General features: G+C 36.3%; 4 protein-coding genes and 1 pseudogene across 4 annotated transcripts in view; 3 read left to right on the top strand and 2 right to left on the bottom strand.

Moving 5' to 3' along the window:
* The first annotated feature begins 20788 nt into the window (after positions 1 to 20788).
* LOC113779316 lies at positions 20789 to 22119 on the top strand (annotated as a pseudogene).
* Positions 22120 to 33125: 11006 nt separating this feature from the next.
* Positions 33126 to 33842, bottom strand: LOC113780241. The gene has a single exon (XM_027326051.1). It carries the CDS (start codon positions 33840 to 33842, stop codon positions 33126 to 33128), a length of 717 nt encoding a protein of 238 aa, XP_027181852.1.
* A 5157-nt stretch (positions 33843 to 38999) lies between these two features.
* Positions 39000 to 43756, bottom strand: LOC113781014 (protein HEADING DATE 3A-like). The gene is made up of 4 exons (XM_027326838.1): positions 43559 to 43756; positions 42920 to 42981; positions 40473 to 40513; positions 39000 to 39223 (listed from the first exon to the last, which is right to left on the bottom strand). The coding sequence occupies exons 1-4, from the start codon at positions 43754 to 43756 to the stop codon at positions 39000 to 39002; spliced, it is 525 nt and encodes a 174-aa protein (XP_027182639.1).
* Positions 43757 to 69655: 25899 nt separating this feature from the next.
* On the top strand, positions 69656 to 71375 carry LOC113780239 (protein FAR1-RELATED SEQUENCE 5-like). Its single transcript, XM_027326050.1, has 2 exons — positions 69656 to 69672; positions 70262 to 71375. The coding sequence occupies exons 1-2, from the start codon at positions 69656 to 69658 to the stop codon at positions 71373 to 71375; spliced, it is 1131 nt and encodes a 376-aa protein (XP_027181851.1).
* The window catches only part of LOC113780238 (protein FAR1-RELATED SEQUENCE 5-like), a 1684-nt gene continuing 1177 nt past the window's right edge, over positions 71372 to 71878 (top strand). The window contains exon 1 of the mRNA XM_027326049.1: positions 71372 to 71878. This exon is cut by the window's right edge and continues 617 nt beyond it. Within this exon, the coding sequence (XP_027181850.1) occupies positions 71372 to 71878 (507 nt within the window).

Below are 71878 nucleotides of genomic sequence, written 5' to 3'. Positions count from 1 at the left end.
ATTACACGCCGGGCAGGGCGGGTGCGAGCTAGCAGAATTCGGAATGAGATGGATGAAAGGGATCCAGACGAACCAAGAAGATGTCGAAATTGTCATCAGACGGGTCACAATAGGAGAAATTGTCCGAATTATAGGCCTTGATTTTATCGACTCCCTAGATATTTTTGTTTCATGTTAGTTCAACTTTTTGAACGTGGGATTTATAGTCTAGTTCATTTGTGTTCGATGCTGGATTTATTCTAAATAACTACATTGCTGACTTGAATTTATCATTTGTCAAATGCGCTACTAGTTCAATGCTTTGATAAGTATAGAATTTCCTGTTTACACCTGCAGCCCCAAAGTTCTCACTCGATGTATCTTAGTTCTTTGGTCAAATTTTGCTACAAAATAAAACATTCAGTTCGCGATTTACGATGTCAAAACTGGATACTGCCCACTTTTAGGGTTTTACTTATGCATGACTCACCGTCTTTAATTGATGTAGATATTTGCATCCGGAATATGGCCGACACTCCTATCCCTGCAGGTCTACATCCAGGACCATACGTGCACGACATTATATCGGGGGGAACTGCACACCGGGCGCATTCAATTTTCCACGGACATATTGAGGGCAATCAGTTAGATGTCAGACGGTGTGACAGAGGATTTTGGTCGCATACGCCTATTCCTGATCGGGTTTTGCGTTATATTGCCTTGGCTGGATTTGAGGGCGTGCTTGAGAGTGGATATCAGATGGTTGATCATTCTTTGATCACATCTTTAGTCGAGAGATGGCGGCCCGAGACGCATACATTCCATTTACCGGTTGGAGAGGCTACCGTGACATTACAGGATGTAGAGGTGTTGTGGGGGTTGAACATCGATGGTCCACCGGTTATAGGGGTAGACACATACCGCAGCATTCAGGAGTGGGGAGCCATTTGTGAGGAGCTCCTTGGATTTTCGCCAGCAGTTGGATACTTTGATGGACAGAGGCTAAAGTTGGGATGTTTAGCAAGAGTGTTGGATACAGAGTTGCCACCCGATGCTTCAGATGCGGAATGTAGGCAGCGTGCGCGCATTTACCTCTTACTGATATTAGGTGGACACTTATTGTCCGATAAGTCCGGCAACAAAGTTCCTTTGTTGTATCTTCCATTACTGCGGGACTTGGAAACTGTTGGGCAATATAGTTGGGGTAGTGCGTGTTTGGCGACTCTCTATCGGTCACTTTGTGATGCCACGCATCCTGCCAAATCGGCTATTGCCGGTCCATTAGTTTTACTACAGGTACATTGCACTCAATAGGGACATTTATCACCGGACTTTTTCATTTTTCCATTTTGCACTTTTAACATTGATTCTAATTTTGTAACAGCTATGGATTTGGGAACATATACCAACCATGCGTCCGGACCGAATCGCGCCGTTGGAGCATTACCCTGGTCCATATGGAGCTAGGTGCGTCGTTTCGCCCTTATTTCGGGGGTTTTCGTGACCTTTGATATCGACACCAACATATAATTTGTTCTAAACATGTACCGTACTTTTTAATTTTTTAGGTGGAACAATGATTTGGACGTACACAGAGTTGTTAGGCATGTTGTGCCCGCATTCCGAGATCAGTTAGCAGGCCTGCGGCCTGAAGAGGTATTGACTAGCATATGATGTGTTTGATGTGTTTTGCTAGAGTGGGTATTGTACTTTTGCTATATTACATGTGCGTGGGATCATCCAAGAATTCATAAATCGGTTTTCATCCGAACTCTGCCGGATCCGAACTCATTCAGTTTCGATCCGTGCTCGGCTCGGTTCCTTTTATTAGTTCTTAATACAAAAAAAAGATTTGGATTTTTCATGTTATATTTTTTTCCAGTTCGTATGGCAGCCATATTCGGCGGACGTTCTCGCTTCTCTTCCTGCGTATTGTACTGCAGGTCAGGACATTTGGAGGTCCGAAACGTATCTTATTTGCTGGGATGTAGTTGAGCCGCACCTCCCTCATCGAGTTATGCGGCAGTTTGGGTTTCATCAGTCCCTGCCTGATATGAGGTTGACGGATAATCAGGCAGCTCTACATTGTCTAGATCGTCGTGGTAGGGCGAATCAAGACTGGAGCACCACACATAGACAATATATTGATATTTGGAATGATCGACGTGTGCATATACAAGATGGCACAGTAATTGAAGATACTACATATCCATCGGATGAGTATGTTCAGTGGTATCGGGAGCGCACGGTGATTTATATTTCAAACCCGAGTCGATTTCCCGCTTTCCCTGAGGGCTTCCGGGGTGATAGCGCTAGGGCACAATATCTTGTATAGTTTATTTCCAACCCACTTTTTAACAAGCACAAATACTTTTATAGACCTTTTAAACTATTTTGAGATTCTGTATGTCCTTCTAATTCGGTCCATTGGTTTTGCAGAGCGATGCCATGTCTCGCATGTATTTCATGGCACAGGACTCTCTTGGCGTTAGTGATGAACAACACAGCGGATATTTTCAAGAGTTGAGGGACTTTGCATCCACATCTTTGCATCATGTAGGAGAGTCCCGCCGACTTGCATTTCGTCCTCCACACGTACCACATGAGATTCCACTATACCCTGATCCATGTCGTGTTCAGCGAGCTCCTAGAAATACCCACGGAAGTCAGCATGGCGGTGGGCGACGTCGTAGATTCCGATCACCAGAGCCCACCATGCAAACTGCATTCCATGGAGGTTCGATGGCAACTGAAGACCAAGCTGGCGCATCTGCTTTTGTCACACCTCAGACCGATGTCATGCATGACGGAGGTGGATCGATTGGCCATTATCACAGGTCCCCTGTGACTTACACAGAGTTTACGCCCGATAGGGATTCACATCGCGATGTTTCTGAGCAATTTGAAGGAGGTGAAGGCACAAGCACTGAAATTCAAGATAATACACTGTTGACACAACGGACTCTTGGCCATACAGTAGTGCCAAACCAGCCACGTCGAAGCCAAAGAATACCCAAACCAACAACATGTGGTACTCATGGGAAACTTGGGCAGCATTGATTCCATTACTCGTATTGTTATTGTATAACTAACCTAACTTATGGATTACACAATTTTGTTTGTGACATTTTGTATATATTCTAAAATGACGGATAATATGAGTATGAATGTTGCGATCGCGCGTATCTTAGTTCTCACTTTATATGAGTACAAAAAAAGTAGGTTATATGAGTATTCTTATGCATTATACGAGTGTACACCTATATTTTATACACGGTAAATTAGTTACATGTCGGAACTTCCATCTTGAAGGTGCAATTGAAGAACACGTGGTTTAAGGGAGTTTTTCTTCCTAAATTGTCTTTTAAGTGCTTGAAATTCTCATGCATATACATGCATTGTGCATTTCAAGTGAGTGTTGGTGATATCATGGTTATAAAAGCTCAAGTTTAGTCATTTCATATGTATTTAAGGCCAAAATATGCCCTTTTAGTGTAAAAGTGCAAAAAAGACCAAAGAACCTCACCCCTCGAATTATAATGTAAATGTGTTTGTTGTGTTTTGAGATCTCGGATATAGTGGTTATGGTAAATTACATGTGCGTACGAGATTAGAATTGATAAAATCTTTGTCAAATGTGTGAATTGGAATTGGCCGAAAAAGGGGAAAAAGGTTTGGAAAATTGCAGTTTCTGCAATTGTTGCAGAGAAACACTGATCCGAGCTCGGATCCTAGGAAGCCCAGAAAGATCAGACCGCGGATCTATGGATCCGACCTCGGATCGATAGATAACCAGATACATCCGAGGCCTCGCCTGTGTTTCTGTTGAGACTGATCCGAGGCCTTTAGGATCCGAGGCCTTCATGAACCCATCCGTCCTCGGATCGGTTCGCGGATATAGCAGAAACGAGGCTTCGTTTCTGCACTTTTACCCCATCCGAGCTCGGATCCAGTTCAAGCGAAATACATCCGAGGGTTCGTCTGTCTTTCTGTTGAAACTGATCCGAGCCCTGTAGGATCCGAGACCTTACTGAACCGATCCGAGCGCGGATCGGTTCAGGGATATAGCAGAAACGAGGCTTCGTTTCTGCTATTTTTTAAAAAATTGTTCCCTCTTCTCACCGAAACCCTACCCCTTTCTTCCAATCTTCCATTTTAACCATCAATTATCCAATCTTCCATCATAAAAACCTCCAAAAACCTCTTCTGATCAGTAACCCCCATCTATTTTACCAACAAACAACATCAAACAAGGGTTTTCATCTTCAAAACCTAATTTCGGGCCGCAGCTGATATCCTCAAATTGGGGGGTATTTTGGCTTGTTTGTCTGTCAAATTTTACACCATTTTCATCCTCCATTATCAATCTACACATTTGAGGTAACAATTTGCTCTTACCAACAACATTTTATAATTTATTACATTGCAAATTTTATAGTTTTTGGGAATATTATGATAAATGCATGTTTGCTGGGATTTCTTGATATAATTGTGCCACATTGTGCTTAAAGAGATTGTTACAGCTATTTTCATGCTTATTTTTTTCAAAACTATGGTTTTGATGATATTTTTAAGAGTTTTTCTAAATTTTTGGGCATGAGCATTTTATTTATTTAGACTTGTGAATGTTGGTTTTAATTGAATGAATGAATTTGATGCTGAATGAATGAAGCACGACATTATATTATGTGCGAAGTAGGAATTGTGAATCAATGAATTATGATTATATTATGAAACAATTATGAATTGTGAATGAATGAATTATGATTATATTGGCATATACATTCTGCAAATGATGGTTAAGATTGAAAAGATTGATTTGTTTGATGACGCTTTTACTTGAAAATATGCAATGATGACGCTTTTACTTGAAAATATGCAATTGAGCTTGCTAAGATTTTATTTCAGATAGGTACTTCATCTTTTCTAGCTAGAATTTTGGTCGCCTTGGCTTTGATGGCAAAACTTTTGCTTGTTGTCTATCTAGCATTTGTCCAGAAGTTGACCTTGGTAACAAAGATTGATTCTTGTACCAAATATTGAAGATTTCAGAAGAAGTAAAACGTGGGGAGGGAAAGGGCAGTGGAAACACTCATTTCGTTGCAATCCTGGTTTATTGACCGGTTCAAGGATCTCTTAACTCTTTGTATTCAATTCAGACATTATTCAGATAGGAGTACCATAGAATGGTAGAATGGTATTGTTATATATGCCAAATGCAGTTTCTGAATATATATCCCTTTAGAAATGTGTTATCATTCGAGAATTTTTCTGCTCTCAATTTACGCATTTAAAAACCAGGTAAAAATTTCTGCCTGCAAAATTTTATCAAGTTGAACATGAAACTATCTCAGCATATAAAAATGCATCCATTATATGGTGTAACTTAGAACTGCGAGGTATAGTATTATTATATGAGAACCCTAATTCAATTTGTTTGTGTTTTTACTTGATGTATTCTGTTAACCAAGAGCTTCAGTAGTCTATGTACGATATTTGGTTGTGTTTTTTTGGCACATGTTGGCAGGGAGTTTAGCCCTTTTACAAGGGGAAACTCTGCAGAAATTTTGTAAAATTCTTATATAACAAGTGTGAGCAAGTTTATCCGTTTTCTAATGAACGTTCAAAGCTTTTTGGTATAGGTATTATGGCTCGCACAAGGAGGGCTCGCATTCGTACTCCTACTCCTTCCTCAAGTGAGGAACACACACCCTCTATGCACGAGGAGTCACCTGAGCAAGAATCTTCCTCACCTGAGTCGCCACCTCGTTCTCGCCGGAAGACCGCATCTACTAGCCGTGACGAGCCACCGCCAGACTACGATACCACACGATTCACATCGCTCGAAAACCAAGAGTGGTATGAAGCCGGACTGGACAAGGAGATCATCATTGAGAAACACTTGGCACCGGAGGTGGACGCGCACTATCACATTTCTACAACATTCAAGAGACTTGGATGGGAGAAGATCCTTCAGTTGCCCAAGCACTACTACCCTAACCTAGTCCGGGAGTTCTATGCTAATGTAGAAAACAAGGAGAGCCACAGTGGCAACCTCATTGTGTCACGGGTTAGAGGCAAGAGAGTGGCTCTCAATCGAGATGCACTGAGACGCTTCGTCGAACTCAAAGACGAAGGCGACGACGTCAAATTGACCAAGGAGTTCAAAGCTAGAGATCCTTGGGAAGTGGGAGAGGTTGTGGGACGTCTAAAGGGGCAGTACCGTGAGCGAGGAAGTTCGAAAAAACTCACGGTATATGCCGACTCCTTCGATCATCGGTTCCACCTGATCTTCTATCTTTTTGCCTTTAATGTGGTGCCGAAAAAGAGTGGCAAACGGGAGATCCGAAATAGCGATCTCTATTTTCTGGATAAGATGATACATGGAGTGGGTATGCAATTGACCGGAATTCCTCTACCCAGCATTATCATCAGTTATATGCGGACCACAGCTCGCATGAGGCCCGGCGACACTTGTTTCGGATTTCCTCGACTGCTATCACTTGTTTTTGAGAAGCTCAAGGTTCCTCTTGGAACCGAGAGAGCGGTTGTAACTAGGTCGGCCGAGGAGGTGAATGCTACGATACTCAAATCCTTGGGTATTTCTACGAATTTTGGAGCTGCTTTGGTCCGGGACACAGGAGAAGCATCGACTTCCACTCAGCCTCCGCCTCGTACTGAACCACAAGCGGAAACTCAAGGGACGGAGGCACAACAGACTCTTCCTCCTCCGATTCCGCGACCACCTCCTCAACCGCGCTCCAAGTGGCAAGAGCTCCTAAATGCCATTTGTTGTATGGAGACGCGAGTTGTCGAGCGCATTGACCAAACGGAGCGGATGATGACCGAGCGGCTCGACCGACACGATCGCCGTCTTCGTGCGATCGAGGATCATTTCCATATCCGCCGGTCCCCTACTCCTACAACTCATCAGGAGGAGGGCCATATTGGTACCTCACAAGGTCCTCATGGAGCCGAGGAGGGAGTAGACCCTCGTTCCCAGCAGCCATGATGCTCTTTAGCGGATTGGATCTTTTATTTCTTTATTTTTCTTTTCTTTTGTTAAGACAAACTTTGTACATTTTATTTTTCTTTTAGTTGAATCATCTTGTGCTACTTAAGCATGTTTGGTACCCTTGTTGTCTCATTTTGGACACAAATTGGATGATTGTGATGATTAAGGGCTTCAAATTGCATCACCATCTTTTTAATTGGAAGTTTAGGTTGTTTTACCTTCGTCTACAATGACGACAATGTGTCTTGAAATGCATGATTTTAGTTGTTTATGGCTTCAAAATGTTGGAATTATATTTGGAGATACTGTACAGAGGAGTTATTTTTCTGAATTTGAGGATGTTGGCAGGGAGTTTCATCCATTTTTATGGGGAAACTCTGTCCAAATTTTTCGAAAACGTTTTCCAATATTTCATTCCAAATCTTCCAATTAAATGCCCAAAATGTTCCAATTTTAAGTGTGTAATTCTTCCTTTGGATAAAATGCTATGTGTATTTTAGAAAAGTTTAATTCTTATTTGGCTTGGAATGAATTATTATGCTATTAGGATTTTTACATTTTCCAAAGTATATTTGGTTAAATAAGAAAAATTATGCTTGAAAATGGTTACAAAGTGTTGTCTATGGCTTGAAACTGTTTTACATTTTAGTTGTCTATAGCTTGAAAATGTTAGTTTTGTTTTTGGAAATATTGTCATAAGGTTAATTTTCTTGAAATTGAAGTTGTTGACAGGGAGTTTTGTCAATTTGTTTGGGGAAATTCTTTCAAAATTTGTAAACAATGTTGTCCACAATTTCAAGTTACTGGCCAAAATGTTCAATTTTGCCCATTTTTTTTAGTTGATTAAATGGGTGGATAGATGCATTATTGGATACTTGAGATTGTGGGGGACATTCCATACGAAGTTCATGCACGAGCTGAAATCAATGGGAAGATAGTCCCGCCGATAAAGTGCACAAGAAATTAGGAGAAAAAATGAACGAAAAACGAAAGAAGACAAAAATTAGGAAATTTAATGGAATAGATCCGAGCTCGGATCGATAAGAGCTAAGACAGATCCGATCCCTCGTCTGTACTTCTGTAGGAGTGTATCCGAGGTCAGAAGATCCGGCCTCGGATCCATCATGCGAAGTTCTCGGATCCTACCTATCCGCCCTCGGATCGTTGGATCCGACCTCGGATTTATATTCAAGCTTCCCATCCAACGATCGGATCAGTGGACTCTCTACAGCAAGTGTCACGCCCGTCTTCCTTAACCTTTCTTTGCTTTCATTTTTTTCCTTTTCCTTTCCAACTAACAAACAAATAACATGCACTTCATGAAAATAACTTATATAATTTTTTAAAATAACATTGCGTTGTACAATTTCTAAAATTACGGTTGACATTGTAACATATATTAATGACTATTAACTATTATATTCTTATAACTAATTTTTATCGATGTCAAAACATTTATTTGACACAAAAGGAAAAACACTTAATATTTTATTCACAACAAATACTTAACACCTTACATGTTAACAATTTCATTCTATTTTTACATTGATCTATAAAATAGAAAGAACATTGATCTATGACATACAAAGAACTATCATGTGTACTTTTTCCACCATTTAAATGTATTATAATTAAATAACGTATTTTCAACGTACAATTACCAATTTTTGTTATTATAAAAGAATTATGCATGTATAGTAAATTATATTAAAAAGATTATTGTTAATCTGATTTTGTTTTAGCTCATATTTAATGACTTTAGCCACGTGCAAGTTCTAAAATAAAAAATTTATTATTCCTCTAAACATTACACATTTTTAAACAAAATTTCTCTAACCTTTCTCCGAAAAATAAGATTTTCGTACAGATTTTAAAATAACATTTTACTACCGACACCATTTTAATAAAGGCAACTTCTACAAAACAAACAATATTTACATTTACTTTTATATTTTTTATGGAGCTCGTAGATATCATTACATATTTTTTTCCTAACATTTTTTAAATTAATTTTGTAAAAGTCATACTTATAAATGCGAAATCTAACAAAAAAGTTAAATACAATTTTTCCAGGTCAAATTTAACAAATGCGAGCTATTTGCAAAATTTTAAATATTTGCAACATTTTTTAAAACAAAAATTAGAAGCTTTCTGCGAATAATTCCCTACCTCTCAAAAAATACAAAATAAAAAAGATAAGAGCTCGCATTTGCTTTCTGGAAATAATTCCCTAGCTCTTAAAAAATGAAAAAAAAAATAGAGAAGAGCTCTTATATGCGGAATGCGAGCTCAATAAGCAGAGCTCGCATTCCGCGAATGCGAGCTCTTGTAAGCTCGCATTTGTGAAATGCGAGCTCAGTGAGCTCGCATTTCACAAATGCGAAGACCCCCGGACGGAAATTAATCCCAAAATCACCCCTTTTGTAGAATTTTTTTTAAATTCATCACAAAGTTGGAAATTTCTCTTAAACTAGCTCTACTGAAAGCTGCCAACCAAGGCTGGCGAAACATAGAAGTAGAGCTGGACAACAGCAAACTCAAGGGATACATTATGGACTCAAGACACAGCAACTGGCGGTTGGCAACACTAATAGAGGATATTCAGTCTATTTGTAGCCTGTTTCATTTGTGCTCCTTTTCTTTAACTAATACAGGGAAATTAGATAGTATTAAACTGAGCTTGCATGCTCTTAACATTTGATTAGATGAAGAATGGGTAAACCCCAATCTTAGATGCTAACGTATCATGGATCATCATGGGACAGTTGTCTCTTTTGTTTGGATCCTTGTCCAGATACTATAAAGCTTTTGTGATGATATATAAATCTAACGTTTCGACCAAAAAAATGATTTAGCACCGGTGTGGTTTTATTGAAGCTGGATCCAGTCTAGAGAGTTGTGAAGTTTTTGTCCAAATTGGCCCGACTGTAAATCTGGACCGAATCACTTGGATCCGGTTTTGGATGCTCAATGACGGTCATATCAGTTCAAAATTATGGTTTGGCACCTTTTTATGATTTAAGTGGTTGTTTACCAACCAAATGGTGCCTTAACTTCTGAGAACTTTTTGATCACCTATGTTACTGGTTTAAACACCGATTGGATAAAACAAATCATTGAAAGGTGATCATTTAACTATAAGTTACCATTATTGATTATCAGCTACCCTATCTATATAAGGTCAAGTTGATGATTGATTTGCTACAGAATATCATTCCTCTACATCTAAATTTTATAAAACATGCCCTATTATCCTTGTTGGTTTGTCACATAAGTGCATATTGGAAACGGACAAACTTTGTCTTATCCTAAAGGACATTTGTCCTTGCATTGCACAAATAGCGAACAAATATAGCCCAAAGAAAAGTGAATTCTTTTCATTCACGATTTGAAACTATTTCTTTCTGGGTGAATTCTCAGTTTATGATGGAAAAAAAAAAAGAATTCTACAACGAGGGCGGTTCTTGGGTTTGTTTCCGCAAAAGAGGGTCTTCGCATTCTGGAAATGCGAGCTCATTGAGCTCGCATTCTGAAAATGTGAGCTTACTGAGCTCGCATTCCGGGAATGCGAGCTCACATTGAGCTCGCATTCTGAAAATGCGAGCTCACTGAGCTCGCATTCTCGCACTACATACCGCCAAGACCCATTTCGAAAAAAAAAAAGACAAAAGTGAGTGGGAGAAGCAGAACGCAATATCGAAACATAGCTGCCGAACATCAAAACAAAGATTTCGGAATTGTCGAACAGCAAAACAAAGAAAACAAATAACATGCACTTCATAAAAATAACTTATATAATTTTTTTAAATAACATTGCGTTATGAAATTTCTAAAATTACAGTTGAAATTGTAACAGATATTAATGACTATTAACTATTAGATTCTTATAACTAAAATTCGTCGGTGTCAACAAATAAATACGATTCATTAATAACAAAGGAAAATTAGAATTTGATAAAAAAAATTTATTTGATAAAAAAGGAAAAAAAGTTAGTATTTTATTCATAAAATATAGTCAATACCTTACATGTTAACAATTTCATTCTATTTTTTCATTGATATATGAAATAGAAAGAACTATGCATGTGTACTTTTTCCACCATTTAAATGTATTATAATAAAATAACGTATTTTCAACCGTACAATTACCAATTTTTTTTAATATAAAAGAAATACGATTTTTTTTAGAACACATATTTGATGACTTTAGGCACGTGCAAGTTTTAAAATAAAAAAATTTATTCCTCTGCTAATTACAGATTTTAAATAACATTTCTTTAACATTTCTCCGAAATATAAGATTTTAGTAGAGCTTTTAAAATAAGATTTTACTACCGACAGCATTTTAGTAAAGGCAAATTCTACAAAACAAACAACATTTTCTGAAAAAGATACATTTTGGTGGGAGCTCGTAAATTTCATTTTAAATTTTTTTTCTAGCAAGTTTGAATTTAATTTTCTGAAAGTCATACTTATAAATGCGAAATCTAACAAAAAAATTAAATACAATTTTTGGAGGTCAAATTTATCAAATGCGAGCTATTTGAAAAATTTTATTTAGCTCTTACTATTTTCTGGAAAAAATTTAATGAGAGCCCAAAAAAAAAAAATATCAGGGTGAGCTCTATTGAGCTCGCATTCGTGGAATGCGAGCTCAATAAGCAGAGCTCGCATTTTGCGAATGCGAGCTCAGCAGAGCTCGCATTCGCAAAATGCGAAGACCCCCCTACGGAATACCCAATCAAAATCACCCCTTTTGTAGAATTTTTTTAAAATTCATCACAAAATTAGAAATTTCTCTTTCTTTCTTGTTCATCTTTGCTATTTTTCTCAAGTTTTCTACCAATAATCTTTAGGCTATATTTTGCCTACATAGTGAAGGCAAGTTCATTGAAAGAATTGGCTGCTCACATTCCCTGTTTGGAACCTCAGTTTTTTTGCAAGTTTGTATGCTACTAGTTTTTTAACAACTTTTGCTACAGGAACCCCAAAAAACTTATCAAAGTTTTTAACCTACACACTTCAAAATATCTAATACACAAAAACTTTGTCTTTTCTTCTTCTTTCTCCCCCACCCCGATCCACCACACCTTCATCGCCGGCCACCACCTCCGCCGCTACTTCTGGCGCCTGCCTGAACAATTTTTTTTTCCTTTCTCCCTCTCCATATCCCCCTCCCCCTTCCGAAAATGCCAACCTGTTCCAAACTTCCCCTCAATTTTAGATGGGCCGCTGGGAGAGGTTTTAAATAGCACTTCTAGCAATGCAGGAGCTTTCAAGAGCTCATCTACTCTAAACCTCATGACAGACGTCTGGGATGATAGCCCTCAGATGGGATGCTCTTCTACTGGGGTGCTACAGAAGTCAACTTTCGTCTCTCTTTCAAATAGCAGCTCGGGGAGTAGCCCAAAAACAGACAACAAGAAAGCTCCTGACGCCGGCGACCCTCTGTGATGTTTTTTCTTTTTTCTTTGTTTTTTCTCTCCCTCCCCCTCTCCCCCTCTCCTCCCCCTCCCCTCCCCGGCCACCCTCCCTCTTTCCACGACCAGATCACAGATCTGGTCACTGGTCACGCGACCAGATTGGGCAAAGGGGGAGGGGGAAGGGGAGGAGAGTAGGAAAGAAGAGGGGGAGAGGGAGATGGAGAAGAGGGGGAGAGAAAAAGCAAAAAAAAAAAAGGAAAAAACCATGGCTGCAAGTTCTCTGGCATCGGGAGGGAGAGGGGGAGGGTGAAGGGGAGTAGAGGGGGAGAGGGGAGCAGAGAGGGAGAGGGAGAAGAGGGGAAGAGAAAAAGAAAATAAAATTTTGGACCATGGCTGCTAGTTCTTCAACGTGGAGGCAGAGGTGGCGGGGAAGGGGGAAGGAAGAAGAAGAAGAGAGGAAAGAAAAGAAAAAAGGAAAGAAAGAAAAAGAAAGAGAAAGAGAAAAAGAAGAAAAGGGAAAAAAAGTTTTTCATATACCAATAATTTTTTCCAAAAACTTCTACAGTGCACTGTAGTAAAATTTTAGACAAACTTCCAAAAAACTCAGGTTCCAAACGGGGCCATTGTCAGGTTGGAGCAATTTGATGGAGGCAACTTCATACAATTAATGAAAAAAGAGTTCGCTTCCTCTTAATTTCCTTGCAAGTGGTTTGTGTGCCGACGACTCCCAAACTGACTGTAGGCAGTGAAGAAGAGAAACAATATGACTTGAGGAAGAGATAAAAATGAGAGAATAATTATGAGATCTGCCGTAGACACATTCTCAATGCCATAAACGATGGCTTGTTCAATATATACCACACCACCAATACTGCCAACGAAGTATGGGACAAATTAGAGGCTATATATATGCATGAAGAAACCAGTAAGAAGTTCTTAGTTTCTGCTTTAAATAAATATAGAATGGTAGATGATTGGCATATTATAGAACAATTTGCTTAAATAGAAATATTTCTAAATCATTGTAATTAACATAATTTGCATATGGATGAAACTGTAATTGTATGTTCCATAATTGATAAATTGCCACCTTCTTGGACAGATTTCAAGAGATATCTAAAACATAAGAAAGAATTAATCTCTCTTGAAGGTCTTGCTAAATCTCTTCATGTAAAAGAAGAAATTTGCATCCCGGAGAAAAAGGACTCTCAAGTCCATGAAGAGAAGTCCAAGAGGAGAACATAGACTCCTCCAACAAAGTACATGTAGTTCAAAAGCGACAATTAAACAGTCCCAAGGAGGCACGAAGGTAGTAAACCAGTCTAACAATCAAGCAACAATAAGAAGAGAAAACAGAAGGGATAATACTTCTATTGCCAAAAGAAAGGATATTACAAGTCCGAACAAAAAATTCTAAAAAAGAAGAAGGAGAAGCAAGATTCTTCCAACACTACAAGCAAAGATCTTGTCGCAAGGATCTCTGAAATCAATCTTGTTGAAGATGACTTGTAGATTGATTCTGGTGCTACTTGACATCTATGCAAGAATAAAGAATTTTTCAAGTTCATGAAAGTAGTTAAAGATGGCACCGTTGTCTACATGACAAATTTTAATACCATTCTAGTTGTAGGAATTAGTGAATGAAATCAAAGTTTATTAAGAAATGTGGTTTTCGAATGTTGAAAGTTAGGAAATATCAAATAATTTGGATTTAGACTTATTTTTGAGACTGATAAATTTATACTCTCTGAGGATGGCATGTTTGCATGGAAAAGGTATTTGTGTAATTGTATATTCAACTCAATATATTATCTATCAATAAGAAGGATAACATTTCTATTTATTTATTTTTTTTGTCGAAACGATAAGATGATTTCATTGCTTTCATGGTAAAAAAAAAAATTACATTACAAGTGCGAGCAACGGCTCGATCGGAACTCTACAAACTAGTGTTCAAAGACACTGAGGAAGCTGTCGCTCCTCATCCACAATAATGCTTAACGCATCAACACTCAGTGTTTTACTGACTATCATATTTTCTTCCCTATCCAAAACAAAAGAGCACATGCAAAACAATCTCTGTAACTGAGAGATGTCTTCAAGTACTGTTGCCATTTTGCTGTTTGCTGGGCTCTGATATTTTAATTGTCTCCACAGTTCTTTGTTACAAAATCTCAGCTTAAGATTGCTCCACTTGCGTTGTACAGCTTTACACAACACCAGCTTCAGTGCCAACGCTTCATCTAGGATTTTGTTTCCAGAACTAATGTCTTTCAGTGCCCACCCTATCATCGTGTTACTTACAAAAAGCTGAACTGTGACTCCAATTCCCACAAACAACTGCCCTTGCTTCGTGGTTGTATTCACCTCCATTAGCACCTCTCCTTCATTTACATAATTCTGATTCTGAGCATCTTGCCTAGGGACTGTTTCAAACGTGCTCTCTCCTTTTTCTTTGTACTCTATCTGCTGCTGCTCTAACCATTCCAAATGAGCTTTCCTTATAGATTTGAAGGGGGGATCAAAGGTAGCATTCTCGAATTCTCTTTTGTTTCTTTCCTTCCACACCTGCCACAGGATGTTTGTAGTTAATCCAATGTGTTCCATCCCTTCTGACCTGTGCCTTGCTTCAGAGATTCTTAGCCACCACCTTTTGAAATCTCCCTGCTGCTCCTTTGCTCCATCCCACTGAATGGGAGATGCCTTCCATATGTTTTCCGAGTGGGGGCAATTCAGCAAAAGATGTTCGACTGTCTCCTGTGCTAATCCACACATCTTACATATCGGATCACCCTCCCCCGTTCGTCTATTTACTGCTGCTTTCACAGGCAGAGCACCTTGAATGCATTTCCAGATGAAAAATTTGATTTTATGTTTGATGTTTAAACTCCACAGTGTATTCCACATCTGAGCTAACTCCGAATCACTTGTTGTATAGCTAGAGCTAGCTCCTTCCTGCCTGCGCCTGCCTCTCATCCTGTGTTGCTTCATCAGAAATTTATAACCAGAATTGACAGTGTACATCCCTCCCACCTTTGGTTGCCAATAAAAGCTATCTTCCCTATCAGCTAAACTCAGAGGAATAGCTAAAATTTTTTGTGCATCATTGCTATTGAAGGATCTGAATATGATGTTCCTGTTCCACCTATGCTGACAAATAAGCTCCTCCACTTTTTCCAGCTCACAATGATTCCCTCGACTAGTAGTTGGCTTCCCTGTACCAGTGTCTGGAATCCACTTGTGGCTCCATATATTTGTACTCCTTCCATTTCCTATCCTTCTTATTATTCCAGCATTGATTAAATTTCTTGCCCCCATGAGTCCTTGCCAGATCCAGGATGCATTTCTGGGGAGACTACACTGTAGTATCGATTCCTGAGGAGAATATCTGGCTTTCAACACCTTACTAACCAATAGATTTGGTTTAGTAAGTATCCTCCAAACTTGCTTCCCTAACAGTGCTTGATTGAAAGCTTCGATATCCTTAAATCCTAAACCTCCTGCACTTTTTGCCATTGCCATTTTTTCCCAAGACAGCCAGTGCATTTTGTTCTTACCATTAGCTTCACCCCACCAGAAGTTGGCCATCAAAGCACAGATATCTTTACACAATCTTCTGGACAGCTTAAAACAAGACATCACGTATGTGGGCATTGCCATAACAACTGCTTTCAGCAACACTTCCTTACCTGCTGGACTCAAAAGTTTGTTCTTCCAATTCTGACATCTTCTCCTTATATTATCTCTCACAAAACCAAAGATCTGCTCTTTAGATCTTGAAACTACCATTGGGAGTCCTAGGTATTTGCCTTGCTTAGCCTCTACCATTCCTCCTAATGCCAGGCATATCTCCTTCTTCTGCTCATCATCCACATTTTTACTAAAAAACACTGCTGATTTGTCCAGATTGACTAACTGTCCCGAGGCATTTTCATATGTATTTAGCACCTTCATAATTTCACAGCCTCATTCTTATTAGCCTTACAAAATATTATAGAATCATCCGCAAAGAACAGATGTGTTAGCACTGGACCAAGTCTGCTGATTTTGAGTCCCTGAATTCTTTTGCTTTCCTCAGCCCTTCTTAGCAAATTGGAGAAGCCCTCTGAACATATTAGAAACAGATATGGAGACAAAGGATCCCCCTGCCTTATCCCTCTTTCTGGTGTCACAAAGCCTTTAACCTCACCATTACAGTTGAAAGAGTAACTCACAGTCTTCAAACAGCTATGAATCCAGTTAATCCATTTAGAGCAGAAACCCATCTTTTCCATCATTTTCAACAAGCATTGCCACTCCACCCTATCATAAGCCTTTGCCATGTCCAATTTGATAGCCATGTATCCCTCTTTCCCTTGTCTTTTATTTTTAAGAAAATGCATGTACTCGTGAGCAATGATCACATTATCTAGAATCTGTCTTTCTGGAATGAAAGCAGATTGAGTTTTACTAATACACAGATCCGGGACAGATTTCAGTCTATTTGCCAGAATTTTTGATATGATTTTATATAGCACACTACACAGACTGATAGGCCTGAAATTTTTCAGATTGGTTGGGTGCAAAATTTTGGGAATAAGGGATATAACAGTGTGGTTGACTGATTTGAGCATGTGGCCTGAGTGGAAAAAAGCTTTAATCGCTAAAATGATGTCACTTTTAATAGTATTCCAGAATTTCTGAAAAAACAAAGGAGTCATTCCATCTTGTCCAGGGGCTTTTTCTGGATTCATAGAGAACAAAGCATCATGAATTTCTTCCTCCATAACTTTCTTGGTTAACTTATCATTCATCTCCTGAGTAATATAGTGTGGAATTCCCTCTAAGATTTCTGTCATATCATCCTTCCCACCACTCGTAAACAGGTCCTTAAAATACTCAGAAAGTTCAGTCACTACCTCCTCTTCATTCACAGTCCAAGAACCATCCTCTCTTTGTAACCTGTTCAATCTATTACTCACACGCCTCCCCTTGACAAAAGAGTGAAAATATTTAGTATTTTTATCCCCTTCTCTCAGCCAGTTGATTCTGGATTTCTGGCTCCAGAAAGCTTCTTCCTCCTTGTAAGCATTAGCCAGCTGTCTTTTGAGATCCTGACATTTCTCTTTTTTGTTAGCTAAACCAGCATTCCTAGTCTTCTCAAGATCCTGCTTAAGACCGTCAATCTTACTCCTAGAGTTAGTCTGGGCATTATTTCTCCACTTCAAGAGTTCAATTCTGCAATTCCTAATTTTTCTAGTCACTTTGAACAATTTTGAACCCTGTTCCTCCCTACTCCAGGCTTGCTCCACTACTTGCTGGATCCCCTCTTTTTGGAGCCACCTCTTGTCAAAGTAAAACCTCTTTTTTTTCCTTTCTATCCCTGGATTGGTGTCTAGCAAAAGCAACGAGTGATCAGACGCTAGAGTCTCAATGTGGTGACACTTAGCACTCTCAAAATCTTGGAACCAATCCATACTACCCAAGGCTCTATCTAGCCTTTGACGAATCTCCCCTTCATTGTCCCAGTGATTGCTCCATGTCCAAGGGTGGCCTTCAAAACCAATATCAACTAGACTGTTCAGCTCAATGAAATGTCTAAAGTCCATAAAACTACTCTCCTCCCTAAACACACCCCCCCACTTTTCTTCATTGGACAAAATGTCATTAAAATCCCCCGAGATCAGGAATTTAGACCCCCACAACCTACTTCTATCCGTAAGCACTCTCCATTGTTCCTTCCTGATCCATCTATCACAACTAGCATACACTCCAATGAACCACCAAGCCGCCTGAGATTCATTACCTTCAATCTTAGCTTCGATAGTAAAAGCAGTAGTGACCACCTCTACAATTTGTGTATCCTTAGTCCAAAGTAAGGCCATCCCCCCTGTTCTATTCATAGCTTCCACTGTCACACTGTTGTCTAGCCTTAACCTTCTAGCTATTCTATCCGTGACTGCCTTCCTGTTCTTAGTTTCACTTAGGAAAAAAATATTTGGAGAGGAGAGGTGATTAACCTCCCTCAGCTGGGGAACTGTCAAGGGACTCCCCACCCCTTGGCAGTTCCACACCACTAATCTCATTTACACCTGGAGGTCCCATTAAGGAAGAACCTCTCCTCCTTTTCCTTATCCCCCTCAAAATACAGCTCCTCCAACTGTTTGGTTTTTTTCCACTGACACATATCCTGATATGTTTCCTCCATCACTTCATCTCTAAGCAGGATCTTCCTCTTCCCCACTTTCACCTGAGGATTTGCATTACCCTGTATCACCTGTAGAGGACTTCTGGTTCTAGCTGGAGTCTTTAACTTTCTAAAAGTTCTCCTGGTCTGTCTGTCCAGTAACCCCACCATCTTATTATCACCTTGGGTTTCCTGATGAAACACTACGAGCTCTGATTCTTTCTCTAAGACTCTTGACTCCTGGATTTGGTTGTGCACTACTTCAACTATATCCTCCTCCATCTCTTCCTCTATATGAGAAAGCTGGAGATCTTCCCCTCCTTGATTAAGACGAGGTAACTCTAAGTCCTCCTTGTCGCCCATCACCTGACCCTCTATTCTATTATGAGAGACTACCTTAAGAGCCTCCTGTTGAGTAGAAAGCCCCACAACCCCCTCCATACTATGATCCTCCCCTTCTCTTTCACCATCCTGGTTACTACCCCCACCACTGCCAGTGGCCTTAAGGACCTCCAGCAGACTCTGATTGCTATGCCTTTTACTTTTCTCCTGCTCGACCAACTCCCCATTCCTAAAGGCCCAGTAACGTCTATCACTATGTTCAGAGACTCTAGCATTTTTTTTCTGAGGGGAGACCCTGACATTTCCGGCTCTCATCCAGGGACCATACTGATTCTCATCAGTATTCCCTCCTAGCAATCTCCTATCTTTGCAAGACCTTTCACTATGTCCCACAATTCCGCAATTATAACAGAAATCAGGACACCTTTCGTATTTGAAGGCTATCCATTTGCCAGTTCCTGCTATCCTGACCACAGTACCTCTAAGAAGAGGTTTAGATAGATCAGCCATAACTAAGACCTTCAAATGCCTACCCTCTTTGCCTCCCACCTGAGGGATCACAACATCTCTAACTTCCTTAAACACTCCCCCTATCTTTCTACCAATCTCCTTAGACAACCAATGAACTGGCAAATTCCAGAGCTGCACCCAAAAAGGTGCGGTCACGAAAGCTTTATAGTCATCTTCAATGCCTTCCACCCATCTTTTAAGTACAAGCATCTGGTTATCTATAACCCAAGGCCCTCCCTCCACTATTCTATCTTTATCTTCTGAGTTTTGTAAGTTAAACTGAAACACATTTGGTCCCAGTTCCACCACTGACAAATTCCTGGGATACCCCCAGGCCACAGCCACAAAGTTTTTAATACCAGTGAAATTAATGACTTTTTCTCCTAAAACTCTCCCAATGATACTGTTTTCACAAGCTCTCACGCCAGTTTGAAAGTCTTCCCCCTCTAGCATGAGTCCTACCAGCTCATTCCCTTCAAGGGAAAACTTCTGTAATATATCAGACAGCTCTCCCTCCATGGAATGCTCAGAAAAATCTAAGATGGAAAAAAACACTCTACCCACAGGAGATAAAGACCAGGACCAAACCGTAGAGAAGGAAAAGAGCACAGAAAAAAAAACAAACGGAAAAACTAAGAAAGAGGATCGAGACAGAAAAAAGAGCCTGCTGAAATAACGGACCACAACAGGTAAAATATCATTGCTCACTTATATGCTTAAGAAAACAGGGAAAAACAGAGCACTGACCCACCTTGTCCAGACAATAGCTTATCATAGCTGAAGATTGCGACGCTTGAACTCCCTTTCTTCATGCACTGACTAGCTTCCAAGAGATGAAGTCCCCCTTAGCTTTGAATCAAACAATATCCCGTTCAATTACTGGCGGAAGATCAAGCTCCGGGAGTGCGGGAGAAAGCAAATTTTGAAAGAGTTTGAAAAGAACTACCTTCCCACCAAAAAGGTGGGTGAGCTCCTATCCCAAGAGAGAGCACAGCTACTTTAGAGTGAGAAAGCCTCTACGTTAGAGAGAGGATTTTTTCTGAGATACATTTCTATTTATATGCTTGTGTCTTTTTTTGACTTTATGGCATCAAAGGTTTGGACATGTTAACTATAAAGAATACATGATATGATAATATTAAATTTGTTACAATATTGCAATGAATAAGAAGACAAATTCAGAGGATGCATGCTGACTAAAAAAACAAGAAATCCTTTTCCAAAATTTGAAAGAATATAAAAAATTTTAGATCTTATTCATAGTGATATATGTGATTTACATAGTATACCTACATTAGGTGGTAGGAAATATTAAATTCTGAAGACCCCGCCGCTTCTCAGCTCAAGATCCTCATGTTTCCATGGTTGGATTATGGCCACATATCTCTCAACCTAGAACTAGCCAAGAAACTGACGGGTAGAGGTTTTTCCGTACATTTGCTCAACCCCGATCAATCTTGGATTCATCCAGAAAAAGATCACCCCAAATTACTCTGCCTCAATTCAACTTGTGGAACTTCATCTTCCAGACACTCCTGAACTTCCTTCTTACTATCACACCACCAGTGGTCTTCCACCCCATCTCCTTTCCACCCTGCAAAAAGCCCTGAACAGTGCCAAACCTGATCAATCCAATGTATTAGAGACTATCAAGCCTGATTTAGTATTCTACGATGTTCTCCAGTCGTGGACTGCTGCATTGACTGCAACCCATAACATTCCAGCGGTAATATTTGCAATTTCAAGTGTAACAAATATTGCATACTTCTGCCATTCGTTTGTGAAGCCAGGTCTTGAATTCCCTTTTCCAGCCATCTATCTTTCAGATTTTGAGCGACACAAGGCTCAAATTGCTGCTGAAGATGCTAGAGCTAATGTTGACGAAAATGATCCCGCAACTGAAAGGCCAAACAGGTTCTGTGACAGCATCATGCTCGCAAAAGGCTCGAGAAATTGATGGAAAATATATGGATTATCTCTCTGATATTTTGAAGCTGAAGATTATGCCTGTAGGTACGTTGTTTCCAGAACCTGTTGATGATGATCAGCAGGACAAGAACACCGAGCTAATCCAATGGCCTGGGACAAAAACCAAGCATTCAACTGTTTTCATCGCATTCGGGAGTGAGTATTTCTTGACTAAAGAAGAGTTGGAAGAGATGGCATTTGCATTGGAGCTTAACAGTGTCAATTTCATATGGGCTGTAATATTTCCTCACGGCCAGAGAATTAGGCCTGAGGAGGGTCTTCCTGAGGGGTTCTTGGAGAGAACGCGAGATGGGGGAAGAATTGTGGAAGAATGGGCACCACAGGCAAAAATATTGGGGCATTTAAGCATTGGAGGTTTTATTACTCATTCTGGTTGGAATTCAATTTTGGAAAGCATAGAGCTTGGTGTTCCAATTATAAATATGCCAATGCATTTTGACCAGCCATTCGATGCTAGGTTGATGGTGGATATTGGTGCAGGAGTGGAGGTTGTGAGAAATCATAATGGGAAATTTGATAGAAAAGTGATAGCGGAAGTAATAAAAAATGTAGTGGTGGAGAAAATGGGAGAAAATCTGAGGGGGAAGATGAAGGAAGTGAGTGAGAAAATAAAATTGAAAGAAAATCAAGTGTTTGATGAGCTTGTGGATTTGCTCACTCAGCTTGTGAAGGAAAATAGTCATCCTTCGAATTAATTCAACAACCTTTCTGGAATCATGCAAACTGCTTTATAGAAATATTAGAGTTTGTTCTTCTCTCTGAATTTCTTTTCACTTTTCTTGGGGATGTGGAAAAGTTTTCAACGTCAGAATTCCATCATAAAAATTCCTAGATTTGTGAATTGTTACTACTTTTTTGTGAATTATTACTACATCTGTATTTTGTGCAATTTTATCTTTTTTTTTTTTAATGATGCACGTAATTCATGTTAAAACTCCTGTACTAACATGCAGCTACCCGGTAACTTATTTTAGTGAAGTCAAGTTTATTATGATGTTACAGATATTCAGAGTGGAACACATCAACTCTCTCGGCAGCTCCAAGCAAAAGGAAAAGGACAAAAAGTTTTAGTAATTTTAGGACAAATTACATATAACCCTCTATAATTTTCTATAGTGACGGATGATCTTCCTAAGGTAAACTCCTTGCGATTTTGTGTAAAGTGAAAAATGGATGAAATGCACAATTAATTACAGTAATTATATCAGATGCTCTCCAGGTGTGCGTATGATGAAATCATAATATCCATTCAATCCTATTAAAAAAAAGATAAAATGCCTTCTACAAAATACTGTCATATCTTTAGTTGTTTAATAAAGTAAGAAGATTTCATAAATGTTTAGTATGTCATTTAATTTTCAAGTTATTAGAAGAGGCCAGAGCTAGTAAACTTTTATTTCTTCCCTTTTATATGACAAGACTTAGTTATACACTAGAATTTTGCCCATGCCTTAGCACGTTTTTTTAATTTATTGTGAATTTATACAAATCTGAATAATTGATAGGGTGTTAATTGTTAGTAATTTTATTATTAATTTTCCCCTTTATCCTCGCCAAATATTGTTTTAATTATTAATATTTACTTATATTTGGTATTGAACTCGATTTCAGGAAGTGAGACAGAAAACTACAAAAATGAGGGACTTTTTGGAGATAATTGGGATTTCAAACAACCGGGCCCACATGGTGCTACAAAGAGATTGCATTTCCTTTGCTGATTAGGAGATTGGAGTCCTACGGGCAATAGGAAACTAAAAGCAAGGAATTCGGTAGAGCCCCACTTTTGGTTTGATTCTCAATTCCAGCGGGGACCACAGGGATAAGAAGCTTTAGTCATTGTTGGCTTTAAAAAGGAGACAAACGTACAGAGAACTCTTATCAATCAATAGTTTTAGTTTAGGCTTTTAGCATAGTTTTAGTTTTCTTTTCTTAGCTCTTTCGCATGGTTGTTCTCCATTAATGGAGGACTAACCTCTTAATTCTAGTCAAGGGGACAACTGAAGACTTGGTTCAACAATTACTGTGAGATCGAAATTATTTTAATCGCTTCCTCATTTATTGGTATTTATGTGTTTCCTGTTTTTAATTGTTATAGTCCTTATGTATGATTGATTAGTGCGCAATAATTAATTATTCATATAGGCTATTTTGCTAAATAGAGGTAATTGAATCCGTAATTGTTCGTTATCTCTATCTTAGTAGCAACTGGCGTAATTGGGTTTATGTCAGGGGAGCATATGATCTAGCTTAAACAAACCCTCGTAGCGTGTTTGTTGGTTAGGATTGGGCCTTTCTAATTATTAATGCAATCTAGAAATTAAATCCTACGGTCGTACCTAGGGTTATTTTTGGGTTAGAGAAATAGCTAACGGTCGTACCTTAGCTATCGAGAAATTAAGGAAGGGTTGGTTGTTTATCGCGTGCATGACAACTATAACTAATCTATTACTAAATGTTGGAATTATTTCTGCATCAATGATCAGTGCATGAACCATTTCTGAAGTGTACCCTTGGCTAGAGTTTTCTCTTAATTATTTCTCTTAATCAATTATTTCCTGCAGTTAATTTATTTAGTTAGTATTTAATCCAAAAACCCCCCATACTTTGGACTCTAGAAGAAACGAATTATCCCCAGTCCCTGTGGATTCGACCCTACTCACCGCTATATACAAAATCTGTATTTTTCTCGAGTAGGTATTTATTATTGCACAGGTTCGGCACCTGTCAATTTTCGGAAAAAAAATTGAAAAAAAAAAAACCCAAAAACTATTTTTTTTCTCTTTTCTTTTCTTTCTTTCTTTTTTCTTCCTTTCTTTTCTTTCTTTCCGTTCCTTTTCTTCTTCTTCTCTGCAGTTCCCCTGTTTTCCACTTTTCCTTCATTGTTAATTTGTCCGCCGCTGCCTTGGCTCTCCCCACGAGGCACCCAGCTCATGACCACTGCAACCTCTCTTCCTCAGCCGCACCTCTCCCCATTTCGATCTCTCTCTCCTCGCGGCCGTCCACCACCGAACGTCGCAGGTGTGCTCAGCCACACGCGGCCCTTGCTCCTCGCCGTCGCTGCTGTCCGCCGCGCCTCCGCAGAGCCAAGCTCCACGACCACCGCCTCCTCCTCAGCTCAGTCCGCCGCCAACAGTTCTCCTCCAGCTTGGTCCGCCGCACGCCGCGGCTCCCTCTCCCATCGCGCGTAGCTCCTCCTGAGCTCGCGCGCCTCCACCGCCACCAGGAGCTCGCTGCGCCTCTCTTCGCTAACCAGCTGCGCCGCGCCGCCCTCCAGCCAGCTCCACCTCTGCACCTCCAAGCTCCACCGCCAGTCCACACTGCGCAAGCCACCTGTCAAATTTCTTTGACAGGTGGAGGTATTGAATTCTCCGCCAAATTAGTTTCACTCTCTGAAAGTTGTGGTTGAATTTCTTGATGGATAAACGAAGGTGATAATTTGGGCATTTTCTAGGGTAAATTTTGAACAGAGTTGGGATTAATTGCTGACATAGTGGGGATATTTTCTGCTATTATTTAAATTTTTGGCCGGTTGATTAATTTTTCCCTGTGACTCACCAGTGGTACTGGTTGATTAATTTTATAGTTTAAGTTCTTGCGGTTGAGTTGCTGCCATTGAATTTAATTCTTTCCTGTCTGTGCACCAGTGGTACTGGTTGCAGTGCTGCTTTCCATTTCTTAATCCTCTGTGCTGGCCTGCCTATTTGATTCTTGAGTTTTGGTGCCTGAACTGTTCTCGAATTCTAACCATTGGTTGTTGCCATTGCCTGTTCCTTGGCCCAAGTGCTATTTTGGTAGGTTTAATTGGGTATTTGCCTGTCCAATTGGAGGCAGTTGTTGAGATTTTGGGTGGATTTGTGTCCAATTGCTGAAATTTGTTGCTTTGTTTAGTCACTCACACTGCTCCTAGTTTGTTCGAGTGAAATTGGTTGGACGTTCCTTGCCCGTGGAGTTTAACTGTTACATTGTTTGGGGTGATTTTCTGGTATTGATCGAATTGTTGGGCATTATTTGGGGTTTTGGCTGCTGGAGACCCCTATTGCACCCTTAGTTGAGTAATTTTCTGGGTTGGTTTGTTGAATTAGTATTGCCATTGGTTGACTCTAAGTACCTTGTTTGGGGAGTATTCGGTTTTGTGATTTCAATTGCTAAGTTCATTGGAGCACTTGCAGAGATTTTGAGTTGCATTATTTCTGCATTGACTAATATTCGGACCACCATTGCTTATTGTTTGTAATAGCTGCTTTGTTGAGACTTTCGTCTAGTCTTTAGGTGCCTGAAGTTTCCATTTTCTTGATTGGGGTGATCCTTTTTGTTGCTTCATTGTCTGTCTGAGGCACCAGTGGTACGGGTTGGGGTATTTTGACTGCATTTGTTCATTCTCCTTGGTTGGCTGCTTGATTGAAAGCTCAGAGCTTGTGACTAAGTTGTTATTGCTTAAATTCTAACCTGCTATTACTGGACTTGCTGAATTTTAGGGGACATTTGTTGCGATTTTGGGTAGAATTGGGTTCATTTGTTGAGATTTGTTGATTTATTTAGACTCTATTACCGCTTCTAGTCTGTTTGATCGCCATGTTCGTTGGAATTGACTGCGTTCAAGCACATTGTTGGACGTCCTCGGCCATTGATTGAAACTGCTGCATTGTCTGGAAATTTGCTGGTTTGATGTTCTCTGTTGCACTCTAGTTCGCCTGGATCAAGACGCACGTCGGAGCTCTCCTTCCTTCTACAATCTTTCACTGCCGCGCACTACCGTAGCACCATTTTCACTCCACCGTTCCCACCTATTCCATAGCCGCCCGAGACCTTCCACCACGTATTCAGGGAAGTGTAGTTGTCCTATTCGCTTTCTTTACTTTATGATCTCCATTGAGGACAATGTCGGATTTAGGTGTGGGGGGGAGAGCTGTGGTACAGCTGGTATTTCTGGTGTTCAGCTTTTAGTTTTTTTCTTTTCCTTTATTTTCGTTGTTATTTGTTCTATTTTTCGTTTATTTCCTTTTCTTTCTTCCTAGTGGTCAGTTTTTTATTTGAATACCAAGTTTGATGTTGGATTGTTGTCTCTAATTCTGCTATTGCTAAGTGTTATTAATAAAAAGGTATCAAGTTGATGTGATTGAGTTCAGGAACATCTCTCTGGTGAATATCAGTAATTGCTTAACTTTTCCAATTTTTGGTTAACTTTTCTAGGCATAGGGAATGATTGTTGGCATTTTTCATGTGAATTGGTCAAATTATTAATTTTAGTTCTCCATGTTTGGAAATTTGAGGCTGGCTGCTGTTATTTTTGTGATATTTTCTAGTTATTGTGGTATGTTATCATAAATAAGAGGTGACTGTACTCCACTAGTTGTTACTACTGAGTAACCGGGGATCTTCACCTAAAGTGTCGATTCTCGCGTCAAAAGGTAGTAGTTACTATGAGTGCGTGGTCCCGTAGCAATTAGAGCTGAGTAACCGGGCTCCTCCATCTATCAAATGTTGGAGTTCGCGTCAAAAGGCTCTAAGGGCTATAGACTAAGTCTTTTGTTATTCAAAAAAAAAAAGGAAAAAATAAAATAAAGATTGGGTTAGTATGTGAATAAGTCAGCTTGCCAGTTTGTGATTTTAATGTCGAGATTTTGGTTAATAGTTGGACCATTTGCTGATAAATGTGAGCAACCATTCCTTTTTCTTAGATTAGTTTGCTTTAAATTGGAAAAATTGGTGGTTGGGAAGCTAACCGGAGTGATTTTTCTTGGATCTTAACTGTGATGCTTGATATATGTTTTTCTGGGTATCTTGGCAATATGATAGTTAGAGCAATAGCCATTGTCAAATTTTGGTGTTCAATTGCTGTTCTTATGCTTGAGGGCAAGCATGATTTAGGTGTGGGGGGAATTGATAGGGTGTTAATTGTTGGTTATTTTATTGTTAATTTTCCCCTTTATCCTTGCCAAATATTGTTTTAATTATTAATATTTATTTATATTTGGTATTGGACTCAATTTCAGGAAGTGAAACAGAAAACTACAAAAATGAGGGACTTTTTGGAGATAATTGGGATTTCAAACAACCGGGCCCACATGGTGCTACAAAGAGATTGCATTTCCTTTGCTGATTAGGAGATTGGAGTCCTACGGGCAATAGGAAACTAAAAGCAAGGAATTCGGTAGAGCCCCACTTTTGGTTTGATTCTCAATTTCAGCAGGGGACCACAGGGATAAGAAGCTTTAGTCATTGTTGGCTTTAAAAAGGAGACAAACGTACAGAGAACGGGGATCAATCAATAGTTTTAGTTTAGGCTTTGAGCATAGTTTTTAGTTTTCTTTTCTTAGCTCTTTCGCATGGTTGTTCTCCATTAATGGAGGACTAACCTCTTAATTCTAGTCAAGGGGACAACTGAAGACTTGGTTCAACAATTACTGTGAGATCGAAATTATTTTAATCGCTTCCTCATTTGTTGGTATTTATGTGTTTCCTGTTTTTAATTGTTATAGTCCTTATGTATGATTGATTAGTGCGCAATAATTAATTATTCATATAGGCTATTTTGCTAAATAGAGGTAATTGAATCCGTAATTGTTCGTTATCTCTATCTTAGTAGCAACTGGCGTAATTGGGTTTATGTCAGGGGAGCATATGATCTAGCTTAAACAAACCCTCGTAGCGTGTTTGTTGGTTAGGATTGGGCCTTTCTAATTATTAATGCAATCTAGAAATTAAATCCTACGGTCGTACCTAGGGTTATTTTTGGGTTAGAGAAATAGCTAACGGTCGTACCTTAGCTATCGAGAAATTAAGGAAGGGTTGGTTGTTTATCGCGTGCATGACAACTATAACTAATCTATTACTAAATGTTGGAATTATTTCTGCATCAATGATCAGTGCATGAACCATTTCTGAAGTGTACCCTCTGCTAGAGTTTTCTCTTAATTATTTCTCTTAATCAATTATTTCCTGCAGTTAATTTATTTAGTTAGTATTTAATCCAAAAACCCCCCATACTTTGGACTCTAGAAGAAACGAATTATCCCCAGTCCCTGTGGATTCGACACTCACCGCTATATACAAAATCTGTATTTTTCTCGAGTAGGTATTTATTATTGCACAGGTTCGGCACCTGTCAATAATTTAAATACAAAAATTAACAACAATCCTATATGTTCATTCATATTAACTTTAGAAATTAACGTATTCTAAATGTTCAATTATTTACTAAATTTTAAAAATTTATTTATATACTTTCTCTATAATATGATAGTATAAATCAAATAATGTACATCATATCAAAACCTTGGTAGATATTCTTTTTTTTCTTATAAACATTCTCTTTAGATAATTTAAATTTTTATAATGACCATAAGTCTTGAACCATATATTCATATTTAATTAAGTACAAAAGATTCAACAATCTATTTTTCTTCATCAATAAATATTCAATTTCCAACAATATTGAAAAATCTATCAGTATAGTAGTTAATTCTCTTTTTTACACTAAATTAATTCAAAATTAAGGAATAGATGATGAAAAATTTGAATACTAATCAAGTGATGAAATGAAGTAATTTATAGGATATGTAAGATTTCAATAATTGGGATTTGAAAAAGATTTTACTATAATTCTATGTAATCCAAATACGATTCAATATGTGTAAAACCCGTGCAATCCATAACCTATTAATTCTCTTTAAATAGACAATGCCATGTAGGAGTGAAAAATGACTCTAATTAAAATAGATTGACAAATAGATCATTCAATTATAATCTCATCATTTATATGTTGTTATCGTACTATATATCAAGCTAATATATGTATTTTATTGTGTAAAAACTTATGTTCATCTTCTTTTTTTTTTTTTTGTTAAAGGAGAGATCTTGAACCCATGACGTTTTAGTTACAATCCTTCCCCTCTTACCACTGAACCCAACCCTCCCCCCAAACTTATGTCCATCTTTTGTTATTGTAATCAATAAATTGGCTTCCAAAATCAAGAGAATAATATGAAAATTGGTATTCATTAATTTGGATGGAGAATAATACCTTTATAGTTTGTTTTTTCATAAATAAAAAAGATTTGTTAATGAGATTGCTGGAAATAGTTAAAACCAATTTATTTAACAAAGTCAAGAGGGATGTTTTGTAAAGAGTCTCCACAATTGGCAGGTTTTACATAAACCTAATACCTTGGTGAAATCGAAATACTAGAGAGGCAATTGCAAGATTGCAAGGATATCGTTGACGAAGAGAAAAATAAAAATAATCACATAGTTTCCTTTTCTCTCTTAAAGTGAACATGGCCATGAACTAGAATTCAAGAACCGCTTAAACCCAGCACTAGTTTAAAAAGCCCAGCAATGGCCAAGCAACAACCTGGACTGCTTAAAACATTTGTAGTCCAGTTTCAAGGTCAGAAGGCCCATCCATGTATACATTAATTTGAACTTTTGTTGGTCTTGACATATCAGAAAATCAAGAAAACAAAATATAAACAAAAGAATAGAAACCCAAAAAAAATCCTTCCAATCTAGCAAGTTAATGGAGCAAGTAACCACTGGAGGTGTACTTAGTGATCAGATGAGAATTTTTAGAATCTTTTCCACTATTAAGTTCAATGTTCAAATCCTGTGCCTGGTAATAAGGGCAATAGTTGGGGGCGGAATAGTATGGGGAGGGTGGAAAAGTTTGAGAAAAAAAAAGGTTAATGGAGCACATTTTAAAGGTGAAACTTGTTTAAAAGAAAAAAAGTGTAAAATTTTGCAAATGTCAACAAGATCTTCAATTCTAGTTACTACTCATGCTCTCCCATCTTCTCAATCTGGTACAAGGACACATGTTATGGCATTTAGTAATTGATCTAACTTTTACAATGTGACAAACTTTTTCATCTAATCAATGAAAGATATTTGATGTGTCGTGTTTCATATATTTTTATGTTCCTCTATCACTATGATTTTATGCATGTATTATTTTTAAAAAGTGCTATTTAGATATGTTTTTATGGTTGGACAGGGTAGAAAGCACTTGTGGTAAAAATGATGCAAAAAGAGATCAATTAGCAGGAAAATATTGAGTCCAGAAAGTCAGCAGCTAATGAGTGATAGGATGGGGGCCAAACACAATGCCCATTTGACTTTAAAGCGGATTTCAATTAAATTGACAAGTTAAGTTATGATGGGCGCCTGTCTCACAATCCAACTCAAGAACCGACATGTACTAAACAAATGACTTCTAATTTAAGTTGACTACTTGATTCTACCCTAAAAACCCTAGTGGAGGGGACCTTATAAATACACGAGTAAGAGCCGTTAGAAAGGGCTGTCAAAAGGAGAAGCAACAAATTTTTCTCTATAATTTTTCGTTTGCTAGAATTAGCGTAGTATATTTTATGAATTAGTTTTCTTTATTCACTTATGAGCATCTCTCTTACTCTTGCAATGATGATGTCTTGCTAGTTCTTTTATTCAAGCCAAGGAAAGAAGTGATGGCTCCTAGTATTGTGAAATCGATTTGATCTTTCCAACTTTTAATTAACTATCTGCAATTCCTTGATCTTGATTTGTGTTTATGCATGTATAGTGGAGTAAGTCGCGAATTATTCTCTATATGTGTCATATTCATGCCAAAGTACTAATTGTGATATGTAATTGTTATGTTTTAGTATTTCATGTAGAAAATAAGACTAGTAATTGATTGTCCTCTTTTATGAACCCTTAGAGGGAATTGTGGTGTTGATTAGATGATTGCGTGTGTCACAGGTTGTCATCAATTTTAGCTGATTCTTAGTGCCTAAAGCTACTATCGGATTAATTTGGGATTGCGTTAATACCTAAATAGTTTGATAATAAGAATACAACTACAGTGTATCATTCTAATTGTTGACTGTAGAGAATCTACGAGTTATTACTAATTCAGGGTGACTTAGGCCGAATGGTTGATTAAAGGTGACAGATGTCAAGACTGTGCAATAATAAAAACCTAACTACCACAAAAAACGTGCAATAATAAAAACCTAACTACCACAAAAAACAATCAACAATCAATTCCAGGTACTGGAGCAGGGACTCTGGATGTGCAATGAGTTACTTGATTCACCCTGGTTCCGAAGAGCTTGCTTAATCCGATATACCATAATTAATTAACTGACAAAATTTACTAACTAGTAGACAGTGGCAAGCAGGGTCAAATCCACATGCACTGGGGATAATTCGTTTCTTCTAGAGTTCAGAGCATGAGGGGGTTTTTGGAAAATATAAAATAATTAATTAACCAACTAATGAAACAACTAATAGAAATAAACAGAAATTAATCAATAACCAATACGACTCTAGCCAAAAGTGTAACTTTTCAGACACGGTCCATTCAACTGATCATCGATGCAAAGATAATTCAATTACTCATTATTAGATTGGTTATAGTTGTCATGCACGCGATAAACAACCAACATTTCCTTACTTTTTCAATAGTCAAGGTACGACCGTTAACTATTTCTCTAACCAAGAAATAACCCTAGGTACGACCATAAGATTTAATTCCTCGATTGCATTAAGAATTAGAAAAGCCCAACCCTAACCAACAAACACGCTACAAGGGTTTGTTTAATTTAGATCATACGTTTCCCTAACATGAAACCAATCACACTAGTCGCCACTGGTGTTAATGAATTAAACAATTACGGATTCAATCACTTAATCTGATAGTAGATTATTAGGTTAATCCAAATATCGGGCCCTTGACATTCAAATAACATAATAATCATAAAAAATTAAATCAGAAAACGTACAAATACCAATGAATAAAAGAAATAAGTAAAATAATTCGATTTCACAGATGTTTAGAACCGCGTCTTCAAATTAATCCTTGACTAGGAAAGAAACTTAGTTGCGCATGGCCAATTGAAGCAATTCACACCATTTTTCCAAAGCCAACGGCATAAGTCTTTGACAAGAGAAATACTAGAGAAAACAAAAGACTCCAAGGAAGAGCCCTGCGGCTCCCCTCTTCGTATCCTTCATGCGGGATCCGGCCTTCTCTTTTGTTATATGGCCTTGCCGACCAAATCTTCACCGAATCCCCTCCCTGCCAAATCCCTATTTTCTAGGAATAAGTAAACTAATGAATGAATGGTTTCCTATTATCACTCAATCTCTTTCTCACTGATCGGAAATAATGTCCAATACAAATAGGGAAGTTCCAGTACCTATAAAACTCGGAATTTAACTTGGATTGGAAAACTGCCTAATATCAATCCCGACTTTCTGGTCTTGAATGTAGGTCCCGAACGTACCACCATCAAATTAACATAAAAATTACCATTTTTAATCACGTTCTGCTCCTTTTCCTATAATTAGCACCAAATACCAAATATAAGTAGAATCCGACAGTTAAAACAATATTTGGCTAAAATCAATGGAAGAATAATTATAAATTTAACAACAAATTATGACCTATCAAAAGGCTAGATCTCTAGGAGTTAATGATCAATCAGAGTGAAACCCTTCAAATTCTTGGCTTGATTTTCACTTGTTGATTATATTATTTGTTTTAAATATTGCTTTCTTAATTTTGTTAGTAAATTCCTCTTGATTTCTTCCAGTTCATTCCATTGATTCAACTTAGAAGAAAAAAAAATAAAAGTTTCACTATTACCTGAACTCCGCTGCTATAGTTTTGGGAATTCAATAAATAATTTTTTTTTTTTTTTGATAAAGAAAATCCCATTCATTGCAAATCAACAAGAGCAGCATCAGCAACTGGTTTGGGGAAGTCTACAAACCAGACACGGCTTCCCTCAAAGGATAACGAAAACTTAGCCATAATGTGGGCAGGGACATTATTGGTCCTCCTCACATGACTAACCTTAACGAAATCAAAAGAAAGCAGCATGGACCTGATGCCATGAATTAAGTTGCCTAACAAAGACAAGTCGGGTTCCTTGCTATTAATTCTTTGAACAATATTTAATGCATCCCCTTCGAGCAAGAAGTGCGAAATGCCGAAGTCTCTTGCGAACTCCAAAGCAGTGAGAAAAGCCAAGCATTCTACATGCTCTGCACTATGAGCTCCGTCCACCCTTGCAGCCATTGCAGCCTCCACTTGACCCAAGTGATTCCTCACCACTAAACCAACACCAGCTGCTTCTTCAGAAAAAGCTCCATCGACATTAATTTTCAGATAGCTTGGTTCTGGTGCTACCCATTTGGTATGCTCCTTATATTGCTGTGTTCCTTGCCTTCTGTGAATTTTCCAATACTCTTTCAAGAATGCCTTAGCCTGCTTGCCCACCTGTATTGCATCACCAACCTTGCCCTCAAATAATGCCTGATTCGTACTTTTCCACAACCTCCACATGGTCACCACAGTGAGCTCTGCTAACTCATTGCCTTGCAATTTCAGAAAGCAATCTAACCAGTCCTTAAAGTTTGATGCAGCAGGCATGTAAATAATTTTTGTCACTTACGGCAAGTGATCAATAGTCCTTGTCATTCTTTGCTTAATGTACCACCACTTGATTATTTATGCTTGTGGTTTTTTGGCATAACTTGAATAGCAAAATTGTGCACTCCAGAAACGTAGAATCTCAAGCCAATCCAAATACACACACAACAAATTCGTCTGTACGCATGTACAGATCAGGAAAGAAAAAGAAAATCAAGACAACTACCGTACTACTAAAATCATACAAATTTCTTCTAATCACTCGACTATAAGACGGCATACAAATTAACTTTTCCAATTAAAGGTTAAAACTATGTCGACCATCGTCAACTTTAGTGTTCTTGCGTACCCATTGCATACATAGTACCGGCTAAAATAGATAATTTATATTACTATATAGTAGCAATTCCCCATGCCAAATGGAGATTAGCCCACTATATGCACCAAGATGCAATACAATGGTATAATTTCTCACTATTAATGAAGATCTATGTAAGTCCATGACCTTAAAACATCATCATACAGTAAAATCCTTTTTTTTTTGGTCCACACCATGTAGTACTAACCAAGGGTAGTATGATACATGTCTCCATGTGTGCACTTTCGTACTAATATTTGACGAGTAACATATAACAGTAAATGTATAGATGGCATTGCCCTTTATCTTCTTCTGCCTCTAGTACCACTCTGCCTCTGGCAATTGTAGTAAACTGCTGCAACAGGCAAACCTAGATTGTAAAGTTCAGCAAAGTCCCTATTGTTGAAGTTCTGGCGCGGCCTCGGTGCATACTGTCTGCTGCCCAAGCTGTTGGAAAAGCACGAAAATTATGCAGTGGATCCCAGTCGATGGCCGTGGAGTCTCGTAGCACACAATTTCTTGGCCTACAATCATCACCAAAATGCAAGCTATTTCTTCAATGCATACAGTACTGGCAAAATTATGGCTCACCGGTCTTTGTTTCTTCTTCTAGTTTTTTATGAGTAACAATTTTTATTTGATATCATTTTGATTTGGTAATAAGTTTTCACAATATTGGTGCCCGTAAACGCTAAAACATTGAAGCCACCAGACATTTACTTGGACAGGAAAATGACCTATTTGATCCAAGCCTCAAGTGGGAGCAGCATTCCTGAGCAACTATTCACGCAACCAATTTCTCAACCCATGATGCAACTTATTAACTAAATAAAGTACTAGCACAATTCTTCAGGATCATCGTCTTTTGTTGGTTGAATAGTGCTGAAGGTGAGGAATCACAGGCGTCATCAGACCCTCGTCAAATGATAGCATTCGAACATTTTATATTCAAATACTAATGACATTTCTTTAGGAATTAATATGATTCACGTATTTATTGACTAAGATATCCTTTTGCTAAGTACATTTCAAGAAAAGGAACGAACTGCAGTTTTAGTTGTCAATGTTTGGCTTCTATGCCAATCTGATTCATGATATTATTATCAAAATAATTTTGATACCCAAAATTTTTTATTTTTGTCTAATTAAGACAACTAACCAGTAATTAGCAATGGCTAACAGTGGAAATCAAATAAGCTTTAGTTAAAAAAAAAAAACTTTGGCTTTTCACTGTTGGTCTCTTATTTGAGAATTTAGACCAATATGGCCTCCTAGATCTCAAATAATTAAGAATTTAAGATTAGATAACACATGAATTGAATTCTATATATGATAAATATGTTTCATAACCCTTAACAAACTATAAGGTGGAAAGGCTAGTTATGTGTTATTTTGGTCATATGTACAATCTAGTAGATAAAACTCAAGAATATATTTTTCTTTTAACACGCAATAAATAACTTGTCATACTCTTGGTATCTGAAAAAAACATTAAAGCTGGTCTTTTCGTATGAGAAGAAGTACTCTTTTATAGTTTTTGGTTTTTCTTATTTGAATGAATTCTCTTCTAAAATTTCTTAAAGAGAGATTCTTATATCCTAAGATTTCCTAGTGAGAGTTTCTTTTCTTCTAAATTGTTCTAGTGAGAATTTTATTCTCTTCTGGGTTTTTCCTTGTGAGAGTTTTTTAGATTTTTATTTTTGTGAAATTTGAGATTTTGTAGATCTAGAATCGAGTTTTGCATATTTGCAATTTCTCCATTATTATCATATCCAAATTTCTCTTTGAATTTGAACTAGTTTTAAATAGATCCGATTGCCAGCAGACATACGCTGATATATTAGATTACAATGATTCATCCAGATGGAAGATATACAGAAGTATCAACTTTATCTTTATTTTTATTGTTTTCTTAGATCTGTTATAACTATTGATTTCAGATCTATATATATCTGTGTCATGTTTGTTTGATATATTTTCTATCATTAGTGCATATTTATTTGAATGAAATAATCTTTTCTATAAAAAAATAATAAAAAGTACTTACAAAATTCCTAAAAGCCGTTCATATCAGCACAATAAGACCCTTATAACTTAGAAGCCACCATGTAAAGTGCTTAAGTGAGCACATTATACACCCAGTTTCAAGATGAAATTTGAAATTGAATCATCAGGCATGTGCATCAAAAAAAAAAAAAAAATCATCAGGCATGGAATTTGTGATTCAGCCTTGATAATAATTGCAATACTCTGTGAAGGAGTTTCTTCTCCACAATTATTGAAGATATTTGAATGAGAAATTTTCAATTTTCAGGGCAATATGAATCCGGAAAACCTCATGATTAATTCATTACAAAATTAAGACAATTCAGTAAATCAGCAAGAAATTTATAACTAACAGCAAAAACAATCCAAATTTCTATCTTTGTCCACTTTGTGAAAGGCGAAAGAAGAAATGTATTCTACATTAAAGCAATTCAAGAAAACTTTATCTACTCTCTTATACACCTTGAAATATAGAATCTTAGTCGGGCCCTAGATCCCTAATAGACCCTTTTTCTACTAGACCTACAAAAATAAAGTTAAGATCAAGTATAAACATTTTGTCACACAGCTATGTGATTTAGAGGATCTATGTATATTCGTCCTTCACTAAAGCTATCTCATTAATAAATTCCACTCGTATGACAATTCAAATCAAATTCTTTTAAATCAATGAGTTAATTATTATCCAAACATCACAATAAAGTAAAATGTAGTTCAACGCATAAATATTAAGGCCAGATGCTGATGGCTAATTAAGTTGCAAAGAGAAGTATTGCAAAACTGCTAGTCAAGAGATCCAAGAAAAATCATGACCAAGAAATGTTTATTTCCTTGAAGGATAAATTAAACATTAAAATTATAGCATCCTAAGCCACTCATATAGCAGCCTCAAAAAGTTAAAAGACGAAGACTTGCTTGCCTCAGCCACTCATAACAGTAGCCTCAAAAAAAAAAATCACAATGACAAATTAAATAAAATAAAATTTTAAGTTACCATAGCCACTAGAATTTGGCTCAATCCGTAGTGGACAAATAGGGACCATAGAATGGCTTAGCAGTTTTGACATTTGGAATGAAAAAAAAGAGTGGTTTTAGAGGTTGTGATTCTATGACGGAATATTTTTGCAGAAGCTGAGAAAGAAAGAAGGGTCTCATTCTTGAATATTCATACAACAATGACGACAACCACAACCACAACATGGGCTACATTTCTTTGTTCCCATAATATCATCCCCTCATATTACAAAGAATTTATAATCAGCAATAGGACTGTAAATGAATCTAAGTAATTTGAAAACTGTAGTGTTCAAATTTATTTGATTATTTTGATAAATTTAAAATTTATTTAAATTTGATTTGTTTATATCTCAAATCGAGTTAGAACCGACTTTTATCAAGTTAAACCTAAGTCGAGTTTGAGTAGTTTGAATTTTTTACATATAAATTTTACTTCTATATTAATTGAGCTGGACTTAAAAGTTTATTAAACACAAATTACTATTCAAACTTGTTCATCTTTCAACCTTAACCAACAATTGTATTTATAGCTTAGATGTGACAAAACTAACTGTCTAATATCTGTCATTATTTCTAGATTTTGTGCATATATATCCATCCCTTACTTGGTTTAGGCTATCTAGCGTGATTTTACAGAAACGTCGGCAGTTTCCTCAAATCTAAAACATTAGAAGGTACCAATTCAAATTTGTGTAGAAGTCTTTGTTTTCAAGATCACAATTTCGTCTAGCCCACCAAACTCTTAACGCCGCTCAGCATTTTTACCTTTAATTCAAGACTCGGCAGGCTGTGTCTAATCCACTAGCGGATCTACTCTTTAGCCAGTGGAGGCATGTGCCTCCGCCGGGCTCCACATGCCTCTACTGGCCTAAGAAAAACCCATGATAGCAATCCAATAGGATAATAGGCATGAAATAGGGAATACCGTTTCATCAAATCTTTTTGTAGTAGTGACTGTAATAAACTTAGATTATAAAATTAGAATTCTCTTTTTCTTCTAATGCTTTATATTTTATTTATGATTGGCATGTTTTATTCATAAACTAAGATGATAATATGCCAATAAACAATAAAACATAAAGTATAGAATAAGAAGAAAAAAAAAAGATATGATGTATTATTATTAGCATGAATAAATGAAACAAAAATTAAAAGAAAAGGAAGAAGAAAAAGAAGTTTAATTATAATTCTTATTGCCCAATTAATACTATTTCATTTTAATTTGTATTTCAATTCATGCTAAAAACCCTTAATATCACTATTTAAAAATTACGAAATAAAATGATTCAAAATCAAAACATTGGGGACCAAAAGTGCAAAGGCAAAATGATTGACTAACAGCAATTTAATCTTGACCATCAGTCATTGTTTCATTTCTGTTAATTGTCCTAAATTTACCTGTAATCACAAACTTCGGAGACCTGACTTATTTTGGTCGGACTGTTGGTGACCAATTTGGCACATAGGCCAAATATTGGGGATCAATTGTGGCCAAACATTAGGGACAAAAACTGTAATTTTCATAAATTCTTCCAACAAATCTTTATCTTGCACACTAGTCCCTTAGTTTTTTTGCGTCTTCAAGTTTCACTTCTAATAATCCCCCAATTTAGTACTTGAGTATTACAAATAGCATATGTAGTACTAGCTAAAATATATAATCTAAATTATATGGTATCCATTGCCCCTACATACTAATCAAGGGTAGTAGGACGCAATTATTTTTTCATGTGCCCTTATGTCCTTCTGCCGCCACTGCCACTCTGCCTCTGGCAATTGAAGTAAACTGCTGCAACAGGCAAGCCTAAATTGTACAGCTCAGCAAAGTCCCTGGTGCTGAAATTCTGGCGCCACCCTGGTGCATAGACTATCTGCCGCCCAAGCTGCCGGAAAAGTACAAAAATTAAGCGGTGGATTCCCACAGATGGCCGTGGACTCTCATAGCACACAATTTCCCGGCCTACAGTCATCACCAAAATACAAGTTATTTCGTCAATGCACACAAGACTGGCAAAATTATGGCATACCCGTTGTTCTTTTTATTCTAGTTTTTGATGACTGCCAATATTTATTTGATATCATTTTCATTTAGTACATGGTAACATTGTCATAGCATTGGCGCTTGTAGACACTAAAAATTGAAGCCCCCAGACATTAATTTAGGCATGGAAAATGCCCTTTCCATCCAAGCCTCTAGTGGAAGCAGCATGCCAAGGAACTTATTCACGCATCCAAGTTTCACAATCCACATTGCAACTTATTGACTAAATAACATTCTAGTAGAACTCTTCAGATCCTCGTCTCCTGTTAGTTGAATAGTATAGGAGGTGAGGATTTATGGGTTTGATCAGTCCCTAATTAAGTCACAGCATTCTAAAAATTTGTTTCATATACTAATAATATTTTCTTGGATGATGATTCGCATGTATCTTGAGTCTCTTGACTAAGACATCCTTTCACTAACTACATTTAACATAAAGGGAGAAATATAGTTTTAGACTCCAATGTTTGATTCGTGTGTTAAATTAATCAATAATATTTTGACTGAAAAATATGAACATTGCACTTATAATCCTCACAAATTGAATTACAACCCAATTTAGATGAGTCGTCAAATGATTACATCTGATTAATATTGCAAGTAACCTATATTATGATGAAAACAATAGCCCTTTCTTTTCTTTTTTTTTTTTGTCTAAAACGAAAGATTCTACATTTATTCTATACCATGGGAGAGAGAGAACCTAAAGAAACCCTCAGAGAAATCGAACGAGATTGAATCACCTACCGGTTCAGACGAGTGAACTCGTCTAATAGTTACTTGAAGTGACCTGCCACATTTGTCACCTCCTACCCCACCAAGTGTCAAGGTTTAGGTAGTGATGAAAACAACAATCCACATATAGTGAGAAAAATATTTATTTCGTTTCAAGGTCACGAGCCCCGATCTTGGCAGCGTCAGCACCTTAAGGTTGACCCCGACCAATTGGGCTAAACCAGTTGGTTAACTTTATCAAATTTGGACTTTATTGTTTTTCTCTATATTCGTGCATTTTGGTCTTACCACTAGTAAGCATGCGCAGATCAGGTGAATCACTATTTCATCTGCCAAAGCATCTTCGACATGAAATCAAGGTTGCAGAGACACTCACCAAGATGAGAGAAATAATAAGAAATATACGCTAAATTTAACAAATAGAAACACTCACCAAATAATGGACCTGTGGTGGCTGGAATGTCAGTGACCAACCTGTGAATGGTTTGCCAACATCATAACTAAATGAACCATGAAATCAAGAATGATGACTATGCATGCATGCTCACCCTACATAGGCTTAGTCTTAATCCATGATCTTTTCAAGAAGAAATTTGAAGAACTAATCATGGGAACATAAATTAGCAATGTTCTAATTTCAGGATAATATGATACTGGAAAGCCCCATGATTAATTCATTCTAAATGCCAATTCAATAAGCCCGCAAGAGATTTATAACTAAAAGCAAAGATACTCAAAGTTTCTATCTTAGTCCACTTTCGGAAAGGTGGAAAGAGAAATATATTCTACATTAAAGCACTTTAAGGAATCTTTGTGAACTCGCATCTCCACCTTGGAAAATAGATACCTAGTCTGGGCTCTAAAGTACTATACTTTTAGCTTCATGTGGATTAAGTGAATTGAAGTGCTTCTAAAAAATTTTATTGTAATGGTATATGTGACAAACTTTTATTATAGATGGTTAGATGTTTTTAGGAGTGTTTTTTAGAGTGTTTTTGAGAATGTTTTTTGAAATATTTTTAGAATTAAAATTTTTTGATATTTTTTAAAAATTGATCACCACTCACCACCACCGGTTGCCGCCGCCACCTCTTTCCTCCCTCCCTCCTCCTCTCTTCTATTCCTTCCTTCCCTTTCCTCTTCCTCCACCCTCTTCATCCTCCCTTCTCCTCTCCTATAATCCCTCCGATCCTTTCCCTCATGATCTGGTTGTGGGCCACAATTGCCCAAGAACAAATTTGGTTGGACCTATGATTAGACCTGATCACAACAGATCAGGAGGGAAGGGAGGGGAAGGGGTTGCGGGGGAGGGATCGGAGGGAAAGGGGAAGAAGAGGGAGGAGGAAGGACGGGGAGGGAAAGGAAGAGAGAGGATAGAGGAGAGGGAGGGACTGTGGTCATGGAGGTGGAGGTGGAGGTGGAGGAGGAGTGGAGAGGTGGCGATGGTGATGGGTTATGGTGCGTGGTGCATGGTGCATGGAAAAGAAATGTGGTAAGATTTATTTTTTAATTTTTTTGTTAAGTTGTATTTGAGATTGTGTGTGTTTTAAAATTGTTACTATAGATCCAAAAATAAAAGCAGTTTTTTTTTTAAAAAAAATGGCAATCCATATGGAATTGTTCTACTAGACCTACAAATATGAAGCTATAACAATTTAAATGAAATTCTTTTGAATCATTGAGTTGATTTTTGTCCAAGCATCACAATAAAGTAATAATTAGCTGGACGAAGGAATATGAAAGCTGGATTGAAAATTGTTAGTCAAGAGAACCAAGAATAATCATGACCAAGAAATGTTTATTTCCCTGAAGGATAAATCATCCGTTAAAACAACAGCAGCCTATGCTTGCATAGATTTCAAATAAAAATTTTAAAAACAAAAACTTGCTTGCCTTAAAGAAGGGTCTCGTTCACGAATATTCATATAGCGACAACGATGGCAACATGGGCTACAGTTCTTTGTTCCCATAATGTATACGATCCCCAACGATACCGACATCATGCTGTGATTTTAAAATTCATGGTCAATCTTTCAGCAGTATTTGGACTTCAATTTGACTAGATCACGTACCTACTATCTGTCATTATATGTATATTTTGGGCATATCTAACCCTTTTGTTTCTTTTGGTCATATATATATATATATATATGGAAATTCACAAATATGGTTTAGACTTTAGCCCAACCAAATTCTCTTGTCTCTGCTCACCATTTTTCAATCGAAATTTTCAAGATTGTGTCATATCCACTAATCGTGCCCCCACTAGCCAAAGAAAGTCGATAGTTTTAGGTATGGAAATTCAAATGAAAGATTCAATTCTATCAACTAATTTGTAAATGTGCCCTTGCTGACTAGGGGAATATCTTCATTTAAGTATTGAGTTTAGAAAAACATTTATTTTTATCACCGTTAAATTGTAAATTATGAACTTACGCATGCACCTATAAGTAATTAAAAGGTTGCAAGGAATTACAAAGTTTCTTGCGTCCTATTATGTTATGTACCAAAACATATATTGCTACGGAAATAACGTCTTTCTAATATTTAATTACTACCTAATAAACTAAATTTATTGCTCACTGTCTAACAAACTAAAACAATTTTCTATCATTGGTGCTAACTAAAATACTGTCACATAATTCATCCTAAACCCCTACTCCATTTTTTCACTCTTTCTTCTTCTTTTTTTGCCTTTGAGTTGCAATGCAATAGTATACTAGAAAGTAGAAATAGTTTTGATCGGAAATATTTTGATGTTTCTAAACACCCAAGATTACAAATCCTAGCTAGTAGCCCATCTCGAGCTGCATGAACAAGTGGCGCATGTACAAGACGTATATGTAAAGACAGAGATACAGAAGCCATGTGAGTACAAACCAGTAGAGATATTCCCTAAGGTTTGGATCACTCGGACTTGGAGCATCAGGGTCCACCATCACCTTCATAAACAACAATCAAAAACGTTGTCAAACATGTCTTCATGACGAAAGAATAAAACCCAAAAAGGAACACCTTCCACCTGAACTATTGATTCCTAGCTTAGCCAGGCTGGATTACTCGTTCAAGCAACAAATAGAACCAGACCAAAGAAAAAAGAAAAATACTACACTCCTAGGACTTTCATTGATTAATTCCAAAGAGGAAGAAACTATATATGTTCCAATTCTACATGATGGGATAGTAAAAATAGGAAGGTTTTCTGGCGAATTTTCAATCTTTCTTACCTCGCAATCCAGTACCCTTATGCATGAAGACAACCAATTCAATCCAGTATATATGATGTTGTTAATGGAATGATGGCATATATGACGAATTTTCAATCTTTGTTACCTCGTAATCCTGTGCCCTTATGCATGAAAACAATCAATGCAATCGAGTATATATGATGTTGTGAATGGAATCATCGAACTCTACTATGGATCTCATCCCGGAACGAAACTTTGGAATGGAATAATGGCTCGTGGAAACTGACCAAAATAAGCATTAATAGTGATGATAATGATCGATTTTACTTACCAAAGTATAGAAGGTACGAAAATCGTCACCTCCTATCTCAACCCTAGGCTGACTCTCAACCTGGGAGGCTCTGAGTTCACTGCCACTAATCACTACTCTGCCACCGTAGATCACTCTAAGGCTTATGGACCTTGTGAAGGGGTCCAAAACGTCCCCGATCACACGTCCAACCTCTAGAGGGTCTCCACCACTAGGCATAGTCTCTGTTAGACCGCCCAAAAAAGAGGGGCCAAATCCTGCAACTTGCTACTAGTTATGAGGAGGGAAGTGAACTAGCTAGTGAAGGGGTGAAGTGTTATGGATGTGCTGAAGGTCTTTCATTATTTGTAGCGTTTCACGACTAGTTGGTTCCAGGTATCAATGGCCCTTTTCTTCATAAGAATCTTAACTTTTTCACGTTTTCCAAGAATTTTCATTTGTTTTTTTGTCGTTTAGGTTAGTGTTAGTTGATATGGTTTAAGAAATGAACATCCCAAGAGTGTCATGTGGGATTTTTTCAAGATCCAATGTCAGATACCTAAAGATAACTGTAAAATATAAAATGCATGCTGTTCTCCAAAATCTTTGGAAATGGACAACTACGGACGAAATTTATCACCAAAATAATTATTTTGCACCCAGTGCAGATCAATATCTCACATGCACGTCTGTGAAAAGATACTGCCTTTCTTAATACTTATTCTCTTACGCCGGTAGGACTAGGTAGTAGGCTCCTTTCCATTACACCCCAATAAAATTGAGTGCTAAAATATTCTCAAAAAAAATATTACTTTTTAGTATGTTGATCTAGAGATTAAAAGAAAAGTAATAACACAATTGGATGATTTAAATTTTTTTTTTACTAATTTAAATATAAATAAATGGATAGATTAGTGGAGAGAAATCCAGTGAAGAGGATTCTAACTTGTAGGACTGGTTTAGGCTACTAAGCTGTTCAAGTGAAGTTGCTATTGCTGTCCAGCCAAATATTGAACTTCTAGGGTTTCAAATAAAGGGAGGAGGAGGAATAAGCTGTTCAAGTGAAGTTGCTATTGCTGTCCAGCCAAACATTGAACTTCTAGGGTTTCAAATGAAGGGAGGAGGAGGAAAGAGAAAGTGAAAGAGAAAGAAAAACAACTTAAAAAGAAAAGCGGAGAAAACAAAACATTGAAGATGACGCATTAGGTTAACAAATTTTTTACATTTGATCACAGAAACTACAGGAATGGGAAGCTAAAAAAATGATCAAGAGCGCAAGGGACAAATTCGACAATTGCGATAAGTTGATAGGGAAGAATGATGTAGGTCAAAGTTGAAGCGAAATAAATGGGGAAAATCACTCATTTTTTCAACTCAATTATTGTTTCTCTCTTTTTATACTAATTGGTTGTAGGGAAGAAATAGAGAGCACAAATGCGAAAGAATTTAAAAAAAAATGGTTTACCAAGCAAATCAGCTCACTAAAAAGTGGTGCAAAACAGATTACTGATAATCAAAACATAATGGAGCTTCTTAATTGTTGGCTCTTCCTATGGCCATTTATAAACCATTAAAATACTAGATGGGTAGGGAGAATATTGAAATCCTTCTCCCATTTTTCCTCCTCCATCCAACTCTCCACTTGCACTAAAAGTAAGAATATAAATGAAAACAAAGTTGGACCCCCCCACCCCTCCGGGGGGCTCTCTAAGACATTGGAAGTATACAGGGGAGAGGGCAACTGGTTTAGCAGAATTCCTTAGATATACCATAATCAGGTTTTGTAAATTATGTGCGATTCCATAATATAATGAATGTAATATCTTCAACTCGTAGAAAATTCAAGTGTGTTTTTGTCCTTGTATGGGTTCTTCAAGTCCAATCTCTTAGTAGCTTCAAAAGTATTTTTATCACTTTCTCTCATCAAGAAAGTGCTTCTTTTTAATGATTCTACTTTCCATATTCGTATCCAGAAGGAGAAGAAAGGATAGAAAAATATACTTTCGAAATGAAAAGGATATTTATGGGCATCAATCATGGAACTTCTGCCGGGTTTCGGTCCACTTGGTTGTGGTCTTTTATTATAACTGCACTATGGTCCCTGAACTTCTTGAGAAAATCCATTTTCGCTCCAAAACTTGTTGAAGTTGTTGAACTTAGTCACTATCATATTGCATTTAGATATACATGCTTTCCTAAAGAATGTATATTGTGCTTACATGACTATGAACCAGAACTTTACATATACTAATCAAGTAAAGATTACTTTATAAAATTTAATTTGCTTACACGAAATATGTCAAAGCCATTCAAAAGGAAGAAGAATTGCATCCTATCAAGTGCAACCAGTCCTATAGGTCATAATACGGATAAAAGGTATATTTTGAATATGTTTTTCTCAATGATGTAATTTACGTTTTCTCTTTCGGTCGCAAACATCAAACATCAAATTTTTTTCCCCTTATCTTATAGAAGGAATATGTCATGGCCAGTTCATTTTGAAATAGATGCCTCAATCTCATATATTTGCAGAAATTCCTTCAAGTGTTAAAAAGTTGCCCTGAGCTTTAAGCCTACAAAAAGGTTGATTGCTTTAAGTACACAGAAAAATTGATCGGAGATGGATTGAACAATTAATGAAAGTTGCATATTATATCCTTTCAAATGACTGTTGAATTGACCATAGCTCAAGACAAGACAAATAACCACTAGAATATTTTGTACGAGCCATTTTCCTTCCACAGACATAACGAATCATTGAGTGAATATTAGAATTGAGTTGACCACCAATTGTATGATCGTATTTGATTTTGGAAAGTAACAATTCTAACACTTTCCAATTTATTCGGTATTATTCCTAGTCACTATCATATCGTGGAGCAGAAACGAACCAAAAACTATACATGCTGAGGATTAAAACCACTTAAAAGTTCAAAAGCTAACGTTCCCAGCCAAGTGTGAAAAGTTAAAAACATCTTTCTTGAGATATTTCACATGTCAACTTAAAGAGTTTCCTGTATTAAATTGAAAACGTCATTGTTTCTTTCTTAAAGTATAGAACTTGGTACATCATGTTGCAATGAATTCTGAATATCATTCTCTAAAGTTATACTAGGTAGAAACATCATTCCTGCTTAGCCGACTAAGTATCTGAACCAACTGATGATGTCCAAAGTGATCAGAATGTTTGAATTCCAATGACCATCATAAAGCATCAAGGCGCGAAAATATCTCGTAAATTTTAGATTCCGGAGTTCTTCAAATTCATGCTTCCTAATGATGAAAATCCAATCCGTTTGGATTTCTCTATTTTTTGAAAATAAGTTTTTCAAATACAATACTATAGTAATACACAAACAAAAAGCAACTCAAAAAAATATTTAAACAAAACTTTTCATATACACTATTATAGTATAGTTTTTAAAAAATACACCCAAAAATAATTAATCCAAATGGAGCAGCCTTGGAAATTTTGTCACAGCACTACTATTCCAATGCTAAAACTTCTTATCATCATAAGTTGTTAATTTAGCCTAATAGACTTCCTTGCTAATGGTGATAGATTGTACTATTTTCATCACTTTGTTGTCCAGATTGAATATCAGAACTATGTCAAAAATCTATCTCCACTTTCTCCCCATTTTAACCTAGAACACAAACTTTGTTCCACTTTATGACCTATGTGCATTTGAAAAATCTCATTCTTTTTTGCTAAAGCATCTTGGATTGGGGAAATTAGACCATATTATCACAAATCAAATTAAATTTCTCTGTTATTACCCATCACTGGTATATTTGAGCATCAAACAAAGAAGCAGTTTTATAATTGCTTTTGTACTACAATTGTTTTCATGTAATTTTTTAGTAGCATAAAATTCAATGACCAAGGGCTTCTTTAGAAAAACTTAGGGTTTCACATTTTCATCTTTAGAGGAGAGATTCCATCTTTTTGCTCTCACGCGAAGAAGGGGTAAAGACGAATCGCACCAAGACTAAATGCCATGCAAAACATATCTTCTCATGCTGGCCAAACCATTACATTGACAGAAAGGGATGCCATGGATTTATATTGATGAGAACGGATGACTAAGAAACAAGTTCCACCTCATTATGCAATTCACACATTAGTCCTCACTTTTATAAGTGAAGAATTTTATAGCCTGTAATATTAGTCCAATCTAAACCTAACCTATAATTTTTTCAAAAAAAAACTTAAAAGGAAAAAAATTATTAAAAAAGAAAACTTTCATTCTTTGATTAGTTTGTGATACACAAGATCTTTCCTCCCTGTCTACGTCAAATTCTTTAACAATTACGTCAATAGATATATGGATAAAAAAAAGACGTGCTTATTATAATCTAACATTGTCACATCTACAAAGCAAAATAAAGTGAATAAAGGCCAGAAGCAAGTGGACCTTTCACATGAAAGAATTCTCCACTTCCCTTTTTGAATAAGAGTTTTATAACCACTCATATGTGTGGTTCTTTCTTTCTGAATATAAACGAACTAGGTTTTTGATACAATCATGCACCTTCTTTTTTCACATTTATGAGCATAATCTTCCAAGGTCTTGGAAATAAAATGAAAAATCCTATTTGGAATTTCATTGCCTTTGTATTTATTTAATATTTTGGGAATGAACCTGACGGGTTTCAAACATGCACACAAGTTCGATTCTAAACATTCCCGTTTATCTGCAAGTACACAAGCTGTAATTATAGTTTAAGGAGTATAAGGATCGATCCCACAAGGAGCTCTAATCAACTATTAGGTACTTACTTTATTATTTAGACAAATATAGGTTAAAGCAATAAAAAGATAAATAATTCAACTAAATTGGAAATATAATAAATAACTTGTAGATGAAGACTTTAGAGGAAAATTTATCAAATACCAAGGATTTAGGGTATAGATTCCACTAATGATCAAGAATACTAAAGAATGGATCAACCTATTGCCATTTGATAAATGTATATTTTGTAAATATTTTGAATGGATTGTGGTTGAAGTGGGTTTAAAATGATTATGAGAATGGCAATTTAGTTGATTAGGTGATAACTAGTTAATGTAGTAAGCAAAGTATAGAAAATTATGCGAAATAGGGCAGACTTAGTTGTTAAATTTGTTGTGACAAGAATACAAGATAAATGGTAAAAGATAGAGGGAACTCAACCAGATATCAAGCAAGATACTCACCAAAAAGTTTTCAAAAGCATGGGTATTGAGAGGTATACGGTGCTGATTAACGAAAGTCAAGCCGAATGCCGAGTCGGATTCTTGAGCGAGAAACTTCTTCAAGCTGTGCAACTTGCAACCAACTTTTAACTCTCTTTCCTGTGACAACTAGGACATTTTGATAGCTGCTTTTTGGGCCTAAAACATCAACTTTTCATCACCTTTTACAACTCTATGTCATCTCAACGTCAAATTGTGCCAAGAAAGGATGAATCAAAGCTTTTGGAAGAAGCTTCTTGAACAAGAGTCTTGAACTTTTCTTGAGACATCTAGAAGAATAGGAAAGAAAGAAATAGTTTTTAGACTAGAATTTACTCTCTTTCTCTCTCTCTCTTTATATCTCTCTCTAGAAAAGGATTCTTAGAACAACTATTGATGAGCTATTGATATAATCTTAGCATTTTGAAAATAAAAGAGAAATTAGAGCTTGAAGATCTTTATTCCTCAGCTAGAATAAGCATTTTCTTCTCACTTTCTCTTAATTTCATTAGATTTATGTTGATATTCACCAAATATCTAAGATTTATTTGTTTATTCCTCATGTCTAGCTAATATATTTCACGGATGATGCCTTGTGTTTCTTGATCTTGGGTTGAATGAGTGGATGAATGTTACCTTTTGTACTTTCTACTTCATCTAAGCTTGTTTGAACATTTGTCATGCTTAATTGATCACTATTTACAAATCATTTTAGTTATTGTTTATCAATCAAAAATTGGTAGATGATGATGGAATTGGCATACACTACAACAAAAATGACTTTTCCTGACGTGCCTATAAGGACACTTTCTGGTTTGTGTCATTATAGCAATCCTATCATGACACTTATTATCAACTCAATAATATATACTTTAATTTTTTTTATTTTATCTAATATAAAAATAATAATGTGCCTTTAGACTACCTATCATGACATTTAAGAAAATGTAAGATGTATAAAAAAAAAAAGACACAAAGCGATAGCGTTTGATTTTGGCGGAAACTCCAAAGTTTCATTTTGGCGGCCAAAAGACTTAGTGAAAATTTTCTTCTTCAAGGCAAAAAAAGTGGCGGACTCTTGTCTAATTGTCTTTTACCGTGCAGAAGCAAAACAAAGCTTTTCTAAGTGTTGAACTCTCTCACAAATCACCTCTACCTCACTTTCACTCAGACGCCCACTCTCACCTCTACTTCCACCTCACTACTGCAATCTCAATCTCTCCGACGATTGAAGACCAGTGAAGTACCATGGCTCTCTGGCATGAAGACCAAGTAATTCTCCAAGTGTCTGCAGCAAAGGTTAGTTCTTTCCCTCTCCTCTTTCTCTCTAAAATAATTTGCAAATATTTTGGCCCTAAGCTTGTTTCTTTTTTTTTTGAAAATTTCTACCTGCATTCTTGTCGAATCTGCATTTAGGGTGTAATTTTATGGTTATTTACATGATTAATCTTTTCATCCCTAGAAATTTTATTGCCCTAATTTTTAACTTAGGGGAAAAAATTGTTAAAAATTTTTGCCTTGTCATCATGAATCCCCTAGATTAATTGCATCATCTGCCTCTTGGCCTGCTTGGGAAGCACTTGCTACTTCCCAACCATTTTTTGCACAAAACCCAACTAGGGCTGGACTTGGCAGGGTGAGAGTTGAACAAAAATTGACCAGCGGTTGGAAACTTTTGGTTGTTGTCGTTGGTAGTGTAAAATGTTGACCATACTTTCTGCTTCTTTCCCTCATTAGACAAACCTACTCAACAAACTTAGAAAACATTAAATTAGATGTGTTTTGCCACTAGTTTTTGGGGTTGATTTAGTTTATCTAGCAAGCTAATTGGAGCTTTTGTATGGGTACGCAGAATTGGAACAGATGGGATGTTATGTGCTTGATCTGACCCTATTTTTTTCCCTCAAATTCAATCTGATTGAGTAGGCTGGGTATGTATCATATGGAGGGGTTGTTCATGACTTGAAATCTCCTTTGGTTATTCTTTTTCAAACTTGGGAGTTGATGTTGTGTAGTTTGAGATGTATAATTTTAGGACTAGCTTAAAATTATAATCACACTTACAACTTATAATTCAGACTTCGGAGCTTTCTTTTGCATCTTCTGTGATGGGACATAATCTGTCTTGTTTTTTAATGAATTGTTGTTATTCGTACCTGACATGGTTGGAAAATTCAAGAAAAATCTGAACAAGCTGAAAAGCGCTCAGCTGAGATGGAAATTCAAGTCCAAACTTAATAGCAACTTATGCAAAGGCTGGAGAACTGACAAGCTGAAATGCAAAACCAACAAATTGAAATGCAAGACCTTCTTAAGGCTTTGAAAGTTGAATTGCAGTCTAAGAAGTAGGGCAATGAGAGTATATCTGGCAATGATAAATGGTAAACTATCTTTCTCATACAAGCATTTGATTTAGCCTCGCTTTTGTCTTTACTAAAATTTGGGGAAACTATTTTTGCAGGCTTTGTATCAAGAAACTTTAGCAATGAATGCCTCTCCAAACAATTTTACCTTAAAGAAAGGAAATGGAGACTCTGCACAGGAACAAAAGCACAGCTTCTTTTGAGCACTAATGCAGAACTTCCCTCCTTTGGAGGTAAAAATTTTAAGATATTCCTTTTAGTATAGTTCAAATTTTTCGCGAAAGCAACGGATGCAATGCACATTTTGCTGTCCATGATTGCAATTTGATGTACTGAAAAGTTATTAGGTAATATATGGTTTCACCATAAATACGAAAATAACCTAGTATAGGTTTTTTATTGAGTGATCTCTCTTATGTTTCCATTTTCTATATTCCCTGATTCACGAGGAAGCCAAGAAAAGATAAAACAAACTCCTGATTCATGTGGAAAACATTAATACCAAAAAGAAACTAAATTCTTGATCTACTAGGTAATTACATTAAGTATTTAAAAGGCCCTGGTCAAGGATAGGACAGCAATACATCATTAAGTTTTCCAGTCTGTGTACCGGAAGGGCTGCTTTAAGTCTTCTCTAAAGGTAAATCTTGGCTCGTGATATTTCTTGAAACTGAAAAATATGTGTTTTAATTTTGTGGGGTTTTGGTATAAGCTGATCAAAGAACGGTCTTTAGTCTTTGTGAGGAAGATTAAGGATGTTGCATGGCCTTTTCTGGATTTTAAGGATGGAAGTTGAGTACTAAAATGGGTTGATTTTGTACTCTGTTTTATGAATTAAAGAGGTTGCTTCTGCTTTGCAGATGCATTTTTGGTAGTAATCATGTCGGTGGCTAGTGGTTGTACAGTAAATTGAGGACTAGTAGTCAGTTTTGTTTGATTCAATTGGGCCTACAGATGATGTTCATTAGTGCTTTCCATGTATTTGTTGTGAAAGGGTTGTGAAAATTGTAAATGTTCCAAGAACCATTTCTTGTTATGTTCTTTCTTTTTTTAGTTTTCTTTTTGGGGGGGGTGGGGAAGAGGAGGGTCAGGGGGAAGGAGATTGGGTTTATTGGACTTTGTGGTTGGTATAAGAGGATGAGTGGTGTGATTATGGTTGTTGGCAAGTATGAGGTGGTAACTATTAGATGAAATTAAAGCTTCTAGGTGGGAAACGTTATGATCTTTTCTCTAACTAATATTTAAGAAGTAAATGCAACTAAAGCTTCATGATCCGCTACTGCTGCACATTTATGTATTGGCTTTATGGGCATTGAGTTGCTAATACTTATTCTGAAAGCTTTTAACTTTACGCATTGATCTGTCCTGTAATTGCCGATATGAAATGCATGTAACTAGTTTTGTTAGCAGTTGACTTTATGTTACTGAGTGGATACAAGGTTTAGTTTTTCATTGATAGCAGATTGATCTTAAGTGTGAGTGGGTTGCAAAATTTCCCCCTGGAAGTGATTATTTCGTGGAATACAGAAAATTTGAACAAATTTAAATCCTTAAATGGTTCCTAACTTTGAATCAAACAAAAGGACATGGCTCGTGGCCTAACCAGAGTAGTGGAAAAGGGGTTCATGTCCTTACATCGTGGCTCTTAGGTCTCATCATGAATGGCTTCGCCTCTGGAATCATGGCAATTTAATTTGATCTTTAGCAAATACATTGTGGCTTTTCTGGAAAGCTCTTGTTAGTATGATGATCTAATGATCCCCCACAAACTGTGCATAGGTGGAACCAGCTGAAGATTGATGGGGACTTCGTGGTTATGACTGAAAGCTCTCATTTCATTGGAAAGTTTGGAAGCTACTGTTAGTTCTTTCAACTTGTTAGGGATGAGAATCTTTTAGTTTGTGCACAAGAGAGTATTTCAAGTTTGTGTACATGAGAATGTTTTAATACTTGTTTGGGATTTTAGTACTTGCTATGTTTGTACTTGTTACCGACTTTTAATTCAATGAATTATATTTGAGTATCGACTTCTTCTTTTAAATTGCTATATGCATTCTGCTCTTTGGGATAATTTTACAAGTCCCTTGGGATTCTGGTTGATGGAATGTACAACAGGGAGGACTAATTGCAGGTTGCTTCCATATAAAAAAAAACAAGGAAAAAACTCCTAGCAATTAAAAGTGTCAGCATAGCTTAGCTTCGAAAAACACTAATGACAAATGGGCATGTCATCCAAAGCAGTGTAAATTCACATGGCTACGTGTCCTTAAAGCCATATATTAAGACAACTCAAGATGCCTTCATAAATTGGATATCCTATTGATCCGTTACTGATGTTCTAATGCTATACTGACACTTTCGATTATCACAAAAAAAAGTTTTTGTTGGCAGAGGGAATGCTATAGCAGCATGGTTTTCCTGACACATTTGAATGCTGCTAAAGATTTGAGGCTATCCCCACATTGGAAGGGACAACACTCGCCCTAGGTGTGAGGATAGATAAAGTGTCAGGTTAGATTATCTATACTGATACCTTTAAATGCCGTTAAAGGCCATTTTTGTTGTAGTGATAGATGGAACTTAGGATCTTAGCACACAAAAGTAGTGTTGAGACTAAGTAAGCATTAGTACATTCTTCAATTTAATGGCACCATGTTGGGATCCAAGTGTCCATAAGCAGCCCAATATCGCAACTAAACTCTAATACCACTTGTTAGGATCCAAGTACGGAACAAACAACTATTAAGACATCAAGTACACAATAATTTAGTGACAAACAAACCATAAGTATGAAAGATAAATGACACATAATATTTAACGTGATTTGGTTCTATCATTGAGCCTACGTCCACGGAGAGAAACGTGTTCTTTATTATGAGAGGAAAATCTTATACAAAAATATAATTTGAACCCAAATCCTACTCTTATATACCAATCTCTCATCTCCCAAGAACTCTCTCGCACCCCCATAAATAAGGCTACATGTTGCCCTTGTCTGTTCTTTGTGTGTCACTTGTAGTATGCCAACCCATCTATTTATAGGGAATATTATTTGCCAAAACCCAATAACAACGGCTTCAAATCCTCTGTCCCCAAAGTAGTCTCTGTCCCCTCTATCCCTTATTTATATAGCTGCCACGTGCCTCTAATCTTTTATTAATCCAAACTCAAATAAACCATGGGTTTGTTTGCATGAAAAGCAAGCTTTTAATTAGATATTATGCTGATATAATTTTTTTTTAGTCTTGATGATACAATTATTCATTTATATTTTTTATTTTTAAGCATGTGCATGAACATCCTACTGGTAGTAGAGATGGTTTAAACATATGGGAACCAAATAGCCAACGTATGTTGTGCTCAACGCAATTGTCATAGGTAATATTTTCTTGTTTATAATTAAATTTTAGTTATTCCAAAATTCACTTGTTTTGCAAGAAATAGTTATTTAATCTAAAATTTATTTGAGTTTGGATTAACAAAAGATTAGAGACACATGGCAGCTGTATAAATAAGAGACAGAGGGGACAGAGACTACTTTGGGGACAGAGGATTTGAAGCCAATAACAACAGGCAACCAGTGCTAATTTCTAGAGTTGTACGGAATAGGAAATAACCTCTAAATCCTAAATAAAATAGAAAATTTCTTGACTACTATTTCAAGTAACTAAAATCAATTAGAAAACTAATTACTTCCACACAAATTAAGAAAACTGTCTAAAAGAAATTAAGTCAATTTTCTAACAAATCTCCATCTTGGCGAATATTTCTTTTAACAACCATTTGCTGTCAACTATCAAATAATATGGTACTAAGCTACACATCCGAATCAACATAGTCCTGACACCAAATTGATTCAATCGGTAAATGAATATGTACAGTTACATCGAGTCTAATATCCAGTTGACTCGTGAGAAAGTGTCTCAATTCACCGTCTTCCTTTGTCGGATTTTTTCTCACCACCACTTGCCACTTGGGATCCCCTTCTATAAGTTCTATTTCTAACCATTGAGGCAACTAAGTGGTAAAATCACCATACTTTTTCTTATTTTCAAAACTGTCTCACCATATGTTGTTTCCAAGACTCCATCTAAAATAAAAAACTCGTAACTGTCAGTCTTCTAGCACTTGAAAATTAGATCCTTTTGTTTCTTTAGGACACATATCACACCACCTAAAAAATATAATCCGAATCTAATAACCATTCTAGATAAAGTATCAACTAATGGAGTTGTGAGAAAGTCTCCATCAATTCATGTCCAAAATCAACATTGGACTCCACCTTTTTTTTACCCTTGAATTACCTGCCTAGATTCACCGTTAAGTATCTTTATATTTTCAAGCTTCCATCTAATTGGTAACAACCACCAATTCGCTTGATCTCAATAGTCAACCAAGATTTAACTATGAATCCTGCTTTGATACCAGTTTGTTCGGATTCAAGTGTCCATGAGCAACCCAGTCTCGTAAGTATGAAAGAATACCTAATTGTTAGGATCTAAGCGCGAAACAAACATCTATTGAGACATCAAGTACACAACAATTTAATGACAAAAAAACCATAAGTATGAAAGATAAATGACACAATATTTAACGTGGTTTGACTCTATCATTGAGCCTACGTCTACGGAAAGAAATTCGTTCTTTATCATGAGAGAAAAACCTTATAAAAGAATACCACTTGAACCCAAATCTAACTCTTATATACCATCTCTTATCTTCGAAAAAGCCTCTCTTACCCCCATGTATAAGGCTATATGTCGCCCTTATATGCTCCTTATGTGTCCTTTGTGTGTTACTTTGTAGTATGCCACCCATCTATTTATAGGAAACATTATTTGGCCAAAACCCAAATAACAACAGAAAACTAGTGCTAATTCTTAGATTTATACATAATAGGAAACAACCTCTAAATCCTAAATAAAATAGAAAATTCCTTGGCTACTATTTCAAGTGACTAAAATCAATTAGAAAACTAATTACTTCCACAAAAATTAAGAAACCTGCCTAAAAAAATTAAACCAATTTTCTAACACATCATGCCTGTTGTTTAACCATAAAAGTAGGGAAATGCATATATAGGTGACACTAGATTCTTCGTGAAAATGAGTTTTGACTACTACAGGTGAATGAGCCTTTAGTAAGACAAGTAGTGTAGCATTTGTCACTTATTTGAGCTGTAGTTAGGGACACTTGATTGATCGCATACCCTAAAACTTGTGTGTTAGTTGAGTTCATCCATTTACTTGTAGCTATTACGTGTTTATGTTTGGAGTAGGTATATTTCGTATCATTATTGCTTGTCTATGTAATAAAGTAAGTTAAAGTTCTAGTAACTATGAGTGCTCTTCGAGGGATCGACCTTAATTTCCTTATACTATATAGTGACCAGTATATTTGCAGCCAACGAGGGAGTTATTGAACAAAACAAGAGTGCTGGTGTAATCTCATCAAATTTTTGGCATCGTTGCCACGGACCACGGCAATATTAAGACTGAACAATTTTATTAATCTAGACTTTGTATATAAGTTTTGGTATAAAAGATTACTATTATTAAAGTGATTTGCATTTATATTAGGTAAAATTCGTCTTGATTTATTTTCTTAGCTTTTTGTAGTGTATGCACTGAGTCTTAAGGACAATTGTATCGCCAGAGCCAAAAATTGGGAGGACTTTGAGGAGAATAAAAAAGTGTACGGTACAAGAGAACACAAAAGATCAACAAGGAGGGACACTTTACATTGAATTTCCCCAAATAGATCAAATGGCAGAAGAGATTAATAAGGGAGCATTAAAGGATTTTGCATTATCAGGATGCAATTGTCTACAAACAAGCATTACACAGTCCACAGCAAATGCTAATAACTTTAAAATTAAACCTACACTAATACAAATAGTGCAGTAATTTCAATTCGAAATAATGCTATCGAGAAACCTAACTCTTATTTAGCCATTTTTCTTGAAATTTGTGATACCATTAAATTTAATGGGGTTAGTGAACATGCAATTCGACTGAGGTTGTTTCCATTTTCATTGAGGGACAAGGCAAATTTGGTTAAATTCACATCCACCTAACACTTTCACTAGTTAGGATAACTTGTCTCGCTCATTCTTAAACAAATATTTTTCACCGGGAAAAACTACTAAATTAAGAATAGATATAGCTAGTTTTTGCCAGCAGGAGAGAGAATCTTTATATGAGAATGGGAGCAATTGAGGGAGTTACAATGAAGAGATCCACATCAAGGTTTTCCGATTGGCTCATCATGCAGACATGCTACAATGGATTAAATTTCACTATAAAAACTTATGTAGATGTTGTAGCAGAAGGAGCATTGATAGATAAATTAACTTCCCAAGCCACGAATTGATTGAAGAAATGGCCATGACTATTATCAATGGGCTAACGAGAAAAGTAACACTAGAAAAGCGGCAGGTATGTTTGAACTTGATAGTCTCAATTTGTTGAATGCCAAGATGGACAATGTGAATAGATGTTGAATGCACATATGACTAATGTTGGTTCTAATTTGAGTTCACATCTTAAAATATAGCTTGTTGTGCTATGTGTGGAAAAAATCATGATAATTCTAGTTGTATGAATAAATAGATGTATTTTGTTAACAACTACCATCAGCCTCTATAAAATACCCTTATTAGCATACATCCTGGGTCTAGAAATCATCCAACTTTTAGATGGAGGAATCAAGCAGACCAACCAAGACCACAAAATCCATTAGGTTTTCAATCAAGACCCATGAATATGGAGACTGAGCCTGCTTGGGAGCTTGCTATAGAAAAGCTAGCCACTGCTATAAATGACAAAATTGATAGGTTGGCTAGTGAAACTTTCGAGAGATTTGAGAGAATTGAGAGGAGATTGGACCAACTTACTACAATGCATAAAAATGTTGAGATCCAAATAGATCAAATAGTTAGTGCCTTAAATCCCAGGAATTCGAGGGGAGCTACCCAACAAAATCGAAACAATCCCGAAAGAGCATGTCGATGCAATAAACTTTAGAAGTGGTAAGCAATTGGAGGATCCTAACCTTTGTGTGTCTTGTGAGAATAAGGAAAAGGAAAAGAGTGAAAAGAGAAATTAAAAAGGAGAAAGATCATGTAATTATTGATATGAATTTACCTACTCATACAATTTTTCCTAACGTTAATACTAATGCTTTTATTCCTTTTCCTCACAAGCTTAAGTAAGCGAAACAAGAGCAGGAGTTTTTATTTTATTTTATTTTAGTGTAAGCAGGAGGACTCGAACCCGAGACCTCTCACTTACACTTCCTCCCCCCATACCACCCAACTCAACCCTCCCCCCAACAAGAGCAGGAGTTTGATAAATTTTTAGAGATTTTTAAGCAATTACATATTGATATTCCTCTCATTGATACTATTGTACAGATTCCTTCCTATGCTTGATTTTTTAAGGATCTCATGTCCAAGAATTGAAAGCTTGTGGATAATGAGGTAATTGCATTGATAGAAGAATGTAGCGTGGTTATTCAAAACAAGCTCGCTCTTAAACTAAAGGAACCTCGGTAGCTTTTCTATACCTTGCATTATTGGAAATATCGAGTTTTTAAATGTTTTCTGTGATTTAGGTGCAATTGTATTTTTTATCCCTTTATCTATTGCTAGAAAGTGGGGGATAACTAAATTAAAGGCTACCAATATTACATTTCAGTTGGCAAATAGTACAATCAAATATTCTATAGGTGTACTAGAAAATGTACTCATGAAAATTAATAAAATTTGTTATACCTGTAGATCTTGCTGTCCTAGATATAGAGGAGTATATGAACATACCTATAATATTAGGTAAACCATTTTTTGCCACTGCTGGTATATTAATTGATGTATAGGAAGGAAAGCTTTTATCTAGAATGAATGGTGAAACTATGGTTTTTAATTTGTCCAATGGAAAGTGCATTTACTCTATTAACTTTAGTTTAGAGGATTCACAGGTGACTACGGTCACCTATGAAATGGAGCAAAATGATGAAAGAAGCACTCTTTGTCATCATGAGAAGCATGATCAAAACATGAAAGGATCGAAAGATAACATATTCAAGAAAGTTGAGAACTTTCCTCCATTTGATAAAGTGAAAAGTGAAACCTTGAGGGAACTTGAGAAGGTTACATATTCCTAACCATATAATGTTGATAAGCTTATTTTGATCAAACTAACAATCATTCTAGGCCTTTGATGTTATTAGATAATGGAGAGTAATGCCCTATTTATCACAAGGAAAGATGGTTTGGGAACTTTAACCCTTGGAGAGGATTTAGTTCTCCTTCTTTTACTTGAGAAGTTTGAAAAATGAAAGTTGACCTTAACGACCTTAAACAAAGCATTGGTTGAAAGGCAACTCAATGAATTTTAGGTTTTATTGTCATTTCGGTAATAATTGACATAATAATTGATATTTTGTTTGCTTTTGCAGATTGCAACATCAAGGGAACAAAACAGAAAATGCAACAAGTGCTGAAGAGATAATGAAGTTTTCATTCATTTCTATGCATCATTTCATGTTTCATGCTTGAGCTACATGAATTTGGATGTTAATTTTTGTGTGAAAGATGCCTTTTGAGATGATGTCTTGAGAGTGGAGAGCATAGTACCAATAGAACAAAGATGAGGGGTAATATATACACTTTTTTGGTGACTAACTGGGCCTATATCTAGTGCATTTATTACTAAATAGGATCGAATTTAGTGCTTTTCAATTTCTCAGAATTTTCAAATATTTAAATAAACGGCCACATATTGTGTTCATCAGGTCATATACATGCCCCTGGTAATAGACAGAATAGAGCACACTTTCTGACCAATATATGTTTCCAATATTCGGTGCGAGTCTCAATATATGTCACCTAATATCAGCTTACTATCTAGCCTCGTATAGCTGTTTTCGCCCTAGATAGTGCTCCAGATATTATTAAAATTTTGGGATCAGATTTGAAACTCTCGGGTCACTATCCAATCTTATATTTGGAGTGTAGCAACAATGTATGGCATCAGGTACTTCCAAATCTGAGATTAAAGCCATTTTTCAAATAACAAATTTTATTTGTCTTCTTCTTCTCCTTTCGCAAAGTCAAACCCACCATATACCCTATCTTTAGATTCTTCATTTCTAACCATTTATTTTTCAAATTCTTCCCTCCAAACCACTCGCTAACCATTTGTAACTAAGAATCACAAATCCAAACTCATAAAAGTGTAATTCAATTCAAGGATTCATCGGGATTCTAGCACATTTTACATCGTCAATCGTCATCTCACTCATTTGAAGTAAGATTATTTCCTCAACTTTTACATTTCAATTTTCACCATTGTTGAATATTGTACAATCTTTCTATGATATTATGAAATTACAATGTATTTGTGATGGGTTATGATTCTTACTATTTAGATTAGTACTATTGTATGAATTTAGTGAGTTTGGGTAGATGATGTTTTTGGTGAATATAGCTTAGATGCTATTTTAGGTATTACGATGACAATGCTGAATTGAGTTGCTTTTCTTGTTCATGACAATTTGTTTGGGGATTTCTAATTATCTAGTAGTCATGGAGCAATTTCTAGCATATGGTGGGTGATTGTTGAGTAGACATGTTTGATGTTTTGGTAAATGTGAGATTGGGTTGATGATCATTCTTTTAATTCTTGCCACGCCTAAATTAATATCTTTGATTCTGAACATGTGAAGAGGGATAAAATTACAATGGTAGTAATGAATTTATTCCTTTCCTTTCACAGGGTAGTGAGAGCATTATGCCTCCCCGTAGGAAGCCAACTACAATAAACATAGCTTCAGCACCTAGGCTACCTAGACGCCCTCCTCCCAAGAAGGCCAAAACTCAACAATTGGGGCTATCTACTAGGAAGGGAAAAGCAACAACGGCTTCTCAGGCCCCATGCAAAATAAGGACTTCTGCTAGAAGATTAGTTGATAAACCAACCGACTTTGAGGAAAGAGGAGCAAATCTCTGAATCTCAAGAAGAAGCTGAGGACTCTGAACAAGAAGAACAAGCAGAAGAAGAGGGTCAACAAGAGAGGGCCAGCCTTCAATTCATCCAAGTTCACATCCATAGCTAACCAACAGTGGTATAATGAATATAATCATGTCAAGGTACTAGTGGAGAAAGACATAACAGCGGATGTGGAAGGACATTACCATTTAATGGCCTTTTTCAAAAAGCTAAATGGCATGGTTTCAAAAGGCCAAATGAGTGGATGAATGTTACTTTTGTACTTGCCAGTTCATCTAAACTTGTTTGAATATTTGTAAATGGTTGATCATCATTTACAAATCATTTTAATTGTTATATATCAATAAAAATTGGTAGATGATGATGGAATTAGCATAAATGGAACTTAGGACCTTAGCACACAAAAGTAGTGTTGAGACTAAGTGGGTTTTAGCACATTTTTGAGTTTAATGTCACTGTGCTTGTTATTTCACCATGAAAGAAGGGAAATGAATGTATAGGTGACACTCAATCCTTGAAATTGAGTTTCGGATACTACATGTCAATGAGCCTTTAGCAATACAAGTAGTGTAGCATTTGTGACTCACTTGAGTTGTAGTCAAGAACACTTGGTTGATTCCATACCCTAGAGCTTGTGTGTTAGTTGAGTTCATCCAGTTACTTGTAGCTGTTACATATTTACACTTGGAGTAGGTTTATTTCATATATTGTTGCTTGTCTAGATAATAAAATAAGTTAAAGTTCTAATAATTGTGAGTGCCTTTTGAGGAATCGACCTTAACTTCCTTATACGAGGTAGTGACTTATATACTTGCAGCCAATGAGGGAGTTATTGAATAAAACAAGAATGCTAGTGTAACCTCATCACTATTAACTTTTATCTTGATAGGGATATCATTTCCAAAATTAACTAAAACTCACTCTCATTATTGAATCAGTTCTTGCTAGCACTTGGCTTCCCTACTCTCGTGGTAAAAATCAAAGTACTAGTTCATTTATTTCCATGAAATGTAACATGAAAATCCACCTAAATATGTCACTACTCTTGTGTATCTATTCCTTAGGTTCCAATTATTCTTTTTCCATTGTTGTTACTCAAGTTCATTGATTAAAAACAACTGAATAATTTGTAATTGGTGATCAAGTAATTACAAATGTCAAAACATGGACAAATGGACTAACAAGTACAAGATCTAACAAAATTAATCACATATAATTCACATTCAAGATGTCATTAGCTTCTTCTATTTCCTAGACAAAATATCGAGTTCATCATAAAGACATAAGCAACAAAGCACTAAGATTCAATGCAATAACTCATATTGATAAAAATAAAAGGAACGAGTTGAGAAAAACTTAGCCAAGGATGAACAAAACTCCCAAGATCTTTTATTTAACTTCCAAAATGAGCTTGTTACAATGAGTTCCCTCTTCTACAAATATTTCTCTTCTACAGAAAAAATTACTACTACTACTACTACTACTGCTGCTGCTGCTACTGCTACTAGAATAAGAGACTTCCTTTTTTAATGTCTAAGTACTACTCCTATTTATAACCATCCATTGGCTTCTATAAGACAAAAGATAATTATGCTCTTCGATATGAATTCATATGAGTTTTCTACAAAAGTCAAGAAATGATGTTCCATCGAATCTAGATGTATTGAGATGATGAAAATTTTCTTTTTGATGTTACTTGTTTTTTATTTTCAAGCCACCAAAATGTCCCATCAATCTTCCATTCACACAAGAAAGTGCAAGAAAAAGGATGCACAAAATATTTGGCTAGAGAATTGGGAGATAAATCCTCAGAAGACTTATGAGGATTTGTCGCCTGTTTCTTACTCTGTTTTTGAAATGTCAAGGAGAGAGCAATCTGACTGGAATCGAGAGATGAAACCACTTCAACTCATGTAGTTTCTTTCGCTATCTCGAAATTCCTTGTCCATTAACACTTCTTTTCTATCATTAATCTTGGTAATCATTCTTCCTTCATACCTTTTGCCTCTTTTCCTACAAATTTAACCATCCAACCCACTAAAAGAGGGACAAAAGCATGATCATTGATCAAGATTTTTCAACATCAGCTTTCACAAAATGGTTGAAAATTCCTTAAAATACCCACAAAATATGGTGCATTTAACACACTTATCAACTCCCCCTACTTGTACCGTTGTTTGTCCTCAAACAATCCAATAAATACCACAAACAAAGATTCAAGATATATAAATATACACATTTTCTCATTCAAATTCACTCTTTAAAACACAAGGAATATCCTTCCAAACTTTTCCAATTTTTCACAAGCACTCATATACCAAGATAAGCAAAAGTTATTTGTACAGCAAAAGTAACACATTTGACTCATCTCTTCACCTTCACTCAACTACACAAGTGAGTAACTCACATAACTATGTGTGATGCAATATGCCTGAAATTATTCTCCAAATTCCTACTATAAAAGCAAATACTTGTGGAGGTGTTCCCAACTATATACATTCCATAATTCCTTTGGGATATTGCCTTTTGACGTGATAATCAACAATTTTAGGTGAAGATTGCCGAATACTTAATAATTACTCAACTCATGTACTTTATAATGCAAAAGTTGACACTTCTAAATAAAAACTCCCAATTACTCGGGACAAGAGTTCTAAGAATTAGAAAATCACATTTATTCACTTATTTTTTGTGAACTAACATAAAATGATATCCTGTAAGGATCGAAGACAACCAATCGAAAAGCCAATCGATAAGCAATTAAAATATCGCAATATAACAATAAGTAAATAAAAGAGAAAGAATTGCAAACCAATTAACTACACAGCTCCTCTTGAGCTTGTAGATTAATTCAAATAAGCTTCTTCAAATTGATGAATTACAATCACTCTTGCGTACAAATGAAGGTTCACCTCCTCCTTGCCCCGAACACCACTCGGTCAAGCCAAGACGTTTTACTATCCCTCAGGACAACCCTCACAGAGCTACACTCATGAAAGATTCACTCACAAATGAAAAACTTACAATGAACCTCACACCACTAAGACTACAAATCTTCTTTGATGAGTATTTTCTCACTAAAATCACTCTAGATCTTTTGTATCTTTAGTGTGCAAAAGTTATTTGAAATATCTGACCAACCACTATTTATATAGAGCCAAGAAAGTGCCTCATAAATAAATGCTTCCAACGGATAGAAAGTAGCTGAACAGTCAACTATCCGTTGGCAGTGTCGGACGTCCGATAGCCCTGTTTTATGCGTCCAACAGCAGGCAGAGAGTTTAAGAGATTTTCTTCAATTCTTTCGGACGTCCGGTAGGCTGGTTTTCTGCGTCCGAAGGTATGATGTAAAACTGAGAATTTTCTTCAATTCCTTAGGACGTCCGGTAGGCTGGTTTTCTGCGTCCGAAGATACTCAATGGTTGTCGGACGTCCGATGCAATCTTTTTGAGCGTCCGACAGCTTTCAACAACCTTTGTCTTCTTTCAATAGCACTTGTTCATGGAATCATATAACTTCATAACTGAAAATATTTCTTGGAGAGATATTAGTATCATCCATTTGTTTTGTAAACATCAAAAGATAGGGATCAAGATCAACATATCCCCTCTTAATAAGCAAGCAAAGAAATTAGGAGAATAATTAAAGAGTAAATTGCACAAACATAAGCTTGCTTATCCCATAACTTTCATATTCAAATGAAAGTGAAGAAAATTATCAACTATGCACTTTCACACACAATCTACTTTACTTAACACGATACACTTTCCTAATTTAGTAACACCATAAACATAGTGAAGGCATTCCAAATCATGAAAATCATGAATTTTTTCAAATCAAATATGCAATTTCTCCAAAATTGGGAAGTTAATTAATCATCCTAGCTCCATCTTTTATATATTTTGATATTTGCTTCAAAATTTTTGGAGAATTTTAAAAACTTTTGATAGAGTTTTTCATTATAAAGGACCAAACTCCTTGTCATCAACCCAAAATTTTCTCCAAAAATAAAAAGGTAGGAGTGTAAATTAATAAAAATACTCGACTCGAATTTGTGAGTAGCTTGGTCAAAGGTTCGATTTGAACTCAATATTGACTGAGTTTGAGTCGAGTTTGAGTAGAAAAAATTAAAACTCGAGTACTCATTGAGCCTTTTGAGTAGTATATCTATAATACCATTTTAATTATTTATTATAAAATTATGAAATTTACTAAAAATTTAGCTTGAAAACTCAATTGAATTCGATTAGACTTATTTGAGCTTCATTGAGCTTAATTTGGTTGAGATTGAGCTTGACCTCAAGTAAAGTAAAATAAGCTTAAGGTCGAGTTCGATCTCAATTTTGAAGAACTCGACGAGTTCAAGTTCGAGCTCAAAATGAAGTATTTTTACTTGAGCAGGGCACGAGTAGTGTATTACTCAAACTCGATTGGATTCGATTGCAGCCTTATACAAGAGGCATAAGTCTAAATATTGCAAACAACCAATGATATGGGCCCTATTTGGCAGCTGAGTTTTTCTCTTAGTTTTTCATCTACTATTTTTTTTGACAAATTTAGCTATAAAAATATCAAAAAACCCCTCAAAATTTTTAAAATACACATTTCAAAATACCCAAAAAATTACACAAATTTTTTCTTCTTTTTTCTCCCCCTACCTTCATCTCTATTGTCAGCCAGCACCAGTGTTGGCACCAATGTCTCCCATTTTTTTCTTTCCTTTTTTCCATACTCCATACAACTAGTAGTGCAACCAAAGAGGGAGGGAGAGAGGAGGAGGAGGAGAAACAGGAGAGGAAGAGAGGGAGGAAGAGAAGGAAGGGAGGAAGAGGAGGGAAGAGAAGAAGGGAATGAGGAGGAAAAGAAGAAGGAAAGGAAGAGGAAAGAGATTAAAAAAACAAGAAGGGTGAGGTGGTGACGACTGTCAACAGTGGTGCAGTTGGCAGCTAGCAGTGGGGAAGGAGGGAGGAAGGTAAGAAGAAGAAGAAGAAAAGGAAAAGAAAAATAAATAAAAAAAGAACATTTTCTCCAAACCTCAAATCTACAAAAGTTTTTTTACAATTTCTACAGTAAGTTATACTAAAAGTTTTATATAAGCACCCAAGAAACTTACCATCTAAATAGGACCATTATTTTCTTTACAACTTGAGTGTTTGTAAGCATCATGAAACAAAATGGTATGGATTTTTAGTTTATATTTTTATATAACAAAAGAATTTAATTGAAGTGCATTTAAACATTTGTAAAATTTTCAATATCAATTATGAGCATTTGTGGTAACTACCATACAAGATATGTACTTTAGACATGGCTAAAATGTACAATCTTTTAGACATGGCTAAAATGTACAATCTTTTTCTTCCTCCTTCTCCCTCCCTGTTTTGTAAACCCCTCCCTTTCCCTACTACCAAAAAAAAAAAGGAATCATAAAATTTTCCTACATTTATCATTTATTATGTACAAATTTGAGTACAAAGTATATTTATAGTTACTATTTTAACTGTCAGAGTTCTCTCCATTGCTTCATTCTTGCTTTCCAAAAGAACTAACTACAAAGGAATGGAATTTCATAAATGATTCACAATTACTTAGTTAAAATAGTTAATTTTGTAATTTTATACATTGATATCGTTATCATGACATCTTTACTAATAATGGCTTCGACTTAGGCTTAGGAAGTTTGCAATTGAAAATTTTTTAAATTCTAGTACAAACTATGCATTGAATATTAGTTTAGGGTAGATTACGCTAACCTCTCTTCAAGTTCTAGCAAAAGTTAGAATCATGCCCTCTTTATTTCCAAATAATATGACCTCCCTTATCATTACTTTCATCCACCTAATAGTTATGATAATTTTGACTTTAAAAGTTTACTCTTTATTTTTCTTGTTCACGTTCTTTATATTAAGCAAAAAGGAGAAAAAGTTATAATTCTCTCGTAAAAGGAAGAAAAAGTAGAAAAGAGAGATTTATTCATGGAAATTGAAGACCTATATTATTTATTGTTTCAACCTTTTTATTTTTACCAATCAAAATAAAAAGGTATGTACATGTACCTATTTCTATAATAAAATGGATTAAAATGAAAATTAGATGTCTCCAAACTATACACTTGTCAAATCCTTTAATCTAGTGAAATCTCAAGTCATATATACATGGATATGAGATATGGAATCAAGATATAACTTAATGCCAGGTTAATGCACAAAAAGGGGAAAAAAAAAGAAAAACTAATGTATACCTACATTAAAAATACAATAACTTAATTGAAAATTAAAAGATAAAATTGATGGAGGGCCAACTTTTACAGCTGTACATACAATGTCATCAATCCTTTTCAATTATAAATTTTGATGAAAAGAAATTCTAACACATCCTATTCTTTTTATTTTCTTTTGGAAATAATTATTTATATCATTGTAAGGGCATTTTGGATACAGTGAAGTGAATTTATGACAAAAATACTTATTTCTCTCTCTTTATTAAGAGTAGGGACAATTTCTTATGTTTTCTCACAAATAAGATGGAAGATTCTTATAATTCTAAATTCAAGAAAGGTCTTTAACTTTGATAAAAGTAGAGCGGAGGTTAATGTAATTTATCCTTAATTTTATATTTTAAAGTAAGACTAGAAATGTTAAAATAATATACATGACTAGTGAAGCATAATGTTGTCAATATAAAAGAAAAACCAACAAAAAAAGGGGTAAAAGTTTGTATGCATGTAATATGCATGCCTGTGGCTGTCTTCAAGACATTAAAGTGTTAAATGTGTTAAAGATTTTTTTTTTTTCATTTTTCCTTTGGGTATTTGCTATTGTTTGATGCGGTGTGATCTTTTGGTAAGATAAAAATCAACCTAAGAAATCAAAGATGATTTTTCTTAGGTGCTCTAAAATGTGGCTAATCATCACTGTTTGATCACATTTTAGGGATATGAATTGCAATTGCTTGAAAATAGCAAGTTGAATACTATAATTTTTCAAGGTTCGATTCAATTATTAATAAATTAGGACTCAACTAACTTTATTCTGCACAAAATTTAGGAGTTGTTTGGTTTCTATAAAGGAATCAAACTACTATACTAAAAATTTTCCTAGTGACTGGTTTATAAACTGAAAAAAAAAGAAAAAGAAAAAGCAATTAGTTAGCATACTTGGTATTCTTAAGGTTAGGGAATTATAGTACTTTTAATTTTCTTACAATTCCACCTAATAAGTTTTATCTAATGAACACGACATCCAACTTTGCAGAAATTTCTGTTGACTATATATATATATATATATATATACATTGAATAATTGAATAATTAGCTAGTTGAATATCTATAATAGAAAAAGGTACCCATCTTAATTTTCCATGTAAAACATAAGTAGTTAAGCACATAATCTATCAGTACTGACTCCTATGGAATATTTTTATAATACAAATTGCAATATGTTAACTTTGATTTCTGTTGAACATATGTTTATTTTTCTTCTTTTTTGTCGTTGAACTGGTACACATGATCAGAAAACTAGACAGAATAGACAGGTTAAGCATATAAAATGCAAAATTTCTTTTGGAAAACTATTTTTGGACTGATACACATTTCCTAATTGCTTGTATAATAATATTATTAATTCTTTTGTCCAAAATACCACTCCACTAGTCCTTAATGTTGTAGTAACGAAAGCAGCTTTCCTCACAGTTTCTACTTTCATTGCATCTGTCATGGTAAAACAATGAGCTAGTATACTTGCATGTTTAGCATGTAAAATTGAAAATAAAAGCAAAAAATGTTTAAACGAAAAGTAAATAAAATTTTAATTTATGTTTTATCATCTTTCTAACTCGTTGAATGTGGTTTCTCATGTCTAGTTTTGTAATAGTCCTTCTACTTTTCACATTGTGCTAATCAAAGGGTATATATAGTGAAATAATTGAAAATTGAAAGTTTCCTACATCGGTTATTTTTTGAAGGGTTGGCCATAGACCATTAGTCCCATCCATGGTGGAATTTTTGCTTGGTAACCACGCCAAGACCTTTAGGTCATGGGAGTAGTATGTTATGGAGAATTGAGTCAACGCCCTTGGTAGGGAGATGAAACGAGAAAGCGACAGCAAGGCACGCATACATCGAGGTTGTTTTGGTTGGAGAGAGAAGAAGTGAAAAATAAAAATGGTTTTTGTGAAACAGTCGGTTCCAAACCGGAGGCTAACATGACGTAACAAAAAGTTGAATTCAAAATGGAATGACCCGCGAGAAGACTGGCAAGTTGTACAACTGTTCAAAACATCATGTCATTGTAATAGAATGCAGTCCAACGCAGGAACGAAAATAAATAGGGTGATAGGGGGAGGGGGATAATAAAGAAGGGAGCAGCGTGAGGAGAATTATAAAGTGTCTGAGAAGGGGGAAAGAGGAAGGTGAGGCATTAAAGAAGGTTGGAAGAACAGAGAGTAGTGAAGTCGGGTGGAAGTAGTTGGCAACAAAAAAGAAAGGACCAAAATAAGCTGAGCGGGGAGAAAAGAAGAGAGGAAGGGGACAGGGAGGGGAAAGGCAACAATGAAGAGGACAATGAAGTAAGTGCAAACGAAGAAGTTGGGCACAAAAGTTGGTTAAAAAAGGTTTGTTTCTCGCCAGACAGAGAAACGGCGAGGTCCGAAATAATAGGTACGTAAAAGTATTGAGAATGTTTGTAAATATGTGATATGTATGTGGCAGACGTGTGTGCGTAGTGTATGTGTGAGAAATGTATGTCTTGTTGAGGAAACAACATAGTTTAGGATGAGGACAATGTTATAGAAAAGGATGAGAATAGCTCTGAGAAAGCAAATAGGCAGCATGTGATAATGGGAAATGTTAGACCGGCTATGAACATAGTATAAAATTAGGCGGAACGAGATAAAAAGGTAGCGAAAGTTTAAAGACAGCATGAAAATAGGATTGGGAGTTACACTGGCTGAATGTGAGCAGTAGATGAACTATAGTTTTGGGTAAAAAGTAGGTTCTGTGTAGCCGAAATGGGTTACTAGTTTAAGGATAGGGCAGAAAGAAGAAAATCGAAGTACATGCTTTGAAAATGTTTGGTTTGTGAAATGTGCATGGGGGAGCAGAAATAAATGAGGGGAACACTTGCATGATAATGGTGTGAATGTCTTTGTGTAACAGGATAGAGCAAGATATGGATGAAAATGGCCACCGCAAAGGGAAGGGACATAATTTTGATCTGAATGCATATGCATATTGTGAAGATGACATCGTAGCTTGGAAGTGGATGTGCGGGGAAATGGGAGTCGAGGACAGCAAAGCAGACGAAAAAATGAATAATATGGTTAACGGAGGTGCAATAGATGCCGAGAACGTGGATGATCAGCAAGAGATAGACCTGATGACTATGAAGTTTGATACCATTGAGGATGCTGAATGTTTCTATAACATATATGGTAGGGCCACGGGGTTCAGCATAAGGAGGGGGTATGCGAAAAAAGACCCGGAGGACAGCACGACTGTGAGGTATAGGTCTTGGGTGTGTAGTAGGGAGGGCGAGCGGGATGAGAAACACATTCTCCGGAATGATCGGAAAAGAGAGGCAAAAGCTGTAACACGGGTGAACTGTGGAGCTTGCCTGAAAATAAGATTGGATGATAATGAAGGGAAGTACATAGTGTCTTGCTTTGCGAAGGAACACAACCATCAGTTGGGCAATCATGCAAGCATTCCTTTCATGAGGTCGCACAGGAAGGTGGCAGATAGCGATTATGCTCAAGCGCATACATTTCGACGAGCCGGCATTAGAACAAGTCAAATAATGAAGCTTTTTGTGTTGCAAGTCGGAGGATATCAGAATGTGCCCTTCCTTATAAAAGATTTGTATAATAAGATGAATTGCGAGAAGTTGAGAGAGATAGCTGATGGAGATGCAGAAAGGGCTATTGGGCGCCTGGCTGCAAAGAAAGAGACGGACAACAATTACTATTACGAATACTGTTGTGATAGCCAAGGACGATTGACACGGCTGTTGTGGGCTGATTCATGGTCTCGGATGGATTTCAAGTGCTATGGGGATGTACTGGTGTTCGACTCCACGTACAGGACACAGTCTTATAAGATGCCACTGGTGGTACTATGTGGGGTGAACAACCACTACTCAACAGCAATATTTGCATGTGCTTTGATCGCTGACGAAAATGAAGAGAGTTATGATTGGGTATTGAAAAGTTTGTTGAGTGCATGGGCGGGAAGGAGCCAGTTTCAATTGTCACTGACGGTGACAAGGCAATGAAGAAAGCTATAAAGAAGGTGCTTCCAAACGCGGCTCACCGTCTGTACAGTTGGCATATAGAAAAAAATGCAGGCCAATACGTGGGTAACAAACAATTTCTCCAGGCCTTCAAGACATGCATGTTCATGAATTGCTCACAGGACCAATTTGAGTTTGAGTGGGCTAGCATGGTAAGCAAACTTCATCTGGGGAACAATGAATGGGTTAAAAAAATTCATAAGAAGAAAGAGCAATGGGCAGTTGCATACTTGAGGGGCAACTTCTTTGCTGGTATGCGCAGCACTCAGCGATGCGAGAAGATGAATGATGTATTGAAAATGTACTTAAAGCCAGAGTTTAAACTTTTTGAATTTGTTCGAGCGTTTGATTTGGCAATTTCCTGGCTAAGGACTGAGGAGGCTCGGAACGAAACTAATACCCAACATACAACCCTGCTGCCAATTACGGAACTACATTGTTTAGAGAACCATGCAGCGGAAGTTTTTAGTAGACGAATCTTCTTG

This window comes from Coffea eugenioides, chromosome 8, assembly GCF_003713205.1.
Source record: "Coffea eugenioides isolate CCC68of chromosome 8, Ceug_1.0, whole genome shotgun sequence".
NCBI classification, from domain to species: Eukaryota; Viridiplantae; Streptophyta; class Magnoliopsida; order Gentianales; family Rubiaceae; genus Coffea; species Coffea eugenioides.
This window is presented reverse-complemented; position numbering and strand designations above follow the sequence as displayed.

Coding starts and splice junctions, on each gene's coding strand:
- LOC113780241 (XM_027326051.1), bottom strand. CDS start 33,842: ATGCCTGCTGCATCAAACTTTAAGGACTGGTTAGATTGCTTTCTGAAA.
- LOC113781014 (XM_027326838.1), bottom strand. CDS start 43,756: ATGCCTAGTGGTGGAGACCCTCTAGAGGTTGGACGTGTGATCGGGGAC. Junction 40,514..42,919: donor CTTAGGGAATATCTCTACTG/GTTTGTACTCAC, acceptor AACCATTCACAG/GTTGGTCACTGACATTCCAG. Junction 39,224..40,472: donor CACCACAGGTCCATTATTTG/GTGAGTGTTTCT, acceptor TGATGACTGTAG/GCCGGGAAATTGTGTGCTAT.